Source organism: Pteronotus mesoamericanus, unplaced genomic scaffold (genome assembly GCF_021234165.1).
Source record: "Pteronotus mesoamericanus isolate MK-2021 breed Mesoamerican mustached bat unplaced genomic scaffold, CSHL_Meso_final contig_94, whole genome shotgun sequence".
In the NCBI taxonomy this organism is placed as follows: domain Eukaryota; kingdom Metazoa; phylum Chordata; class Mammalia; order Chiroptera; family Mormoopidae; genus Pteronotus; species Pteronotus mesoamericanus.
Window position 1 is genome coordinate 37,191,315 of NW_026555285.1, and position 72,089 is coordinate 37,263,403.

Below are 72,089 nucleotides of genomic sequence, written 5' to 3' on the forward strand. Positions count from 1 at the left end.
TTCCTGCCTATGTAGTAATTTAAAGTGAACTAAAACATTTTTTACTATAACATAAAGAAAAGTGATATTTAAAATTATGTTAAAAAATATAATATGCATATTTTAAATACTGAAAATGATCTTTTAATAGCACAGTACTCAATTTAATATTTGTTAGTTTTAAACCATTTTATTTCATTAGCATTTCTAAACCATTTCAGGAAAAATAGAGAAAGATTTGTTAGTTGGGGTTACTTTCTGAATGGCAGTTGATACACTCCATAGACCTACTCTCAGAGATCAACCGTAAACAGTGAAAATTACTAAAAAAGAAAAAGAAAACCATTTAAACATTTTTGAAATTGCCCCAAGAACATATAGCAAATGAAGGTGATGGCAGACTCAAATGCTGGAAAAATTTTAGTTTCAAGTGATAGCTAATAAGCTTAGCAATCAATGCATGTATAAAGCTATTGTTTCGGGACCTGAAGGTATGACCCACCCTGACTCCAGGAGACAAGAAGCAGTTCCACCTTTGTGCCCCAGGAGGACTGCAAGCAATCAAGATGGTATCTGAGCCGTTGTGCTCCAAGATAAAGACCTTCACCTGTCCCTCCCCCCGCGTCCCCACGAAAAAATGCTGCAGCTTTTATCTGATTAACTTTTTCCCTGAATACCAAACCCTTTACCTACACTTTTCTTCTCCTTATAAAAAGGGTCCGTTTAAAATGGAATTTAAGACATTCCGTTAGGATACAAACCCACTGTCTTCTCAGATCGCCAACCATCTGAATAAACCGCCCATAAAGATTCAGTCCCAGTCTGCTTACTGAGTCTGGTAGGTGACAGGCAGCATGAACGCTGTTTTTTCCAGTTTCAAAGAAATACTTTTTCATTCAAATATAATAGGTTTGATGAGAACAGTGAATGTCTGTGGCACTCAGCTTATGGTCTACACTGACTCCCAGATTAGTATGAGTAAAACTGAACTCAGGCAGGATGTGGCTAAGAAAATGTGGCTTATCTTCCTGCCTTAGCATCGTCAAGGGTTACAATCTCCCAAAGGGCAGAGGAGTGACCACTATGATTTCTCTGAACCTCAGCTCTGTGCATCAGGGTCTAATTCCAGAAGGGCGCAGCAAGGGGTTGGGAGCTTCCTTATTCTACCCAGTTCCAGTTCATAGGGCTGAGGATTTAGCTAAGGTAGAACAGTCCAAACATATTGTTGCCCTAGTTTTTATTGCTTCTGTTCACACTCAGGGTGGAGGGTCCAATGCCAAAAGAGACAAGTCAAGGAGGCCAGTGGCTACAAATAAATAAAATGACAATAAAAAGCCACAGAAAGGGGAGATCAGTATCTAGATATGATATATTATTGAACTTGTCCAGTTTTCAATACCAAAAACAACAACAAATTACAGGATCGGAAAAGAGAGGAAAGTGACCATTGATATGAAAGAGCAGGCAAAACAAATGACCTGTGAAAAGGTTGGTATGTAGAACTTAGACGACTACAGCTTGAAAGAAACTATATAAATATGTTCGAAGAAGAAAATGAAACCATGCATTAAGAAGTAGGTATGAATAAAGCTCTAAAATTGAAGATTAATAAAGAGAAATTATTAAAAGAGGGGTCAAAAGTAGAGTTGAAGGAGAAGAGTCCATGAACTTGATGAAAGATTGTTAGTATTATGCAATTTAAATAAAGAGAGGGAACAAATGACAAAAGATGAAGAGACACTGAGAAAAAAGGGGCATTGTTAATACATCAACATATGAATAGAGAGTCAGGTGATAAGAAAGAGAAAGGTACAGAAAAATAATTGAAGAACTGCTGAAAATTACCCAAATCAGATGAAAAACATTATTCTAATCTAACAAGAAACTCAGTAACCTAAAAAACTAGATAAACGCAAATTGATCCACTCCCAGACACATTATATTTAAATGATCAAAGGCAAAGACAAAGACAAATCCTGAAACACCAAAAGAAAAGTGCCTTATCACATGCAATGAAACTCTAGTAAGAAAAAGAGCTGACTTCTTATCAGAAAAAAGGAAACTCCTTTTTTCTGATAAGAAGGTCACAGGAGAGAAAAAAGGAAACTCCTTTTTTCTGTTTTTCTGTTTTTCTGACTCCTTATCTGAAGGCAGTGGGATAACATATCCAAAGTGTTAAAAAGGAAAATTAAACAAACACAAAATGACTCTCAACCAAGAATTTTATATTCAGCCAAATATTGTTCAAATATGAAAAGATAAAGATGAAAATATGAAAAGATAAAGATGCTCACAGATAAACAAAAACAAAGATTATACATTGCTGGTAGACCCACTTTACAAAAAATATAAAAATAAGGTCTTCTAATTGAAAATGAGTGACTCCAGATAGTGATATAAACACACACACACACACACACACACACACACACACACACACACACACACACAGCAATGATAAAGAAAAATAATCTTAAAAGACAGCACAAATTCATATCCTTCCTTTTTCTATTGAGTTAAAAAAGATTTTATAAACAATATTAATATAATTGAATTTCGGTCCTATAACATATAGAAATATAACATCATTGATAATAAAAAAATAAGGCACAAAGGAAGCAAGTCGGAACAAAGTTGATGTAGAACAAAAAAATAATACAAGATAGTCGCTCAAACTCATAGGAACAAATATGGAGTAGAAATGGTAAAGCAGAAAGTTAATACAACAAATTTCACAGAATATGTATGCTCTATTTTCTTCTTTCATTTGAGCTAACACATAAAATTTTATAAATTTATAATTATAGCAATATATTGGTGGATTTGTAATATGTTTAAATACAATATTATTTTTTAAATGTTCAAAAGAAGAATAGGATATAGCAATATAAATAATTTTTATATATCTATCTGAATATAGTTAGTATACACCTGAAATAGATTGTCATGAAGTGAAATTGTATATGGCAAGAAATAGAACAATCATTTAAGAAAATATCTTAGAAATATAGTGAAAATCCTTTAGAAAATTAAAATGTTAAACTAGAAAATGATCACTTTATACAAAAGAAAGCACTGGAAGTGGATAAAGAACCAAAAGACTTGAAGGATGTAGAAAACTTGACAGACTTAAATCCAACTATATCAATCATGATATTCAATGTGAATTAAATGAAAATTCAAATGCATGAATGAACAGAATTGTCAGAAATTTTTTAAATACCAACTATATGCTCTCTATTGCTGACACTTTAAATTCAATGAAACAGATAGTTTGAAAGTGAAAGGATAGGAAACAAATATCATGCAAAGTACAAGCATAATAAAGCTGCAGTAGTCAAAAAGATTTTAAAACAAACAAAAGAACTCCTAAAGTTAAAGAAATATATGAAATGTCTAAAATAAGCAAATTGTAGGAAAAAATACAGAAAAACAATGTGGATTATTTTCTTAGAGCCAGGTGGTGAGAGTGTTATAGGGGATTGGAAAGTGACTACTAGTGGGCATGTGGTTGACAATAATGTTCCAAGATTTATCGTGGTGATGGTTGTTCACCTTTGTGGCTATACTAAAACTGTGTGCTTTAAATGGGTGAATTATATCACAGTTGTTATAACATGCATAAATATCAACATATAACTATCAGAGGATAAGGTCACAGGCATAATTATTGAATGTCATATTATTTCAAACAAGACATGGCTGGAATTTACCTAAAGCAGACCAAAAATATTCTATTCCAGCAAGGCAAAAAAAAAAAAATCAGTAATAATTTTAAAATCTTGGCCTGTTAATTCTAATACTGAGTTCTAATACTGAGTAGTGAACACAAACTGGTTGAGTTCATAGAGGTAGAACTTAGATTTTGTAATGAACATGCTAAGTATTAACATACACTATCAACCCTGTTGCTTGATATTGGCAATTTTATTAATGTAATTGGAGCAACAGTCACAGATCCCTCAATTCTAAGAGTTGTAAGTAAAAATAATGTGCTATAAGTAAATGTACATTATAGTTCTTACTATTTCATGCAATACTGTAAATAATGTTCTGTAAATAAGTAAGTATGCAATAAAAATTTCAACATATTTGAAATGCAGACTAAACAAATATTAATATAACCAGAATACTTGAGTTCTAATACATTAGATCATTAAATAAATAAGTTCTAATTGTATTTAATTTCAGGATGAAATATTCTACATACATTATAATCTGTATATATTTTAGTAGATATAATAAATTGTCAATAATCATGGGTGTATTGAAACTTTAGCAACATATAAGTAATACATGATTAACAATAAGTAACACATGAAATGAATGTCTTTTAAATTGTATCTGAAAATGGGTAAATTAATTAAATTATGGTATAAACCATTTTAACTGAGAGGTAACATTTGCTTTTTGGACTGAAAAGTGAAAATAAATATAATCACATTACATTAACATGTTCAAGCTATATCACTGTATTTGTCATATTAAGTTTTAGTTTGTTTAGAAATGAAATTATTTAATGGATAAAAATTATTATATGAGAAAAGTGTTCATATGAATTGCTTGTTAAGATAATTAAATACTAGGCATTAATATATTATATATATGGACCAGGACTAGACATACAAGGTAAATAAGATTCAAGGGAATTGTCTCTGTGGTTCTAAGTCCCCTATGGGACACCTCCAACTCTGAGGTTTAAGCCAAAGTAAAACATTTTTTTTTAATGACATTGTTGCCTTAGATGATAATAGGCACCACAGAAAGAAACCTAGAAAATAATTTCATATGGAGGGGACAAGCAAGGAGAGATAAAAATCTAGTCAAGACTTACATAGACATTCTGTCCTACATCATAAGCATAGAGGTGTAGTGGGATTTACTGGTATTACTCCTCAGTATGCTTGTCTTTTAATGACTATTTTAACCTGAAATGAGTAATCTCTATGTCCTATTTATAGCTGCTATCCTGCCTTGGCTGGGTAGCTCAGCTGGTCAGAGCATCAACCTGATATACCAAGGTTGCAGGTTTGATCCCAGGTCAGGTCACATACAAGAAAACCAACTGATACATAAATAAGTGGAACAACAAATTGATATTTCTTTCTTCCTCTCTCTATCTAAAATTATAACTCAATTAAAAATTAATTTAGAGCTGTTATTCTGGAAGTTCCCTTTTCAAACATTCCCTTTGTTTGTCCTTCCTGATTTTTTGTGAGTGAGTATGTACTTCCCATTTTGGTGAAGCAAATCTCCAATACTTATTGAAAAAATAAATATAAAATTATAATTTGAATGAGATTTCTCTTCCTAATAGGGTTGTCTTATTATTTATTGTGTTGCAGTTTAGAAGTTTGACACTATTTTAGTTCATGAGTATGACTCTTTCCAATCCTAAATGCCTACCCTAACTCAAGTTCCCAAAACATTATTAAAATCCTTTTATTTTTATTTTTTGTTTTATTTTTAATTATTTTTTAATTTGTTTATTGTTCAAATACATTTGTCTCCATTTTCCTGCCACAGCTTTCCCCTGCCTAAGTCCTTTTATTTTTAGTGTTCTAAAATTTCACAGTGATCTACCATGGTATACATACTTTCATCAACACTTCCCTGAAATTTTCATCAACCCTTCCATGAAATTTATTCAACAACAGAAATTTTCTTCTGTTGTTACTTCATTTTCTCACTTATTTTTCTCTGCTTTATTTTTCCTTCTCATTTTAGAAAACCTTGGATTTGGCTCATAATGTGCACTGGTTTTACTGAAAAAAAAAACCAACAACTTTGTACAGAGGAAACTTTTGTACCTTTATAGAATAATTAAATTTTTAAAATGGGAGAGAAAATTTGGTAAATTCTGATGACAATACTTTTACCTCTTTCCTCTTGGACTTGTCAGATTCAGCAGAAAAACCATTCTGTTCTCAGGTGTAGCAGACAGTTAAACATGCTGGCACTTTGGGAGCCAAAGAAGGTGAAGAACGCTGGGAGTCAGCATTCATTACCTAATACGCTTATGATAAGGGAGTCTCCCTATTTTTGTCATAGTCCCCAAACTCCCAGTTTCCATTTATGTTCTCCAAATAAGAAGCTTGAATTTTTCCATCCAGATAAAAAAGATCAAAGTCTGTAAAGAGAGGAGTAGCAACAATTTTTCAACATTATGAAACAAAATGAGACTTCTCAAACAGTATACAGAATCCTCTTTAAAATTCTCCTCATCTCTAGTTCCAGAAATATGAATGTTCCTAGTTCTTACTCATTTTGAGATTTTTTTAATTTAAAAAAAATGAATTTTCATCATTTTCTACTCACAGTTTAGAATGTGAATTTATGTCCTCTAAGTGATTGAACATTTATTTACTCTGTATTCTAAAATTTGTGGTTATTTTTCTTCTCTGTTTTTGCTTTCTTTGAGGTTTAAGTCCTTAAGAAAATTTGATTTGCTTTAGTGTTGTGGAGTTCTGAAAATGAACACATTCAGATGCATAATTTTAGCCTGCCAGAAGACACCAAACCTTATTTCTATTTCCTGTAACTATATTGAAATTCTACCTCCTCCATAAATATCTCAGTAACTCACGATTTTCCCTTTACTTGATTATTACATCAATTGTTGACCTCTAGATATTATTTAATACCTGACTATATGCTATAATTGTTATTTTATAGGTGCTTCTAGTTGTTATTGTTGCTTCTTTTATCACATTCACCAGCTGGAAGTTTCATAAATGCAACTTTTCATCATAATTTTTAAATACTTAACACACCTAACAGTATTTCCAAAAATAGTAAATTCCATCAGGGTATTTTAAAAATTTTTATAAATAATAATAATGAATGAATTAAGGTTATACATATTAACTCAAATCAATTCAAGCTAATTTAGTCAGTAAGTTCACTACAGTGGTAAGATTATTCATTTCAATAAGTGTAATTTAGAATGCATTATGAAGTTATTTGATATTTTGCATAGAAAATATTTACCCATATTATTACTGAGCAAAATCACTATTCTTAATTTTTAGTTTATTTTAACAAATTGCTCACTGTTTAATATTGCTATTACTCATTATAATCCTCAATATTCTGTGATAACTTTTAAAATAGAGTAAAGAATTATAGATCATGTTTAAAAACAGTTAAGTTTGTTTTTGTGGATTTTAGGTATTTATACATGGAAAAAGTCTACATATTAACATTATATATAGAATTGTTCTGCTGTTCCCTTCTTTCCTTAGAATTTTCCAAATAGGATAAGGCTACCCATAGTCTTATCTCTTTGGGCTATTCACATTGGCTTTGTGATTTAAATTTCTCTTCATAAAAATAAGTTTTCAAGAGATCATAATGCCTATATTTCTTTGCTCCTCAAACTTGTATGCTTCTCTTAATATTGTTTGTTTGCTTTTTTCACATTTAGAGCTTCCCCAAACTTAAGAATATTATCAAGATCCTAATGAATCCAATCTTGGAAAAACATGGGACATTCATCTACTTCCACTTAGTTCCATTCATACCATTGTGTGCTCTACATATGGTGGGGGACTAGCACCTTGAAAATAATACGCAGATGTATTGCCAACTGGACTCTGGCAAAGTTCTATTAATGGGGAGACCAATAAGAAGATTAGATGGCACAGGAGGAGAAAAGTCAGACAATTCCTACTTTAGTTTTTCTTAGAATTATCTATCTAACAGCAGAGGACATATATGGCATGCAGCCCCTCAATCACCTTCAGAAGCCGTATCGTGCTGCCTCTTTCTTGATGTCAGTACCAGAAAACTTGTTCCAACTCTACTGTGTCACACCCAAGTGGGGTTTTCACAACTAGCCATGAGGCAATGGCTCTGTGTTTTCAGCAATGACTTTCACAGCTGTTGTATCATCACTCCCTCTTCTGGGAATCTAGCCAAGCCTAAGCCACCTCCTCTTGACATTAACAGAACCCATATGGTATCCATAGGAATGCTCCTGAATTCTTACATACAGACTTCTCTCATTTGTTTCCCACAACTAAAGCTATAGATGCTTCTTGTGGTCATAGATCTCTGAATTACCTAATCTTCCTTTCTTTGCCCTTTCAGCTCCCTGAATACTGTATGGATACAAGATTCTCTGTATTAAATTGCTTCTGTTTGACATACCTATACTGCATGTTTTGATTTTCTTTAACTTGACACAGGATTAAAAATTGACAAGCCATTTTATCGGCAATTATAACTGAAAAACACAAAATATCTATTTTGTTGATATATAACAATTTTTAATTGTGTAAAAATGCAATATGTAATTAATGAACTAAAATAATAACTTTTGAGTTAGATTTACTTAGTACATATTACACAAATAATATCTCAAATATACAATCAATATAAGCCTTGCTAATAAATAAAACACATTTCACAACTGAAATTCCATTTCTAATATCTTATGAATGACCATCAATCTACTAACTTTATCACTGAAAACTCCTCTTATATGTAGTGGTAATTTCCAAAGTCTCTAGTGTTCAGGAGAGTTTAAGATTACTGAAACACATTTAGCAAACAACTTTAAAATGTGGGATTTTAAATAAGCATGCTAGCTAATCACCTTAAAAGTGTGGGTTTCTGTGTAGCATGACTGGTAATTACGCATATAGAATATATTTTATATATTGAAGTACTCATATACTAAAGGGGATTTAATATTTTATAATAAAATATTGTAATGTTATCTAAAGTGATGTATTGAACATTTAGCATGAATCCTAAGATAAAGGATAATCAGTAATGTAAACAAATTAAATCTTTATGATTTATATGGATTTGCTTGATTTGCCAGTTTCTTAATGCTCATTATAAATCTTAGATGTTCTGAAACAAAGTTATTTTAAGATATTAAATAGTAATTCAGATAATTGATTAGATTTTTGATATTTGATGCTGGTAAAGATATTGATAATAAATATGTTCATAAGTTGAGATCAAGCATGTTCATAATGGTATGGTCATATACAAAATAACATTAAATGTAAACTGTAATTCAAAAATAAAATTAAAATATATTTATTAAGATATTTTTGTTAATGTAAGAATAATTTAAAATTTTGAAAAGAAAATCAAATTAATCTATTAAGATTTTAATAATATACAAATGTTACACTCATTATTTTAAAGAATCTTTTAAAGTTAAAAGCACTTGTATTTTAGAATATATATTCAAACATCTTTGTATATATAGACATATATATTTAACTGACAATTAGAAAAAGTATATATCAGCAACTGTCAACATGGTTATAACTAAGCATGTATAGTACACTTTTTATCATCTCAAATAATACATAACTATTTTAACAGTTTGTAGTTTTTACCAATTTGTAATTCTGGAATGATGATTAAGTATGGGAGACGATATTATTAACATTCATATTTATATTTCAGTACTGTTAACACAAAATTAACTGATGTTACCAAGGGAACTTGGAAAAAGATGTTAAGAAAAAGAAATAAGCAAAGAAGGTTCTTAGAAGTAACATAGTTATGGTTTTCATTGGGGAATTGTGTTATTCAGGCTGTGAAACTACATATTGGAATGGATGAAATAAAGTGGGTCTTGCTTTTCCAGAATGTTTTTACTTTTCATCATTAAAAATAAACACTCTTTGGTCTTTTTCTGAGGTGTAATTTTTTTCCTGAGAACTGGAACAAACCTGTGTAGTCAGAAGAAAGACACTTCTCTGCTACTGTTCTTCATGGAATCAAATCACATTTGAGGGAGATCGGCGTTGTATTGGTACCACTAAAACCTATTCTCCTCATGTGAAGAAATTGAACATTGGATTCGCTCAGGTACTTAATGTATCAAGAAAACCTTTTATCTACACTGTTTTATAAGTCACAGACTCCATCACTCTCATAAAACGACAGAAAATCATTGAAGCAAAAATGCTTACTATCCTGCAATGGCAATAAAAAGCACATTCACCCTGAACCAATATATCCATTATCTTGTAACCTTAGGGATGTAAAGGAGTGATAAATTGAGACTGCAAGACTCCTTAGCCTAAGTTATTGGTTCAGTATTTTCTATTGGCGTAATTTAAAATGAGCAAAGACAAAGTGATTTTAACTCTGTTATTCATCATTCCATTATAGCTTTTCAAAATTTCCTTTGTGAGACCAAATTAAAAAATATGAGGTGTGCTATATGCCACATTGCTTTATATGAATTATACTCTAAAGATAAAGCATAAATTAAATCATTTTCAATCTAAAAGGAAATACTTTTTTATTCTAAAACAACAAAACATATAATAAAAAATAAACTATTAAAATAAAAACAACTAATATTGGAGGTATAATACATATCAGTTTCATAAGAGTGAATGTAGTCTTATAGTAAGTGTAGATTTTAAGTCAGATACAGATTTGTTTCTCTACTTGCTCAGTCATTTTGAATGTGACAGCCACATAGTACACATGCTAGCTCAACAGCGTCTACCGCCCCCGCTGATGAGTACAGTGAAGTTGTCACTGTTCACACATGAACATTCTAGTCCACTCTGCCTGGCTGCCAGGTTACATCAATGTCACGCAAAGTGTTCTCATTATATTAACAATGTCTGGACTTTTTCTGGACAGACTTATGTATAACATACTTACGTACTCGTATATATAAAATGGCGTTTGGCTGACTCAGCAAGTTTCTTAACTTATTTTAGGAAATTCACTAACAGTAATAACATGCATAAATTCCAAGTTTCAAAAATATATGATTGAGAGCCTAACATATTCTATATTCTGAGTTAAATTTTCGTAGGGAAAGAAGCATAAAACTATTGATTTGTTAATTTCACTAATTTTGAACGAGTGCACCAAATTGAGAGGTGTACATAGAATCTCCCCCACACATCATTTTTAGTCCCATCTAGCTTTTATGTTGCTGATTAGAGAGTAAAAAACTATAATTTTCCTGAAATTAAAACATATTCATACACATAAATTAAAAAGAAAACATGTGCAATGTTATGTTTCCAAGAAAACTGATTAATACTTAAACTGCTCTTTGAAAATGGTTTTTATATCAAGCCTTTGAACATAATAGAGGTTATATGTTTCCCAACATCCAGTCTCTGATGTACCAGAAATCCGCTGAGATATGGTTATGAATAAATTGTTCATATCCTTATGCTATGTTCCCTTATTTTTAGCAAATGTATATTTAAAAATATGGCCAAATACTATAATAGCACCTAGTTTAGAAATCTGAGAAATAGTCATATTATCATGTTGGTAATAAAATGCAAACAGTATTCAGTACCTATTTACACAGAAAAATGTATTCAGAATTATAGGTGCATGCTTAAATGTTAACGCTGTGGCAAAAACCATCATTATGTAATTGGTATATGAAGAAAATTTCATTAAGTTCTTTACTCAGCACTAATCTATGCAGAGTCTCCTCTAGGGAATACCAGCTTCTATTCTGAAAGTTTAATTGTTCATCATCATATACAATCTTCTGTAATAATGCTAATTAGTTTCTTAGTGACTCTACAACTATCCTCAGAGCTGTCATCTTGACAGTCGACAAGAAATATTGTGATATTTTAGTGTTCTATGAGTGCAACATTGCAAAAAGCATAGTGAAAAGAAAGATTGTTAAATAGCAATTGGCAATTACGGACCAGACAGAACTTTCCCTTCTGTTCCATTAAAATCCTTGATACTGTTAAATGAAGACTGTAATAAAAACTTTTGAAATATTTCTGTAGAAAAGCATTCCGTAGTCTATCATAATTTTGCATTGTATTACACTTGATTTTTTAACCACTTACTTTTCAAATTTTTTGAATGGCTTGCATTTATGTTTCAAGAAATTTACCTTAAGAAAAAGTCTAAGCCTATATTTTCATACTGTAATGTGAATCTAAAACATGTTTATCTCATTTTCTATGACAAAATATTTTGTAATTATAGATTAGATTACTAGCATAAATACATTATTAGTAATGTTATGCATAGTTCATAGCTGAATTCATAGTATGATTATGATGATGATGATGATGATGAACTAGACTGAATATGATGAAAAATGAGTGAATGTGTACATGCCAGACTCTATAATAATTTGAAATCTAATTCATGTATTCTCTGCTAGGGACCCATATAAGCAGATAGACACATGATAATGCCTTCCATCTCCAAAATTAAATCATTTCATATATATTTATATACATGTGTTATTTTAATTATTATTATGTGCATATGTATATTTATATACATATAATTCTGATTATTAACTTTATAAATTATAATTTTTATAAGGTATACTTATGCATGCACACATACACAATATTCAATCTAAATTTTATAATATTTTAAGACAGAGTGTTACGGAAAGCCAGACTCAAGACACGATTCAGGGAACGGAGTAAGCCTTTATTCACACGCGCCGGCTCAGAGGAGGCAGTCTCCAAATTCTGAGCCCCGAATCGGGGTTAGATAGGGGTTTATAAGCCATAGCATTCCGGCGGGAAACGGATGGGCTTCCCAGGTGGGGGAAGGGATGTGAAAACGGGCTACAGGAACAGATAAGCAATGATTAACAGTTAACCTGGGAGGGGTCTCTGGCTAGGCTGTTCCTCTTAAGTTATCTTGCCCTTATCAAGAGAAAATAAAAGATTTAAATTTCAAAAGAATAATTACTTAGCACCATCCACATTGTGGTACATGGACTGACAGATTTTAAATTTAAAGACTTTTCCTAAAATGCTGAATTAAATATAATTTACTTTTACTTCCAAATAAATCAATTTTTAATATTTGCCAAATAAATGTATTTTGAAGTTCTATTTATAACCTCTACCTATCTGTTCTCATTTCTTTTATTAAATACACAGCTATCCTTGCTTTGTGTGAATGATACATTAATATTTGATTGTAAAATTCCTATAAATGAATAACATTGGTTATATCATTGCTGTATACATCAAAATACCAAGGAATCAAACATCAAATATAATACTCTTGATATGCAGTTTATTTACATAAAAGAGTATATGGATAACAGTGTGGTGATTGCAGGGGGAGGGGCATATAAGGGGACTAAGTGGTAATGGAAAAAATACAATGTAAATAAATTAAATGCATAAATAAATAATGCATTAATTATAGGACATGGCTGTGTATAACCTTTAAAGGAATTGCCTTTATACAGTTGTAGAAATTGATTAGTCTTTGCTCTAATGCCATTGCCTTTGTGTCTGAAATCTGAGCTTGAAGCATCCAAGCAGTAAGGAGAGAAAGCGAAACAGACGTCAGGTTAAGGGAAAAGAAGAAGCAGTTGAAACTCACAAGCGGGAGTTTAAATCCATGAGGATGAACGAAAATTCATGTCACTTCTTGCGTTGCTCACCTCAGTTATACAGGTAGGTATTCCTAAGATTCCAGGACTCTGTGACAGAGCAAAACACACATCTGAGCCCAGAGTTAGAGGTGGAGAATGATTTAGGAGAAGATGGAGCAACTAACTGGAGGCCCAGCCTAGATCGGAGAGGTGAGCCTGAAATTAAATGGCGATATGTCTGAATTACAAAATGGCCCCTCTTTCACTTCCACTCTTCTATGTTCTACAATAATTTATTTTGGTGACGACCCTAACCATTATATAATACTAACCAGTTATTTATAATGGCTTCATTATTGCTTAAAAATCTTAGCAGAAAGGTATTTTAACCCCACAACTAAGCTTAGCCACATTGGGGCCTCTACCTAACTTCCTGTGTACATCCTAAGATCTCTGAATTACAAAATCACAATCACGTACAAGCCCTGTGAAATCTTTTACTGCTTTTCAATAATTTTATCCCTGGCCTCATGCAATCTCCACTTACACAGGCCTAGATACGCACGCCTCCTTTGACCTCTCGGATGCCTCTCTTTGTCTCTTCTACTGAGTGGCACTGACAGCTGTTTCCTTGCACTGTAGCCTGGAACCTGCTCCAGGGTGTGAGACTGAGCAAACAGAGAGGTCACCTGATTTGTTTTCTTTCTCTCACAAATTACTGTTACGCTCTGCCTGGTGTCTAATATGAGACAACATTGATTCATAATTTTTCCTGCTTACAAGAAAGAAGTTAAGGCAAGAGGTGAAACCTTACGTCGTTTATTCCATAATGGCTAGAAGTAGAAATCAAGATAATATTAGGGATTATTTGTTTTCTAATTGCATAGTTCAACAATTCAGTAACAGTATAATTTTATGAATGTAATATCATATCAAAATAGGAAATGTTATATTCTGGGATATGATATTATTAGTGATCTTAATCTTGTTTCTAAAAATTGGTTTGATCTTAAATTTAAAAGAGACTATTTTAAACTTTTCTCAGATCTTGTTGAATGATAAATGTTATCTTTACTAAATCTTATTTGAGAAAGCTACATGATTTTCTGCCTTAAAAATTGAGACAGCGGTCACTGACTACTTTTTCACCTCTATCACTTTCAGCAAATACATAAAACTTAATTTGATAGTGTGCCAACTCTATTTACAATTACATTCATTATCTAGCAGGCATATTTCCTGCAATGGAAGGATGACTGTTCCAATTTACTAAAGAGTTTGCCATCTTTCCAAAAATGATACTTTTCTAAACTGTTTATATCCAAAGCAGATAATCCATGCTTACGATTATCTATATATGATTTAATATGCTTTCTGTATTATAATCATTTGGACCATCTCTATGCTACGTCAGCTTTTCAGGGTTCGCCATCTGTGATTTGAATCCATGTATCTCCTACTGACTTTCCCGAATTGTCCAATTTCATTTCCAGTCACCTCACACATTGGATTATCATTTCCATGGTCAGTATTTTTACTTAGTACTTCATCAATCCACTCGCCTATTGTTTCCCATTTCTATAGCATTTTATCCGATTTAAAAATACTACTGTATAATCCTGTTCAATTGATTTTATTCGTTTTTTTGGGGGTATATGTTGTTTTAGTCATTTATCACTTTCATTTTTGTCCTCTTCAGTGGTCTTCTAAGTTTTCCCATGTGAACTCATTTTGATTTGCTTGATATTTTCCATGATTAGGCTAGGAATACCTTTCTATAGCTACAGGTAGAGACAAAATCTAAGTTACCCCCTAAAATGTGATCTTCACTTGAGTGAAAGAGAGGTCTAAATTTACTATTGCAATACAAGCCACATCATTCCAGGTGAATCCAGGCCTCAGACTGCCTTTAAATCATCCCCAATCAAATGTTGATCTTTTTCTTTTTCTTTTTTTTCCTGTGTTCACCTTTAATTGACAATACAAGGCGTTATAGCTTGGTTTCACTAAGCAAACAAACGTGGTGATACAGTGCTGGCAATGAGGGCGGCCTGAATGACAGGGTAAGCCGTTTTCCACGTCAGGGGGCAGGGTGTAGGGTGTAATGACCTCTATCAAGGACAGGGTAAAAGAGAGCTCAGAGGCCTGAGCTCAGAGGCCTGCTGTCCAGTCACCCGCAAGCTCTTGACCTCTCGACCTCATAAAGAATCCAGCATCCCTTCATTATTAGCCTACGTGTTGGCTCAGCTGCTCACTGCTTATGAACAAACCTAGCCAGCGTCTAGGGTTACAAGATCTGGGCCAGTGATGCAGAGCAATAAAACACATTCTTCCTTATTCATGATGCAATTGTTAAGGTTTGGGGCAGCATGATCGTTCCTCATGGCCCGAAGTGTGAAGTGATGTTTGAGAGTACAACCTGAAACAGGTTTTTAGCTTTGACTCATAATCATTTTGTCATACCTCAGGCCTCAGTCTCTGAGAGTCACAAAACAAAAGACAGAAAAAAACAAAAGAGAGAAATCTAGACTTTTTTCCCCAGAACGTTCCTAGCAATCTGACTCCCTGGTCTTCTTCGGCCATAAGCTCCCATTTCTTCCAGTTGTAACCCAGAAAGTCACAGAATGTCTAGTTTTTCACATATTTTCCATTACTTGGATTTACAGCTTATTAAAGTTCAAATATTTTTTCTTAAATTTGTAGGGTTTTACTCAGGATTGGAGCCACTAGCCAGTTTCTATTTGCCATCTCTCTTATTCCAATGAGCATTTCAATTTTCATTTAATCAAGGCATAACTCACGATTTTTGCCTCTATCAGCCCATGCGAAGAATTAAGTCACAGTCTCAAATACTATATCAATTATGCTTGATAGACCATTACATTTTTCATACATCATATTGTTTTCCATTAAAATAAGCACTGGTGGCTCTGAGAGTTGTAATGCACCATCAGGTTTTGCTTAAATTTTCTCTGAGACAAATTTCTCACATTTTTCTTCCCCCTTGGTTCAATGTGTCAGGCTGAGCTCCTCATCCTTATTCTTAATCTCTCTTTTATTACTCCTTCTTATGAAATATATGTCTAGTCTTCATTTATGAAAACTTACAAAAATATCTCATACTCATTACATAGTTTACTTGCTTCAAAACTATTAATTTTCCTCAACATGTTTGTCTTATTTTTAGTCAGTTTATATTCCCTTCTAGTTCCTAAGAATTATTTGTTCATTAATATAAATTTATGTTGTTCTTAGTAATTTTTATGGTTTGTTAGATTAATATTATTGAAAGGGAGCTGACCTAGTTTATAGGTTTCATGAAGTAAAGACAAGGAAACATAAGTTATATGTTTAAGTCATAGTACTGAAGGAATGTGAGTATGTATAATAATGGATTAAATATAAATTGATTGAAACACTGAAAGAATGATATTTATACTTTAGCAATTAAAATAACTAAAATGTAAAATGAACACTATATGCCTTGAAATTAACATGTGAAAAAAATTCCTTGGGCTGAACAGAATATTCATCAGTGTGATGCACCTCTCCAAAATTTATGCTTTCAGCCTTCACACAATGTGTATAGTAAGGAGGATTATGCTTTAGTCTGTTCTCTTCTATGCTGTGCTTTGAATCAAGGATAATATGTCAAAAGCAATAAAGATCTTAAGTTCTGTTCAACAGTAGAAAATTTGAAAACATGAGATCTAGTGCATAAAAAAAGATAATGTAAACATAATGCTTTCTTGAAATATGAAACATTATTTGGAAACAATAATTTTTGCTTCCTCGGTGGGGTTGGAGGGGGGAACGTCTACAATGTGTACAAACAAATATCAAAATCAGGCAGGATCCTAGAAAAGAAGTAATGAAATCAACTGTTCAAACCTACAAATTGCAATAGCAAGGGATGGCATATTTAGGAATCAGACATAGAACTTCAGTCAGAATGGCTCTGTTGTGCTGACGCTACCTTTCATTAGGACAAATAAAAATGTATATAAAGGTATGACTCTATTGGTCAGTAATAGGCATTGTTTTCAGCAGTTTAAAATTTGGAAGTTTTTAACTTTTGTCATCAAAAAGGAAAAACAATCTATGATATTTGGGTCATGAGTACAGAAAAAAATGACTTCATGTCTATGTAAATGATGCTTTTTTTCCCCTCCGTGAGAACAGTCACAAAACTATGCAGATTGCCTTCAGAGTTTGTGAATTCTTCATGCCTGGGGGGTGGGGGGAGGAAAGGAGAGCAAGATTTTTGGTACTCCTATTCGTGGCTTCAGACTTGAACTCCTGTAGGGACCAAGAAGAGAAAAAGTCTGCTATAGGAGCTCCTGGAGTATCCTTTTCTTCCAAAAATAGAGGTGAGAAAAATGACAGAAAACTAAAAACATGTATTGATTTTAAGGCTACTATTAAACACAGACTGGCAGGTGTTAGAGGGGAGGAAGGGTTGGGGATAGGGCAAAAAAAAGACTAAAGGGAGAAAGCCAAAAAGAAATCCCTCCCCCCCAAAAAAACCCATAACACAGACAACAGTTTGGTGAGGGCCAGAGGAAAAGCTGGTGGGAGGAAAAGAAGAGGGTGAAGGAGGACCAAATGGTGACAGAAGGAGACTTGACTTTGGGTAGTGAACATGCAATACAATAAACAGATGATAACGGGTAAGATCCAAAATAAGATGAAATTTATTTATACAAAAATTCTATATATTTTTTCACATGTTTAAACTTCAGTCATGTTCAAAGTACTCTCCATTTGATGTAATACACCTATTGAGACATTTTCTCCAGTGCTCAAAACACTTTTTGAACTCGTCAATTTTGCTGCCTTTTAGTGTTTCTGACGGTTTAGGTTTTACCTCTTCCACAGTGGCAAAATGTGGCAAAATGTTTCCCTTTGAAGACTTTTTTCATCTGGGGAATTAAAAAAAAAGTCACTCAGAGCGATCAGGTGAATATGGAGGGTGGGACATGGGTGTCATGTTGTTTTTGGTTAAAAATTGCTGGACACTCAATGCAGTGTGGGCAGGTGCACTTGTAAATCATCCATCACTGGAAAATTCATTGAAAGAATCTATGGATACTTACCTGGGAGAGGAAGATACCATGATCATGAAAGAATCTACGGAAAAAAATCACTGAAGCCAAACGCAGCTTCTCACAACAATGCCAGCTGGTACACTGATATAAATGGGTTCCTAAAACACTCACCTAGCAAGGGAAGACTGTACTACAAGGGGCTCATTCTCCAGAAGGTAATTCCGCTTTTTGTGGGGTACCCTTTCATATATTATAAGACTGTACACCTGAAACAAAATTTAAGTAACCAATGTCACCCCAATAAATCCAATACATTTTAGAAAATGTAGAATTTCAACATCTTTGTCTGTTGACTCTCTCAGACTTGTGGTTACTTCTCATTATAGTTTGGGCTCCTAAATGATGCTGTTATTCCAATTGATTCAACTGCTGTCATCCTTCATGATGTAAAGAATTGTAGATATCATATTAAACCTGGATTCACAAATTTTTAAATTAATTTGTCACAGCAATTTTCTCTCCATTCCACTTTAATTCCATATCCCATTGTCATACCAATATTTTGTCTTTATCAGAAATACATCATCTCCAAAATATTAAACTACAATATTCTACTTGACTTAACAGTAATCCTTTCTCATCTAAGTCTCCTAAATTTATTTTCTCACTATATTTACTTCTTTATGCTTTTAGTGAACACCACCATATATAAAAACATGTATAATGTAAATTAACAATTTAAAGAGTAATAACATGAAACTTAAGTATGTAAGAACTAGTGTGTATGTATATGTATCTCTAGTATTTTATAAACACATATGTATACATCTTTTGAATAAATGTATTTATATATTTAATGTATATTAAGATGCAATATATAAATAATATATAATATGTGCATTTATATAAATGCCTGTGTATATACATACAAAACAATGATTTTGAAATTCTACAATGTCTTATTATTATCAATATTAAATTTTTATCTATGTATCTTCAGTATTTTGGAAGCAACCATATCCTTATACCTAACACATATCCTCCCAAATTAATAATTGCTAATTTACACACTACTTTCTAATTTCTAAGCACTATCTAGACCCAAAAGGAAAGAACAAATATTAGAAAAATTGAAGGAATACTTTGCCTATGTTGATCTTTCATTAAAATAGGTAACTTTCAGTGCATGGGAAAAATATATAACAATTACATACTATACATCATTTGCTAAATGGTTATGAATATTACGCAGAAAATAGAACACATAGTATCATAAGGGTCATTGATGAAAAGGGACATGCAATTTTAAATGACATTCAGAGAGACTTCAGTTAGAAAATAAAATGTTAATTTCCATTCATTTTATTAGTCAAATAAAAAATACTTAGCTGTCCCTAATTTCACACTGGTTCTCTCCTATACAAAAATTAGATGACAACTAGATATTAGTGAATAATGACACATTCACATTGAATTAATGCTGTTTTAAGATATGATAACACACAACACACCTAGCATTGTAGAGCATTACAGATATATGCAAAAAAAAAACAGTATTAGGTAATTTATACTATATATGACATATAATTATTAATTTAAAAGACTAGAAAGAAAAGTATTTGCAATATAAAATGTTAGGCACTGGATGAAATAAAATTTGAACATATTTCTTCTCTGTAAGAGATAGGACTTGGAATTAAAAGAGAGAAAGCCAAAATAATTTGCCAAACATTTATTTCTGACACAATGGAACTTTTTCTATGTGCTCTGCTTATACGTATTATATTTAATTATCTGACTACTAATTTCTCTAATGTAGGAGATAATGGCCTTTTCTATGGGTAAAGAACCTAATCAGCATGATTTCTGAAATGCGGCAAACAATGCATTGCAGGTATTAAATTGATAGATAAATAGAACAAATTTATATTAGTGGCATCGGTAAAACCAGGCTTTGAAGTACAATTTTTTTCACAGTTTCATTTTGAAATGATGAAACAATGAAGAGAAAGAACAAAATTCAAAACTACATTTTATTTATTTTCTGTAAACTTCAATTCTGGATTTTAAAAAAGGACAAATCTACCTCATATATGTTATATAAATTCTTAAATGTATTATTCAAGCAGTAGCGTAATAATTTTTGTTGAGAATTTATACTTCAACGCTTTAGAGGCTTCAGGGGTTTTAACACAGATATTTGCCACAATTCCCTACTAAATAAAAAAAAAAAAAAAGTAAAAGAAAGATGATAACCACCTAGCTTTGACTCGTGAGCGGAAATTGCCCTGACCACTCAGTGACACAGAATGCAATTGGCGAAACATTAACCATAAGAAAGACAGCTGAGAGAGTTACCCCAGTGGACAGTCACAAAATGTTTTTCCAGTCCATTAGACCACAGCACATATAGCTAGAATTTAACAGATATTCTGAGATTCCTGTAAAATATTAATATGTTCTTAAATTCAATCAAGCATTTCCAGAGAAGAAACAGCCGATATATTGCACCTTTTCCAGCAAAGACCAAAGGTCTATTGAAGGAGCAGAGAAAGCCCAAGGCAGCCCACGGCAGCTCGGCTCTTTTGGCTGGGGGCCAGAGCCCACTAGCGCCGCTCGGTGGCATTGTGATGCAAATTCCTAGAAGCCTCGCGCTCGCCCTGCTTTTGATTTATTAAAGGAGGGGATTTGGGGGAGAACACAGCAAAAACACAAACAGAATCAACATTAAAAAACAAATGTTGTCACGTTCAATAGCATTTTGTGCCTCTAAATAAGAAATTCAAATTGACTGTTCAGCAATGCTGAAGAAAAACAGCACTTACCAAATATACCTGGATGTAGGGTGATGTTGACGTAAAAAAAAATTGAAATAATAAAAATAATCCCTCTTCTTCACTCAAATAGCTTACTTTACAAACCTTTTTTTCATAAGAAAGATATGATACAATTTGAAAGATAAAATAAATTATATTGGCAATATGAATTTCAAAACAAGAGCTAAGCAAGTAAGAACAAGAACATATCAATTATTTCAAAAGAAGCTTGACTGCTATATTCTAAATAAATTACATACTGTTAATATTTTCAAAAATACCTGCAATTGACCAGGATTAACTCTACATCTCAGAAGAAAATATATAATCTTATTATTTTTAAACTTTTAAGGTTATGTGTTCTGAACTTTATGATCTACAACAAAAAAGAAACCCCTGTAAATTTACAACGCTTGAACCTTCAACTTTTGACTAAAGATTCAAAATTATGCAACAAAATTCAATTTTTAAAAAATCTATTAAAAATTTATAATGAAAAAATGTATCATTTTTTTCATTGTAAATGTAAAGGGGTATGTCAGAGCAGAAATCGCCGGAAAGCAAAGAGCCCCAATTCAGACCGAGGACTCCCACATCCAGCACAGTGATTGCTCCCCTTCTTGCCAGGAAAGGTGGGGGGTGGGGGGCAGGGCAGGAAGGGTGCAGATTAAGCAGCCTGCCTCCGTGAAGGGACGGGCTGCCTGGAAAGGGGAATTGCCCGAGGCAAGAGGCTGGTAGGAACAGAATGCGGTTGGCCGGAGGAGGGACAGAGAGCTCCCAGAACGAAACCAGAGCTGGGGCTCAATAGCCCACATCCTTCCAGCGACTAGCTTGTGACACAGACTACCTAGCCCTTGGGTGAGCTGTGGGGCGCAACACCCCACCCCAGGCAGGGTGACTTGGGACTTCGGCTCCTGCCCTGAAAAAGGGGCAGAGACAGACATGGCCATTGGTTAAAAAGCTCGACACTCTCATCGGCTTCAAGAGTGCATGGGATACTGGGAGAGAGGACTTTTTCAACAGAAAGTGGGGAGAAACTCTCACTGGCTTTTGACACTGGGTGCAGGCTCTTGGCTCTGTCTTGGTTTTTGTCTTGTGGCACAAGGGCTCTGGACCTTTGATGGCATGTGCGCTTGCACACTCTGAGTCTCTGGCTCTTGTTCCCTGCGTGTAATTGAGCGCTCATGGGACCGGGAGATGCTGGGTCCACTGGGGGCTTAGGCCCTGCATGACTGGAAGGCGCTCCTGAAGGAAGGCTCCCACACTGGGATGCATGCCCTCCTGGGCCCAGCCTCTGGGACACTATGATCCAGTACATCATGACCCATGGTTCCTCGACTGCTCCATGGAGACCGAGGGCAGCGCACCCCAGATCCTGAGCTAGGGGAGCTGCTGGAAGACGGCCGCTCTGAATCCCACAAGTACACATCCCAGAGGGGATGGGGACCTGTTTGTGTGGCTGGCTTAAGCTCCAAAAAGGACAGATAAGGAAATGGGGAGCCCATGGGCTCGATTTTGGCTTGAAATCTTTTGAGGAACAAGAGAAGTTCTGGGTCTCTTGGGAGAGAAAGGCTCAGAGCAGGCGTGCTCTTAGCGATCCCCCACATTAGAACCCTGTGAATACAAATCTGTTTCCTTCCACACAAATCTTTGGGTCATGTATTAGGGCAACAAGTGACCAAGTCCCATGCTGCATAAGAAAAGATGATGAACAAAATCTAGACTTTTCTTTAGGCTTTCTGTACAGATCTTCATGCTTTCCTTTGTGCTATTTGTTACATATAATTTGTTAGACATAAAGACTCTTCAACAAAGATTTCTAGGTCATCCCTTCATCAAGGCATGTAAGATTGTTTTTCTCTGACCCCTTCAAGTTAGGAATGAAGCTGGTTTGGTTTGGCCAATGGTGTAATAGTTTGAGTGATGCTAGACATTTCTGGGCAAAAGCATTGGAAGCCACAGAACTATGTATCTTGTCCCTATCCCCTGCCATAGTGATCTTGGAAGCATAATCAAGAGATAAAATTGGTCTATGTCCTCCAGGCAAATATTGAGCAAAACAACTTATGTTGGAAAAGCAATAAAAACACATAATACACGTTTATTTTCCTAAGCCACTGAAATTTAGAAGTAGTTTGGCACCTCTGCTAAGTGAACCTGTCCCAATGTAAACAGAAATAAACAGTAACAGAGGAGATGCTGCTTTTACAAATTACTACAATGCACAACATATTTTAAAAATTCTGTGATGTGCAGAAATTGGGAAAATATATTACTGTGTGGACAAAGAGTAATTAGGGAAAGAGTGATAAAGAAACTGGTAAAATGGTTACTTCTGATCATGTGGAAGACACGTCATGGATATGATATCCTCTCTTGAATAACAGCTTGGAAAACGAGTATTAGTAAGTGTGTGTGACTTGCTACTGACTGAAAATAAAAAGATAATAATTTTGAGGATTCCTAATAACAATGTAAAGGGATAGAGAGTTCAAAAGTTTGGTGACTTGAAAAAGCAGGAGTTTCTGACGCCCAATTTCTAAAATATGAAATGAGGAAAACCTTGGGCCACAAAACATTTAAAACATTATTGCATGTATCATGAAATCAGTTATGTGCATAAAATACTTATCCAAACCTCTGTACAGACTAAGAGGTCTCAGACTAAAAAGACTAATAGTGTGTCTGACAGTAAATCCTTTCAATTGGACAAAAAGACTTCATGAAAAGAGACTAATTAATTTTTTTCACTCTAGAATTGTGGGCCCAAGGTGCCTGAGGTTAAACCCAAAGGGAGATATTGCGATGGGAAAGCAAAATGCATGTAAATATGAGAAATAGATTATGAATGAGTATTGTTTTTTTTCTTTGGCATGCTATCTATAATCAAACAAATAAACGTAATAGACAATTAAGTTCTACAGAGAGTTATACTGACCACTCTGCATCAATCAAGAGGCTAAGTATTTTTGAGACGTAAAATTTCCTTGGCGTCCGCCCCCACCCTCAATCTACTGGCAGGAAATAGCATGTATATAGTAGTTTATAGTATATAGTAGTATATAGTATAAGTATATAGTAGTTTATCCTACCAAACTACTAAGGCCAAAAGAACAATGTAAATAAAGGGTCTCCCAGAAAGTGAAAACAGAATTTCTCAGAATAATGGACATGAAGGCTTCTTTTAGGGAGCAGAAGTAGGGTCTCACCGTGTATCCCCTCTCTCTCACGAATACGCAGGGCACCATCCAGAGATTTTGGACTCTGAGGTCAAACTCATAACTGAATGGGCATTTTTGCCTCACTTGGGAACCTTGGAGTAAAGGCACAATCTATGTGGAACAGAAATTAAACTAAATATTCACTGGATGGGAGGGTGAGTCTATGATAGTTATTCAAGCTGTGCTAATGGTCTGGTTTCCTTTTCCTTTCCTTTTTCTGGATATATGATAGGAATGAATTTTCTCAGTGTTTTTAATAGATGCCTATTCAAGGGACTTCTTTTAGTGAATGAAATATGAGTAGCTGTGACGTGTCATGGCTGGACAGAAGCTCTTACAGGAGGTCTGAGTTCCCTTCCCTCAATTGTGATGTAATTGGAAGCATATATTAAAAGGGAGCATTCATCAGCCTAGATCTTGGATTGACTACCGAGAGCAGAGGCCTTTGCCACCTGCACACAACAATAGTATAAATTAAAATTATGCACTTATTCATGTAACTGTGATTTTGTAGTGGCTCTATTCTATCCTACCCAAATCACAGATCGAGCCTACAATAGGTGTATACAACCAATATTTTTTAGTTTTGTATTTAAGAAAATAAACAATAAAGGTAAAAACGTTATGTTCTATGTTAGCACAGTCGGTGAGGTGGGCTGTGAAAGAATTCACAAGGAGAAGGAAGTGCGGAGAGTAAAGTTTTTCATTTGTTTTCCTTGAGGGGAGAGAGGCTTAGTGTGGAGATATGCATCAGCCCTGTGGGGCGGGGGCTTTGAGCTTTCATTAGGTGATTGCAGTGGTTGTAGGGCGTGTTTCAGGTGATCTCATATAAGCTGCTGTTTGTTTCATTGTTATCTATGGAGGCAGGGGCCAGTCACTGTGGTTTGTCACGTCTGGTTTCCTAAATTCTTGGAGCCCCTGTACCTTCAGGGCGCTTCTAGTAGTTTTCTAGTCCTGAGGAAGAAGGCTCATAAAATGATTAGGGTCAGTCATGCATTATGGGGTCCAGCCAGCCTGAAAGAGGGCTTTGGTCCTATTATTCTATGCAAATTGTTGTTGCATAAAGAGACTAATGATCAAAGCAAAAGCATAATATTAGACACATTAAATTGACCTTATAGTTCAACTCATTAATTCATGTAATAAAATCGGATTAGCCAGCCTACTTTCTCTCTGACCTTTTACTATAGATCAGGGCAAAAGCAGTGCACAATTTAGTTAACAAGTAATAGAAATACATCAAGACAAGTACGCAAAGTACTATTGTGAGAAGGCAGAGTCCGGTTTCTATTTCTAACAACACTGCAAAATAGCTAATCTGGAATTCCTTTTGTTAAAAAAACACACCTAAAATCGTGGTGTGAACTCTCCAAGTATACTCTTAAATTATATAGGCAGGTTTGCAAGAAAATATGAAGAATCCTCAAAAAGAAACAAAGTATAAGCTTCAAATGCATAATTTCATGATGCAGGGCCTCAAGGATTTGCCTGTGTTAAACATCTGTAATATGCATGTGTTGGGGGAAGGAGTGCAGGGCAGAAGATACAGCCTTGAGTTAATCCATGATATGGAATTTTGTAACCGAGGGTGGGAATTATAAGAAATAATTATAAGGAATATACCCCTCGACTAGAGACTAGCCTAGGAAAAGGAAACATGTCTGCCCTGATTCAATGTCAGAAAAACAAATTTACCTGAGACGTCATGTCCATGAGCAGAAATGTCCACTCGTAGTCTTGTAATTGAGATGCTAGTGCGTATGTTAGTGATGAGATTTGTGTACCTGGCAGAAGGGGTCACCACTAGTGTGATGCTCCTTGAGTATTTTACTCAAGAGCAAAATACTAAGCAACTTGTGATACAAACATCCACCTGAGCAAAATGCAATAAGATAAATAAATACATGTGCAAAAATAAATGAAATTTAAAAACCATAAAATAAACAACAGGTTTAGATGTCCAAGGAATAAAATATGTATTTTAAAATACTTGAATTTTTAAAAGAATAAAATAAAAATAGAAGAGTCTTTGTCAAAGGAATAACATATAGATTTAAAAAAAGAACCAAATTGAAATTAAACATGCAATGCTGAACTAAAGAGCAAATCAGGTATAATTCCATTGAGAATTGGTCAAATAATGCAGAAACATCACAGAAATATTAAAGAATCGACAATATAAAGGTTATGAAACATGCAGGATGTAATAGAAGTTTCATCAAGAGAAGAAGTGAAAGTAAGTATTTAAATTGATAATGCTAATCATATTCCAGATAAAATGAAAATGTATTTTCTGACTAGGAAAAAAAAATTCTCTGGTGTTTTAAATTACATTATAACAGGCTAACGGTGGGGAAGAAAAGACAAGGAGAGTTAATCAAATAAGATAGCCTCCCACAAAAACCAACAAAAAAACTGTTCTCATTCCAGAATGTATATTGAAACTTTGAATCCACTCCTAGGTGGCTATTTAGCTCCTACCTAGAGAGAGCGTCTGACCACCGAACGCCCCTGCCCCCAGCCTACGCAGGCACTTTCCCCACTACTGCCCACAACCAACCCATCAGCAGCAACACCTTCTTCCTATAAACTCTGAACCTGTCTCGGAACCCACTTCACCTCCCCCACGTCCCCTTATCTACAGCCAATTCCAATGTAAATGATTTCAAAACACATTTTTCTCCTCCAGTATTATTGTAAAAAAAATTTTGGTAAACAACAGCCGAGGAGGGCCGACAAGGCAGGAACGTTCGCCTTCTCCATCGAGCTCTGCGGCTGGTGGCTTAGGGGGTCTGCCCTGCGGCCGGGCTCCATTTCTGGCTAGCAGATGGCGCCCTAAAACCTTTCCCTCGGAAAAAGTTTTGGCCTCGTGGTGATCGTTTACCACTTCAAATTCAGGAAGCACAGTGAATATTTTGCATAATAATAAGAATAAAGCAGTTACTAGGCATCATCACAATTAGAGGAGCAGAAATGGAATAAAAGATCAAAAAGGTATGTCAAATTTTTAAAAGATTTTATTCATTTATTTTTAGAGAGAGAGGAAAGGAGAGAAAAGGAGACAGAGAAGTATCAATGTAAGAGAGAAACATTTATTGCCCGCCTCTCACACATGCCCCGAATATGACCAAACCCGCAACTCTGGCCTGTGGCCTGACCAGGAATCCAACCTGCGACCTTTCACTTTTGTGGGGCTAGGTTCAATCAGCTATGCCACATTGATCATGGCAGGTATGTAAATGTTTTAAAAATACATATTACCTCAAAAAAAAAAAAAAAAAAAGAATTGGCAGCTTGGCTGACACCTTTAACAGCAAGAATGATAAGGAGCTAGAATACAATAAAAACAAAAACAACTTCAAATTCCAGAAAAAATGACTGTTATCTCACATTTCTATATAAAAATAAAGTTTAAGAAGAAATGTAAACTAAAGTTAATAACAAAATAGAAAGATTAGTGGTTGGTAGACCTTCACTTAAAAAACTAATAAAAAAGTATGTATGCAGAAAAAGAAAAGACAGCATATGTAACTAGTAGGGAGTAAATGTTTCTTCCAAAGTAACAGCTGAGGGGTGCATGAATAAAAGATCAGGCTAACCTAGTGGGAGAAAAATGAGGAATAGCATAGGCACGAACAGAACCATACTTCAGATATATGAAAAGTTACCCTGTGTTAGAGGAACAAGATCAGAGGGCAGACCTAGAGGGTATATTTAGACTAAGTTTCAAAAGCTACATAACAGCCATGTTACAGTGCCTTACCTGCTAATTCACAAAAGTATACAGTTATTAACCAGGTAATGAATGGGGAGGTAGTGAAAACTCCTAAGTAAATTTCTGACTTTCAGACTATATTATCAAAATACAGATATTGTGCAATTTTCTGGATATCCTGTAAAGAGAAACAAAAATACATAAAAAGGGAACTTTTGAACAGGTCCTGAACAAGAAAAATGGAAATGTGAATGAAAATTTCTAAATCTGGAAAAGCAAAGTTTTGTGAATGAATTTGTAAAAAAGAGAAAGGAAAAATTATAATGCCTTTTCTTTTTTTGATGCCTGAGGGTGTGGGAAGATACCAATCAAATGTATCATTATAGGACTTGACCAAATGGGAAAAATGTGGGATGATGAATTGAAATAGGGAAAATGCTTAACTGTTCTTTTAAAAACCTATAATCTTTATTGTATTTTTGCATTACCATTTAGTCCTCTTATATCTCCCTTCCTTCTATAGGGTAAGTATAAAAAGAGGAATGATACAATCCCCTAATTTTCACTAAAAAAAAAAAAAAAAAAAAAAAAAAAGGCAAACACAAGTTCTTATACCACAAGATGAAAGGTGGATTATTTTATGTAAAAAGTTGAATGAGACCAAGAGATACCGAATCTGAATAATGATGGTTTCACAAAGTGATGCCTCGTTAGATTTGTGTTCTTGTTAAAAAAATCATGAGAACAGTTTCCTATTCATCCATACATAGAATCATAACAAATTCTAAACTTAGATATTTTTATGTTTTTATTATTTATCTTCACATTTTAATTATGACAAATTATATTCCATATTTCAAGGAAAAAAAATTAAAAGACTATTTTCTTCTGTATAGCTGATGAATGGGAAAAAAGCTTTTAAAGCAATTTACCAAGAATTATTGCAAAGAATTCAAACACACAAACCACCAAGAGAAAACAATTTAGTGTTTTGTTGACTGTATATGTACCTAGATTACCACTAATTTGCAAAGTCCAGAGGTGATAATTCCATGTCCTAGGCAGTGACAACAGAATAAAACTTATTTAGCTTATCATCTTTCTCAAGTGCAACCTCATCTCAACGTCTTGAGTGATGCTCAAGTGTTTACAAATACCTTGTAATGGAGGTCTCCAGGACTGCTGGCTTCCAGTTGGCTGGGCTCATTGTTACTGAGGTGTACTGACTGCTAAGCAAAATATATTTCTTTTTGTAACAATATTCAAAATGAAGAAGCTGTGTGGCATTGCTATGTAGGGAAAAATCACACGTGGGTTATGTAATTGTAAACTCTCATAGTAGATGCCGTTGTTTCCAATGCAAACCCCCTTCCATAGTCAGTTTTCCATCTTCCAGCTCTGTTAATGTTGTGTGATAGCAACTCAGGTTTACTTCTTCTCTATAGAATTAAATATGGCTAAATGGGAGCTACCTTATCCAGGTCTCCTGTAATGCCTAACTGGCATAAAGATACCAAAGGCCAGGTCAGCTAGCCTCTTACCTGCTGGTGGAAAAAGTGTTCCAATCTATGCTCCAAGATTTGTCTGTTTTTACAGCTGAGAATACATTCATGCTTAGCTTTTTTTCTTTAACACTGTCCTGCTACTTCAATTCCCCTACCCTCAAAGGCATTCCCTAAATAATTCTTGAAAACATTTTCCCACCTCAGGATCTGCTCCTAGAGAATGACTGGCCTAAGTCAGCAACTTTTCTTTCCTCAAAGTGGGCAGTGTCATTCAATATTATTATTTTAATTAAAAGTTCCAGCAGCCAAAAAGTCCAGAACTTTCTGTGCTAAAGCTCTTTGTATTTTCTAATTCATCCTCTTGCATTGGAAGTTAGACTTTTCCAGATTTCTGTCACTACCCATAAGGAAGTAAGAGTGGACATTGGTTAGGAAGGCTTGGGGTTCAAGAGAATTCAATAGAAGAGTCAGGAGAATAATAGGAACAGAACTCTGTCTTGATGATTTGCTACAAAACAGGAAGTGGTAACTGGAGGAAGATGGTGGAAGTGTTTTTGCTTTTCGTTCATTTTTTTTCATATATTTGCAGAGAAATATATTGTAGTATTTTTCTAACATTGATAAAAATTGCTATTCACAGAGAAAAGGGAAACTTGCAAATAAGAATTCTTTGTGTAGGTGTAGCAGTGGGACTCAATGCACACATGGAAAGACTGGCATTGGATGCAAATATTTCTAATTCATTCATTGTAATAGGGGAAAAAAAACAAAGAAGTTTTATGTATTCGGCACTGAGTAGATGTGGGAAATCTTTTCTGATTGCCTCAATTAGCTCAGTGGTGTAAAAAGCAAAAATGCCAACTGACTGAGGACTGGGAGTAAGGCTTGGAGAATCAGTTGCACAGAAAAGTAGGAAAAATATATTGATACAAGAAGTATAGGAATGTCCACATAAGGGTCATATTGATTAATGGTAGGTGAGAACGAAAGCATGCGTGTGTGTGTGTGTGTCCCCAACAATATTCACAGGGTGCACCACAGGCAGAATATTTGATTCAAGCGTGATTGTAATCCACGTCCCCCATCTCTCAGAAATTTAACCCAGGGAGAGAGAGCAAACTTGATCATATATGCAAGGGGATAAGTATAAACGTGGACAACTAGTTCTAGACTTGTAGGTAGAGAAGTGGGGATGTAAGCGGTTGATGAAAATGAAAAGGTCCGCAGCTTGTATGTCATAAAAAAGTCTCTGAGAATTTTAGAATCAAAATATTTGAATGATTGAACTACAAAGACAGAAGATGGTAGTTACAAAAGAGGGTAAGTGACACTGAGACTCCAGAGGTGGTTCAGTTATTTTTAATTAAAAATCTAGGTGTAGCAATTAGAACATCTGAGGTGGGAGTGGAAGAAAAATTCATTAGTGGGAAATTAGTAGGAAGGAAGTGAAGAAACTGCAGAGAATAGATAATATATTTATATTGAATGATCAAAATTGATTAAATATGTAATTAGTGAAATACAATAAAATGCAGTAAAACTTTTACTAAATGAGGAGAATTACAGAAGGTGGTAGATGACTGTAAACAGGGGGGATCATTATCTAATGTAAAGCCATGCAGATCAAAGTCCTGGCTTTTGTTTTGTTTTGTTCTTTTTGAGTTTAGATATTAAGAAATTTGAAGGAGGATAAGTAGTTTGTAGAGTCTGACTTAAGCTAGAATCTTAGCTTATCTAATGTGAAGAGCTCTCATGCAAATTAGGGAGTCAGTCAGGGTGGTTCTGTAAGTGTAGGTAGTTACGCTAATTATAGTCTCCTTTAAGGGACTGGACTTTCAGGCAGGAACTTCGAGAAGGAAGTAAACAGAAATGAAAGAAGTCTCAGAAGAAACGCATGGAGCTCTCTAGGTCTTACTCTAACTCTGCTATGTTGCTCTTGTTGGGAAGGCAAGTAATAGAGTCCCTGCCTTATAGTTAAAAACCAGGTGACAGCAGCGCCAGGCAAGGCACAGCGCATATCATCCTGACGAGGCCTTAGCAGGGCACAGCCCAGCCAGAAACCTTTCATAAGCCAGGAGTGCTATCACGTGGCATTAACCAGTGCATTATTATTATTAATACTAATTATTACTACTAATACCATACTATTAGTCTAACATTATAATAATAATCTTGTATATTTACTCATTTATTATTTCAAGGATATTCTGATGACAAAATCAGGTCTTCATGTTTGCTGTGGAGTAAAAACCAAACAAGTGAAAATGCAAAAAAAATTTCAAAATTGCAACCATTTGTAAATGAAGAACCGAGGTTATCAAATATATTTCATTGTTTATGAAAGTATTTCTGTGCAGTAACTTTTACTCTTTACTCTTCTTGAACACATGAGCAAATTTTAAAGAGAGCATGCATTTCTTTTATTTCTTTGATTGAAGACATTCAAAATTATTATGGAGATAATTATTGCCCAAAGACATTCAAAATTATTATGGAGATAATTATTGCCTTAGTGTAAATACATTACAAAAAATTGTGTTTATCAAATATACATTTGAAGTTTTTTAAAAAGTCGTTGAAAATTTGAATATTTATTAAATATATATGGAAGGATAGCAAAAGAAAATGCAACAGAAGTTGATCAAATTCACAATTTATCTGAAAGTCATTACAATGCTTTGCTGTAAAAACAACTGAGTCAGAAATACTGTAACAGACTGTTCTTGCTAGAATAAAAACAGTTATTATTTTGACCATGAGAGGAATGTGACATTTTAATTTATCTGCAGATATTATAGCTCTTCCATTCACAATTTCCTTTGGAAACAGAAAAGTAGGGATGCATAAAAATTTAACAAAGTGTAAAATATAAAGTAAAATAGAACTTGGAGGAGATATGAGTCAAAATGAAGTTTCAATGTAAGTAAAATATTAATTAAAATTATCCTTTATTATATTAACATTGTAGCTTTTGCTATGTAAATAATGTATTAAACAAGATGATTTCAACATGTCGGCAAGACAGGTGATTGAGTTCGTATGAGCCAATATTATAAGAATAATGAATAATGCTATGTTTTCCTCTTTAAAATATTTTTGATGGTACAAGTGTATTTTTTTTACAAACACTGCAGTATTGGGTATAGGAATTAAAACATACTCATTTTACTTTAATTCATTTTGGGGGTTCACGTCAGCTATTTTGAATACATGAAACACTAATGATCATGAAGAAATGTTGGTTTTCAAACACTATTTTGTTTTTGGCTTTACAATAATGCATTATGGAAAGCATGTGTAATAATACAATTTTACTACCATCAGAATAAAATTATTTATGAAATAGTAATATAAAATATTTGGTTCTTGTATACTTAGTTTTATAAAATGTCGGACTGATTAAGTTGTTTTTAAAAAATCATTTCAGAAGCTGACATCATATTTTAAAAAGTCCATGGTCTGTGAAGTTCTTGGACTCAAGAAATTATTAACATACATGCACACACACCCTAACACACACAGAGACTTGGGTAATTTGTATATTTTGTATTTTATATTGTAACCTCTTTGAGTTCCTATGCTTTCGGAAAGTTATTTGTAAGAGTTCCATTAACACAAACCATACCAAATTATAACTTGTAGACTTGAGCCCTATTTTTTGCTTTGCTAGTTACCAAATTTGTCAACTTAGACAGATTATTACCCTCTGAATATACTTTCCTATAGCTGGGATAATAACTATGCCTACCTCACATGTGAATTGTGATAATTTAAAGAGAGCTTGGAAATGGCCTATGATCTAGAAATACAAGAGGATATTATAATAATTATAATAAGCAGTAGAAGTTCCAAAAATAGGCTTTTGCCTTCTCCTGAATTGCCTGCATCCTCTAGAAAGCATTATTAAATGCTCATAAACAGGCCTTTAGGTTTTATGTAAGGCTTTTTGTAGTCACAAAGCAATAACCTACATTCGCAGGGTCTATCTACCAAATTGTTCTGAGTTCTTATCCTAAATTAAAGGAAAACTTTTAAAATATCTGGAGCCTTAGATGTCCTGCAAATAAAAGAGAAGGATGTCCTCAAATTCCTTGCAGCCAGAACCCACTTAGGTGGCACCAACCTGGCAAGCCCAGCTGATGTCAGTGCCGCATTGTCCAGGAGTACTGACCAACGAGCTGTGCTGAGGTTTGCTGCCGCCGTGGGGGACACTGCTGTTGCGGGCCACCTCCTGTCTGGAACTTTCACTAACCAGGTCCAAGAAACCTTCTGGGAGCCAAGATTTCTGATGATTACTGATGTCAGGGCCGACCGCCAGCCGGTCACAAAGGTGCCTTATGTGAACACTCCCACCATGGTTCTGAGTAACAGAGGCTCCTCGGCGCTGTGCCAACTCGTGGAGGCCACCACGTCACTGGGTGGATTTGTTGTGGACGCTGGCCTGGGAGGCTCTGCGCAGGTGCGGCAGGGCCTCCCCCGAGCACCCACCTCGAGGCCCCTCCTGTTCCCTATTTCCACAGAGATGCTGAGGATGCTGAAAAGGGAGAGCTGGCAAGGGCTGCAAAGGCCATGACCAAAGGGGAATTTCAGGGTGAGTTGACCACTCCAGGAGCCCACTGTTGCTCAGCCTGAGGTTGCAAACTGGTCTGAAGGTGCACAGTTACTTCCTGCACTTATCCTGCACGTCCTCTGAAGACTGGTCTCCATCCTTCAGTGCTCAGGCCACTGAATGGGGAAGGACAGCCCCTGGTCTTAAGTTGTTCCTCCACAGACTTGTAAACAGAAAATGGAAATAAGGTTAACGAGTATAAAGTTAAAAAATAAGCAAACAGCTTCTTCGCTATAGTACTGTAAGGCTCCTCAATCAATACAAACCCCCTTGGCTTTAACCAACCTGGTGTTTGGGGACCAGCCCTTAGGTAGGCGTATTAAAAGTTGTGGCAGTAGTTGTGTGCTCCGAACACTTGGCTCCTCAGAAAGACGCTGGGAGTTGGTGTTCTCTCCGGACTGCATGGCGCTGTGCCAAGGGAGGGGTTTATGATTGAGTGTCACTCAACATTTCCTACCCGTTTTGATGTTAGTATCTTTATTTTTTCCTTGGGTAGGATTTATTCATCTAGTTTCCGGAGTCCTCTCAAGGGGATTGCTATGTCACCATATCGGCCCCTTCCCTTCCTTTTCTTAAACAGATAATTCACCAATCCTGATTTTATCTCCAAAATTTTAGATGTTGGTTTATTTCTTTAAAAATATTCTGGCCAATAAAAACACATCTGACAAATAAATGTTACCCTTAAGATTCTCATAGATCTCCCTGAAACGCTATTTTCAACCCCTTTCCTTCTCATGACATACATAATCACTAAATTCTGTGACATACCAAAAAACATATTTTTGTCAATTTGACAAAAAATAGGTATAATTTTGATTGATTTAATAATAATAATAATAATTAACTACTATTTTTCTCCAAAGTAACCTTTTAAAAAAATCAGGTGTTTATACTAGTATATAAAGATCTTTGGTACCAAGAATTAACCAATCAAATGCAACCTTATCATGCAACTTGACCAATAAGATGCAATTCTATTACATGACGTGTATCAGTGATTTTCCACTGGTCCATGCTGGTGCGCCACAAGAATTTTTAAAACATTCAATACTTGACTATTTAGTCAAGGTCACTGACCTCTTTTCCCTGAGATTGTCAAATAAAAAAAAAAGGCAACAGCCAACACAGCAAGAGCAGTCTGGTGTGAATGAATAAAAAATATACATATTATTTTTGTCAAATAACCACAAAAATGCAATATATTTTTGGTATGCCGCAGATTTTAGTAATTACTTTATGTGTGCCATGAGATGAAAAATGTTGAAAATTGCTGAACTATATATTTATAGTTCATGACAGGACATTCGCACTAGATGACTCCTTTTGTGCTGTCTGTTATTACTCTTTTATTTGACAGCCTAAGAGAAAAGAGGTCAGCACCCAAATGGTCAGGTATTGCATGTATTAAAAATTCTTGCCACCCTCTTGTTGAAAATCACTGTTCTAGAACACATTCTGTTCAGGCAAGTAATATCAAGTTTAAAGATCACATGAATAATACAAATTTTGTTATGTGTGTGGCCGAAACTTTTCCTAGGACTGTAATTACTTTTTGGTATTGCACTCTAATAAAGGTTTTCCTAAAAAAATGAATAAAGGTTTTCTTAAGAGTTCATACTCTCTGTTTAATATACTCTTATCTACAAATCAAATTATTTCAGATCACTGTGCTTTTTCATAATGTCTGAGAATTAAAAAAAAACAAATATGAGAACTAAGTAAGAATTTGATATGCAAAGATAACTAAGTCCTTGGCTATATGTAGAAACATTGCATATAAACCAGTTAACGAAGTAGCAAGTCACCTGCAAAATGATGTTTGAACTCTACCTCACTGACCCCCAGAAGCTAAAGGATGCACATTTTTTCTTGTGTTTTCCAATTTTTTTAAATAATCTTAAGCATGGATTACATTAGAAATCACTGTCTTAAACTTCCACATAGGGGCCTGGGAGATGAAGGAATAAGAAAGAGTCCAGTAATTCAAAATTTTTTCCTATAACTTTATATATCCTTACATGCTTTTAAGAGAAAATCTGAGTGCATCAAAAATTCTTTATTATTCTAAAAAAGGGGAGGAAAGACTGGAACACCATAAGAAATTAAATAAAATTCCAACACTTGCCAAGAACACCAACATCTTTTTTCTTTTTTTCCCCTTTTTTAAGTGAAGATTGTTCTACTGGAAATCAAAACAAAATATCCACAAATGGATTTTAGAGCTAAGAAATCCTGTTCAAATGTCTACTTTGACATTAAATAGCTATATAGTTAGATTCATTTTTTGTATCTTTCTTTTTCATTTGTGAATTGAGTAAAATATCAACCAAATCAAATAATTATTGTTTTAATTTGTATTGAATTGTTGCATTCTTTTATATTACCAAAGCATATATTCTTTAGGATAATTCATTTTAAAAACTCTGTTAATAAAATTTTGACTAAGATAAATATGCTACTTGATCTAATTTTTATGTCTATTGAAGGTTACTGATTGTAAGATTTTTGTTATGAAATTTACCACTATTTCACTTAACTACACGTTTTTGAACTTTGTTTAGTACATAAATAGATTGGATTGTTTCATAATATATAATATTCATTTTATAAACAATTATGTTGACACCAGGCCAAATATCATCTTCATTTTATGAGAAAACTATAGCTTTGAAAGTGTAGGCATAATATCCTGATTTTCAGAAAAGAAAAGTATCAGCAAAGCAAAACTCAAAGAACATTGGATCGTGCTCCAAAAGAGAACAGGTAGCTCTTCTCAGAAATTTACCTATTCACACAGTAGACTTGATTAAGGAAAAAAAAAATATGTGTCATCAAATCACCTTCATTTGTGTAGGTATAGAATTGAGCTACTTTAGACTTAAATACATTTGAGCAAGAAAATAGAGTATTTTTTCTTATAAAGCTTTTGGAAAAATCTTTATTGTTCACAGTGCCTGAGTTTAAATTTGATGTGGACTCTTGCCTTTTGTTAACTGAGGCTTTTCCTATTAGCATTCTAATTGCATCAACCACATGCTCTTGATCTGTTATTTTGTTCTTATTATTTCCATATAGACTTCATTTAAAATTAGGCTCTAACTTACACTATCTCAAAGGAGTTTTCAGAACATGACATTTAGATATTTGAAATTGAAGTTGTATTCTTTTTAGTGCTGTAACCATATTGGATATATGTATGCCTCTTGTCTTTCAAGCCTGAAATTAATATCTTAAAATGTGCATTTTAACTAAGATATGCATTGAGTCCCTAGAAGAGTTTGCTTCAGTGAAGAATAGCTAAGCCACAGGCATTGCTTTCAATCTTTAATAGAATTCAGATTACCCCCAATTTAAAATGCAAAGCCTTTATTTCATAAATTGAATTAAAAGGTGATTGAAAATAATCATAACTAGTTAAAAAGTAGGTCAGTTGGAAAAGTCAAATCTAAGCATTTCTGCTGAAGCACTATAGTGCTTTAATTTAATTTTGAATAGAAAATATATTTATTTCAAGCATACAATATTTTGTTCTCATTTCTGAAAACTAGAAAGATTAGCAGGAATAATTCAACAATTGTCTTCCTTTATTTAAAAAATAGATTCTGAAATTACTTTTGTTAGATTTAGAAATATGTCTTTAATATTTTTGAAACTAAATCCCTTACAGAATGCATACATTACAGAAGATCAAAAATCACTATTATAATATTAATCTTAAGACACAAGAGAAAGGAGAAATTAAAAATAAAGATAAATAAAAATAAGATCAAGCATCAATTAAATTGAAAAAAAATCAATATAAAAAGTTGGTAATATGAAAAGTTTATTCTCTGAAAAGATCACTAAAATTCATAAGTCTCTAGCCTGACTAACCAAGAGAAAAGAGCGGAAACACAAATTACTAATACCAGGAATGAAAGTGTAACCATCATTATCAATTCCATGAATATTGAAATGAAAAATTATTATGAATGATTTTATGCCTACAAGTTTGATAATCCAGATAAATGGACAAATTCCTTGAAAGACACATTCTAACGAAACTCATGAGGATAAATAGTCAAATAAGCCTATGTATTTAAAGAAATGGAATCAACAATAACCTTTAAAACAGAAAGCATCAGATCCAGATGGGTTCACTGGTGAATGCTACCAAGCATTTAAGGAAGAAATTAGACCAGCTCTCCAAGCTCTTTCAGGGGAAAAAAAAAAAAAAAGCAGAAAGAATATTTTTTCACCTCATCCTTTGAGGTCAAATTACCTTAATACTGAAACTAGACAAATGCATGAAAACTTCAGACCAGCATCTCTCATAAACAATATAGAAATTCTTCAACAAAATATTAACAAATCTAACCTGACAACTTATAAAAATAACTATTCAAAACCATCAAGTAGGACGTATTATAGGTATGTTAGATGGTTTGACATGTAACAATCACACAATGTAATTTATCATCTCAATAGCCTCAGAAGGAAATGTCATAGGATCATATTAGTAGATGCGTACAAAAGTACCACGTGTCACCAAAGAACCACAAATTAAAACAGTGAGATCGTACTATATATCTATTTGAATGACTAAAATCCAAAATACTGCATATGAAATGCTGGCATGGACATGGAGCAACAAGAACTTGCATTCATTGCTGGTAGGAAAGAGGCCACTTTGGAAGATACTGCTGGATTCTTATAGCATACTTTTGTGAGAGTACCCACTATTCAGCCTTTCTGATATTTCTCCAAATGAGTTGGAAGCTTATATTCACACAAAATCTACACACATATTTATGGCTCCTTTATCTATAATTGCTAAATTTGGAAGCAAACAATATTTTTCTATTAAAAATTAATACGTTTTATTTTTTAAGAATACATCCTAGTGGTTTGATCTAAATTTCGTTATAATTGTATAAAGAAATAAAATTTTGTACTTATATTATTAAAAATCACATTTTTGATAAAAAATTAATAGGTGAATGAGTAAACAGAAAATGGTACACCCATATAATGAAATATAATAGCGTAATAAAAAGAAGCCATGAAAAGACACAGAGGGACCTTAAATACATATTGCTAAGTGAAAGAGTCTCATATTCCAAGTTATATGACATTCTGGAAAACAAATAAATAAAATGACAGTAAATAAAAAGAGTGATTTCCAGAAACTTGGGGAGCAATGGAACACAAATTAGTAGAGTTCAGGGGATTTTTAGGGCAATGAAACTATTCTGTGTGAGACTATAATGCTGAATATGTGATACCAGGCATTTGTCAAAACCCACTGAGCAATATGGTACACATGAACTCGAGTGAACACTAAGGAAAACCATCAATTTTAGTTCAAAATACAGTATCCATATTGGTTTTAATGGAAACAAATGTACCGCAATAATGCAAGATGTGAAAAACAGAAAACGCTTTGTGCCAGGGTTGTGTGAAAGAGTATATCGGACTCTCTGTACTTTCAGCTGCTTAGAAGTTGTCTGTCATTTGCTTTGTTTTATATAACTAGAACTCTTGTGGGTTTTTTATTAAAAGTCTGTGCCATCCATAGAAAGTCAGTTTTCTCCCCTTTTCTATCTGCATGCATTTTCATTTTCTTGTTTTATTTGACTGGCTGGGCTCCCCAGTGGTTATGCTGATAAAGTTGGTAAGAGTAGGCATCCTTGCCTTATTCTCAGTCTTGGGGAGGAAAGCACTTACTCTTTATCGATAACTATGATGTTAGCTGTAGGTTTTTCATAGCAGCCCTTTAACTGTTGAGGAAGTTCAAGTCTATTTGTAGTTTCCAGAAGCTTTTAACAGGAAGAGTTGTTGCATTCGTCAAATGCTTTTCCTGCATTTATTGAAATCGTGGGTACGTTTTTTGGTTTGTTTACTTGCTTGTTGTTATTATTAGTTTTGCCCTTTCTTCTATTATTATAGTGTATGTTTATTCATTAACCTAACAAACTTTCCTTGGATAAACTTCACTTGATCATGCAATGTTGTATGGATATTTCTTTGTGTTGCTGGACTCAGTTTGTTCTTCTTTTTTTTTAAGTGTAGTTTTGGTGTATGTTCATGATGGATATTGGTGTCTTGATGCATTTCCCTTACATCCATGTCAAAGTAATCCTGGCCTAATAAAATGAGTTTGAAAATTGGTATAGGATTGGGATAGCTTGTCTACCTTAAATGTTTGATAGAATTATCCTAATTTCTTTTGTGGAAGGATTCTTAATTATTAGTTCAATTTTATTACCTGATATAAGTCTACTTACAAATTCTATTTGGTCTCGATTCAACTTTGGAAATTTCTGTCTCTGAATTTGTTGTTTTTATTTAACTTATTTGTAAAAAGCTTTTTATAACATTTCCTTTTGGTTTACCTATAGGGTATCTAGACATGTTCCTCTTTAGTTCCTATTAACTGAATTTTAACAGCCTTATAGATTGAATATATGTCTCCCTCACTTTTCTATCAGAGAAATTCAGAATCAATACAGTACATGGAAATAAGCTACTTTTAATATCATGCTTGAAAATAAAGTTGTTCATCTTCAAATAATTCTTTCTTTCCTTTTTATTGAATTAATTGGGGTGACACTGGTTGACACATTACTCAGGCTCCGGGCGCCCAATTCCACAGCACATCGTCAGTGCACGGGATTGCGTGCTCACCGCGCCAAGTCCGCTCTGCTTTCCTCGCCATTCATTCCCCTGTACCCTCCGCCTCGCCCAGCACGCCCCTTCTCTCGGCAATCCGCACGCTGCTGTGTCCCTAATTTTTTTTTTCCTTTTCTTTTCAATCCCTCCACCGGTCCCACCAAGCTCCTCTGCTTTCCCTCCACTCTCTGCAGCTGTCAGTCTGCTCTCTTTCTGTGAGCCTGTCTCTATTTTGTGCAGTAGCTCACTGTGTTCATTAGATTCCACAAATTAGTAAAACCATATGGTACTTGCTTTACTCTCACTGGCTTATTTCATTACGCATGATGCTTTTCAAAGAGTTCAAGGAACACTTTTTTTCCCCCTATTTTTATTTCTTCTCTTTTTCTGTATATTGAAACAGTAATAACCTATTTACTAATTCAGTGGAATAATTCAAACTTTCATTCCACTGATTTAAGCCAGTTGAATGAAAAGAAAAAATGAGGAAATAAAAAAACCAAAACTCTGATCTTCAAGAGTTTCTCATTACAGAAAATAGTCTCATTATTTTTAATGGCTATTAGAATTTTAATGATAATCCACTTTCAGCGAATATGTTACCTTCCATAGTACAAGGTGCTTCACAGCTGTGATGAACATAAGGAGATTATCCATCCGGGTGTGGCCTATGAAGTCACAAGTGTCCTTAGAGGCAAAAGAGACGGGCAGAAAGGAGAGAGAGGAAAATGGGACTAAGAGACTGGCCAAAGGGGCGAATGTTGTCGGCTTCGATGATGAAGAGGCTGCCTGTGCAGAATCAAGCATCTCTTTGGAAGACATGAGACAGGAAAATGGACTCCATTCTCAGGCCTCAGGGAGCAAGGCGAGTCCTGCAAACACCTTGACTTTAACAGTGAGGTTTTCATTGGAGTGGTGGCCTTCGGAAGTGCAAGACAATACATTTGTGTTGTATGAAGCTACTAATTTTGTGGTATTTTTTCACACCAGCAATAACAAAAATTAATGTAACTTGAGCAGATATGATTTAAATACAAACTGCCAGAGATTTACTGACCAAACTTAATGAAATATTTGAATAGATTGTAAATTTTGGCAGCATTCAGACCCATTAGAAATGGCAATTTTAGCATGGTCAAATGAAACAGAAGTTGGGAAATTGTTAAAGTTAAAAAGTTGAGTTAATCCACTCAGGTCTATAAAAATCTCCCCGTTTATATTTACTTATCATTATTGCAGTGAAAGCAAAAGCAAGCACTACTTAAAAGCAGGGTTTTATATACCTATTTATCTCTGAGTCTTAAAAGTGATTTTTATTAGTGATACATTCTAATCAGAAATTAATGTGTATCAAATAAAGTCTATAATTGATTGTGATGTTTATTTTACATTTTAAAAGCAGTATATACCTTGTTAAAAAAGTCTATAATTAACTGTTTTTTTTTAAATATTTTAAAAGCATTATATCTCCAACAAATCTTATTGCTAGATTTTTTAATGCATTCTATGACATATGAACTAGGCAATTACTTTTCAAATATTACCTAATTTAACCTTTGCAAAAGCTCTGTGATTTATATCACATGATGCCTATTGTGGGTACAAAGGATCAGAATGCTTTAGTGACGTCTGCAATACCCCACAGATGTCTCTTCGACCGTTAATTTGCCCAGGTGATTTCTATCAGCCAGTTTATCCCTGATATTGAAGGGCCTTTTACCTTGCTAAGCCTCAGAGTAATGGTCAAATTTAAATAAATTCTAGACCTTTATCCTAAATCAGTACACTACATACAAACCCTAGGTCCATTTTTCTACCTTGAATCATTAATTCTCCTCCTCCTGAGCACTCCTTTTTGCCTCCGTTTATATACCCAGGTGTGGTTAGATTGCTTTTTGTTTTACTGAATGTAAATATTTAATGATTTCCTGCCTTACTTCTTAGTTAAATCTTATTTTAATTTTTTGAATGCTTATGCCATTACAAAAAAGACTAGAGTCGTATCATAGAGAGAACAACAAATAAGAAAGCATAGACCAGGTTTAGTTGCAAGTAAAGAAAGTATTAACATATGTTGACTTGTAAGTTTGTATATTGTAATACTCTTTTAGTAGAAAAATATCCTGAACCTCACAGGAGTTTTCTTCTTTAATGCAGTACACATGACCGCCATCTATTTAAAACAGGTAATTTCTCACAACTTCCAGCAGATGGCAGCACAGGACCACTATTTGAATCTCAGTTTCTACTTTAGGCAAAACTAAGTGGTAAAAAAACAAGAATACAAGACTATTTTGGAAGCATTTTTCTGGGGTATAAAACATCTTTCTTCATGAGTATATATAATTAATTATAAAAATTTCATATTCACTTATGATTGTAAATTATATTTAAGTGTAAGAAAAGTAAAATTCAAAAACAGGATTAGTTACCTTTTGAATTGTAACTGTTCCCGGAATCATTTTCAGTACACTGAATGAAGTTATTTGAGAGAGAATATTACTGTTTAATACATTTAAAATAGAATAAAATATGCTTTAGAAATATGTGAGCCTTAATTAGTGGGGCGCATTGTTTATTTATAAATTCTAAAAAGTATTTAACAAATTTAAAGACTAAAACATAACATTAGAACTCTTGGTAGAATGCCTAATTCTGGATAGCATAGGGCAAAAAAATATTATCATTCAAAGTAGCTTTTCTTCTCTTTTTCCTGGCTTACTGACATCATTGCCTAACAGGTTTTATCACTTCAGTAAACTCAATTGTGCCAAGCACTCTCCCTTTACCGTATTCCATCCATCAGCTCTAGCTCTGCCTTAACAATTTTACTGCTTAACTCTCTATGGGATCTGTTCAGTTCTCACATTGCCGCTGTCCCTTCCCTGGTCTGAGCCGGCACCATCTCACCTAGATAACCTCACCAGCCTCAGGACTTCACTGTTACTATGTGTAAATTTGAGAGAAATTCCCAAAACACAAATTGTGTCATGCCGTTCTTGTTTTAGAATGTATTTAATGTATTCTTTTCGCGCCTGTGATATACTTAACGACATGTCTAGAACCAGTTCAGGGAATTTTGTTAGGTGCTGGAGACTAAGTAATGGATAAAATAAAAAAATTGAAGACAACTATAGAGTTTAAGTGATTCAGGGAAAATAAATGAAAAATATAACATTACTATTATGATTGGTCAATGTTGGTGAAATTTAGAATGTTGTAGGACCATAAAATAAAAGGTATCAAAAATATTTTCTCTGAGAAATGGCGTGTATGTTGAGGGAGGTGTTGAGATCAAGGTGGGAGACAAGAAAGAATGGGAAAGTAGGGTGTCTGGAGGCCAGGGCACGATCTGGGGACTGTGCTCTTCCATGTCGCTCGAGGGACACACTGAAGAATTTCAAGACAGTATTTGCATTCTGTCATTATTGAAGAATTCATGCATGGGAATGTCCCTGATTATATTTGTATTTTAGAAACACAAATTGCGTGACAAGAATGATTCATGGCCAGAAATGAGGAGAATAAAAGATAAAGCAGGAAAGTGAGTGAATTGTCTAATTATCTGAGAAAATAGTTTTTAAAGCCCGATTTAATCTCCTTTTTCATTATTGTTCTGGAAAGATTTTCCATTTCGTTATGATTCAGTCCTTGTAAGTTGTATGTAAGTATGTAGATATGCTTCCAGGAATTTGTCCACTTCCTCTAGGTTATAAAATTTGTTGCCATGTAATTGTTCATAGTAGTCTCTTATGATCCTTTTTTCCCCCTGTGGTATCAATTGTGATGTCTCCATTTTCTTATGTACTTTTTGTTTTCTCTATGCTTCATGTAAAATATATGTGAACGTTTCTGATTCTTTTTATTTGAGCCTCCTTTCAATATCCAACATGGCCCTCGATCTAGGCTTCACTGAACATACATATCGTAGAATCAAATTAGTATCTAATAATGTGATGAATCAAGGACAACAATGAGGCGCCAGCGACTGTCTCCAGTTGCTAAGCTGTTGTTGTAGTTGCTCGAGTGACAGCATCAGGGTCCTATGTTTGTGGAGTTAGTGATGTAATCTGCATCATCTGTCCCGGGGAAGTGAGAAGGAAAATAGCTTAAACCCAAGGGAACCCCAGAGTGTGACTAACACTCCCTAACAATGATCCACCAATACCCCGTGGGCTGTTCATATGCTCCAGGTGATTTCTATCAGCCAGTACCTGCAGCCCTGCTTCTGAAACCCTTTACCTTGGGGTTTTGGAAAGGCCAGCTTCCTACACGGCTTTGGTAAGAGAATTACACACGCTAAGGAATTACAGCACCCAGGTGCAGCCCTCAGTCGATGATGCTTATCCCATGAGTAGGATAAAATGGAAACACGCCTTCTTACTCTTTTCTAAACATTCTCCAAAACGTTAAGCCTGGTTAGCATTTTATGGAGCTGGCTTAATACCACACTCATTCTTGCTATTACTTCCCTTATTTTTTTTTTAACTTCTTTAATAATTTTATTTTACAATTAAAAATTTTCAGTTAAATTCTGGACTCTGAGTCTGTTTCTTCATTAATGCATATTAAGACAGTGGGTTAATTCTTATTATGCTAAGCCAATGATGTATCTTAAAAAAAAACACACGGCCACTTTTCACAAGCAAGACCAATAAATACTCAGATCTCTTAAGAATGAAGATACGGGTCACCCCCACAAAGCAAAAGCTCTTAACAGCTGAGTTACTGGCTGAAGTTACAGGCTGTGCGGTATGAAAGAAATGGAGGAGGAGCGAAGAGCAACTATGATCTATTGACCCTTAGGAAAAGGAGTCCTCTAGCATCTACTTCTGTTTCCTTTCTTGCTCTGTCATATGCATATGTAGCATGTAAATAGTCTTTTCCTCTATATATTTTTCTTATTTTTGAATAAAGGTTTGTAATCAGTGATATCAAAACAAGAATTTTGACAAACTAAGATTGTAATGTGTGTGACTAAAATGGTTATAGTCTTATATTTGTATTTAATATTTCATAGTCAAAGCCTTTCGCTGGAAAGACATATATATATAATATATGTATATATATCTGTACACAAGATTATATACCAGATAAAATTATATTATAGTAGTAAAATAGTTAATTTTTTAGTATTTATTTTAGAAGTAAAAGTAAGGGTACAAATGATTACATCAATATGGACAGATGGAAGTGATGATGTTCAATAGTTTTTTTCTTTAGTTATCATTTGATCCTCAGCAAATTATGCCACATATACAGGGATTAGCAAAAGTAGGGTTACAGGTGTTATGGAAATACATTTTGTGTTTCACGTACAATCGTAAACCTACTTTTGCCCACCCCTGTAAAGCTGGGGAATCTTTTTTGTTATGAAAAAGGGCCGTGGTGCCAACAACAGAATTTGAAATTTTCATATCCTTCCTTTGCAAGTCTTTCTTGCAGACAGTGAGCCTGCTTGGGAATTAGAGCCCATAAACCCCGTCACCTATTCCAGAGCCTGAATCAGAACCGAGTAACAGGAATGGCTACGTGAGGCTTGTGGGGGAGACCACGGAATCGGCAGGATCCATATTCAGTTCCCAGGGTTGGTAACGGCTACAGCACAGGAGGCCGTTCTGGGTCGAGGGCGGGGTGAGGTCGGCGGAGCCCGCAGTGCGGCGGTGGGACGTTCCCCAGCCCGGCCCGCTCGGGACCGCGCTCGCTCCTGCGGGCTACGCGTGGCCAAGGCAGCTTCCCGGGCCTTCCTGCGCGTTCTGCGCGCTGTCTAGGAAGCCTTAGGTAGCGCTACTACTTATTGCTATTTACCAGAGAGAATTCATTCCTTTTAACAAATAATTTGTACGGGCGGGACACTTTTTTCGTTGTCGTGAGCTTAATCTACTTCACGCCAAGATATTAAAAAAAAAAAAAGACAGAAAATGTGGTTACATATAAAGGTAACAACATATGCTTTCTAATGGAAACATAACATTAGTTAATGTGACAAGAGGAATTGAGAACTATTTTCAGCAGGGTGTGATTCTTAGTTTCTCCAAACCACATTATGCAGGGGTGGCCTCTTATGACTACATATAAATGTTTCTATATGTACTCAAACATTTAACATATATAGATACCTAGTTTTTTTCTGATGATAAAGCCTTATCAAAAGTATTAGCATTTATTCGTAATTCAGATAAAAATTTAAAGTGAGAATTCTTTTATTTATTATTTTTATATGTGAATCAGATCTAAAAATAGCTGGAAGAAATAATAGCCCGGTTCTGAAAACTGACTGGCATTTCTGATTGCTACACTGTACGAGAAAGTACAGACTGAGATGGTGCAGTTAGTTTCTCCTTTGGGCTGGAGTGAGCTGACAAAGCCGGTGTTAGAGTCCAGATTCCGGTCGTCTCTCCCTTGGCTGCAGCGGTTCAGGGAGAAAGCAAGGAGGCTTTATCGTGGTAATGGGTCACTACAGGAAAACTGGCTTTCCCTGCCTCCTGCTCATTGGCCCTACCAATCTCATGTCAGAATTATCTGTCTGAAGCCAAAATAAGGGGTGAAATATGAAACTAAGATATACCATACATAAAAGATATATTTTTTTGGATAATTGTTGAAACAGCTCATATTACATTTGTGTTGGTGAGCGTGGTTTTGCCCATTTCAAAAATGGGTGCTGTATCTGTCAGCCTTCTGCCCTCCACCCTCATCCCAGATAATGATATTTGTGGAATAAGCCTTTTATTGAATCTTAACAGATTCTACTACTTTCTCTGACTAGAAAGTGTGTGAAAATGGGTTAAGGATAAGCCCAGGTAAAATTAAATATTGCCATCCAATACAGCTATCCTGGACCACTTTAGACTCTTAGCAGAACCTCGACAAAAATCTCTGCCTTCTTGTATCTTTCTGTATTTATCCCATCATAATAAGATGAATAAAAATGTTTTCATTATGACGTAACTCAGTGTCCCATAGCTCTAACCCACCTGCCTATATGATAGAAAAACTGTTTTGGATATGGCTGGAATATTAGTCTTTCCTCAGCAGAGAAGAATCTATCAGTTACTTTATTATCTGTATTTTTATTTTTCTGTGTTTTATGATTATATATTATATGTAATATGTATTTTATAGAATTGTTTTTCATTTTCATTAACTTCTGCTTCTTTGATGAATATTTCTTTACCATTCTGATGCTTGATTATTTACAACTGTTGTTTTAGATTATTTTTTCAAACATTTAAGAAACTTCCTTTTATCCCCAATAGTCTAAAATTGTGTGATGATGTTTCTTGCTGGGAGCATTTTTCATTTATTTTGTGTGGCAATCGGTTAGTCTGAGAATGAGAGAGGAATGAAATCAATGCTAGAAGATGACAGTAATCAAGAGCAATATTGCATAGTATACACTCTAATACAATAATCAAAATTGGGGACATTTATGTAGGAAAAATGTAATTTATTTTGAAATCAAGAATGGGGAAGAAAATGTCTGTTTCATATTCTGAGCCCATTTGTAGAAAGGTTGGGAGAAAAAGAAAAGCTGCCAAGATTAAAATGTATAGGCAGCATTGTTACTGAACTTTTAGTGGACCTGACGGTTCAAAGAAGAGGTTATATAATATAGGAATTTTTTTAATGATGGATGTTGAATTCTAAATTATATACAGGATCTGGCAGAAGTAAGGCCTGTTTGAGAGTGGTTGGTAGGGAAATAATATGTATGTAATAATTTATAGTTTTAATTTTAACATTTCACCTAAAATGTCATATGGTGTGCTTGAGTGTGATATTGTTATGTTAATAATCACATGCTTACGGTTTTCTAATAAAAGATTTTGTAATAAAAAGGGGGCGTTATTTGTGCTGGACCCTATATTGTAGAATTTTTTGGTAGGAAACATGAGTTATAAATTAATGAAATCTGTGCAAAGCATTAAAAGTATAGATAGACTATGGACAATTATGAGCAATCATAGGATGCAGGAGTGGAGCAGAGGCCCAAAGTTCTGGGAACTTTCAGACAATTTACATAAATGGGTGAAGAGCATATAATATTAGGATGTTGACCTTAAGAATTATAGTAGTGACAAAACTGAATGCTGATGTTATTGCTGTTTTCTTTGTGTTTACTTTGTTATATAATTGTGTTTACTTTGATAAAATGTATTCATTATAGTAAAGAAAAGTAACTCTACTAAATTATCTGTAATACATAAAGATTCATATAACTTTTTTTACCCACCTCTTCTCAAGATACATGGGGTTTCTTTTGTTGTTTTTTTTTTTTTTAAGTAGGTACTACCTCATGTAAGCATTGAGTTTAAAAAGTGAGTAAAATAAATGCTCTCTATTTTCAATAGTCTTATAATTTTGTATGGGAGACAGAAAGCAAAAAAACTTTAAAGCAAGTGCAGAATTTGTCAGTAATGTGTTTTGTGTTAGATCAGGACTTCACTAATTTACTAAGGGCAAAAAAAAAAAGGAAAAGAAAAAAAAGAAAGTTTCATAAATCAAGGCTAACTTTACATAATACAGAATATCTAGAAATATACATTCAAGGTATCTTTCTGCATTTCTTTCCTAAGAAATAGACTGATAATTCAAAATATGAATGGTATGATTTCTCAGTTTCCTTCATTTGTATTTCAAGGAAAGACCATACACTTGACATTTCTAGGGAAGTTTATCTACATTCCTTGGTGTGGTGCTAAGCTAGGGAAAGAGGTTATTTTAGCCTGAGAAACACAGTATTCTTTTTTCTTTAGCTTACCTATAAGAATAAAACAAAATATACAGTCATAATCCTCAAATGTCTAAATGATCATGCAGATTAAATGAATTTGGTGGTTCCATTGCTCTAGGGATGAAAGTGGCAGGCAATTGATGAGGGAATCATGTTTTTTCTTGACTGTGACAAGACATCTGTAGTGTTTTCTATTAAAGTTTATGTTAGCCTCTCTAAGGTTGCTAAAAAAAAAAATAGAATCAGCTTTATGGACATAAGCCAACTCAAAAAGATCTATACACCAGCTGGGAGAGTGTCATGATATATGGTTTTATTCACATCAATTTTTAGTGTAGGAAGATTGTTTATTTCTACTTCATTATCCCCAAAATAATAAATTCCCCAGCATCACCAGGGCAGGACATACTTTGTCAGTACCAACAAATGCCTTTATGTTCCATAAATATTTCCTAAAAGTTGTTTGTCACCCAAGTCACACCTTGCAGTACTCCTTTGTTGGTTTTGTATTCCGAAGGTCTTATACCTGACTTCTTTATGCTTCTAACTATGGCTAATAGGGGCACATGACCCTCTTTAAGTCTTAAATTATAGTTGTTATTAAACTTTAGTATTTAACAACAAAAGGAACGTTTATTGTCTATATCCTTCTCTTCTAAGACCTGTCACCATGCTGCAGAAAACTACCGGTGTACCTGCCGCTCTGAGTGTACCTGAAGCCAGGCCCAGCCTCCTGCAGTCTGGGTTCCGGTACAGCTGGGGTGATGCTCTTCTTCCCACTTCCCTCATGTGGTTTAGAGTGTATGTGTTTTAACTAAGTATTTTTGGGTTTCCCAAGAGCAATAGGTAGAAACTTGCTTTTTAGATGTATATTTATTCACAAAAAAGTGTACCACACCAAAGAGAATATCGTAAGTACAAGTTGAAATTTCTAACCTGAAAAACAGCAGTTTCATAGCTTCATTGAATTTAGTACCCAGACTTTCATGGGAATCCACCTAGACACTCATAAATATTTTGCAAAGAAATGAGGAGAGGTTGGGTTAGAAAACTCCAGATGGTATTTAAACTTTATGCCCAGTGTATAATATTCCTTTTCTTTACAAAGATCTGATTTGATTTCTTTGAGCAGAGTCTCCTAATTCAAATTTCTTTCGGGGTTTCTTTCAATGCTTCTTTGAGTTGTGATTTGGGACACGTATTTTTCTTTTCTCTATTGGCCTATTCTATGCCCTGTAAAAAATGCTCAACTTCTCCTTTGTGTTCAGTCTCATTAGGATAAGATTTGGTTTTTCTTTTCTACATGTAGAATTTTAATTCAAATATAAAAGTAACTGTTTTCCTACTAAGTTACTGGCTGTGAATCAGTAAAAGCAACCCATTTAGTATATTTAGGTGATTCTTTACGTTGTGCATAGCTAAGCGTCTTGACGCTTTGTATTGTCAGGATTAAACATTCAACGGTGTCATTAGAGAAAAGCCTGAGATGTCTCCTGAGAGACAAAGGGCAGACGACTGATGAGGCTGAAAGAGCCATCATGGTACCAAGACATTTTGATTCCGAGTGAAGGAGAATGAGTAAGAACGTAGCAAAAGAGTTCTAGGGTTTTTTAAATGTGAAAAAAAAATCGACAGGGAGACTGGACAGTTCCGCAGCCAAAGCTGACCACCAAAGGAGCCTTTGTTTTCCAAGAAGCAGCCAGCTCTCTTGTCCTTGCCACTCGTGATCGTTAGCTGGGAGCAGTTAGTGAAAAACTTGGCAGCAATGCAACTGTGGCTGACGGATTTCAGAGCACAGCAATTAGAGCCTTGGCCAATTACACCCCCATTCTCAGGGCTTCCAGAGGTGCACGGATCAGCCTTTCCACGCACGCTTACCAAACATCTCTTTGGTGGCTCTCCAGCATTCATTTTCTTGAGGGAAAACTTCAAAAAGTGTTACTACTATGATCTTCCACCCCCACGGATGCAAATGATCGTTAAGTTGCAACTGATACCCTCTCCCACACCGCTGTTCATTTTAAATTCCTCCCAATCTCAGTTATCTTTTCAGAGGCCTTGCTGGCCTCACGAAAAGTCATGATAGGTGATCAGTACCTATTTTTTGAATTAATAAATAATAAAACTGATTTAACTATAATTGCTGAAAAGATATATTTGAACTTACTCTTTAGAATTGCCTTTAAAGTCCAGTTATGAAGTGCCAAATAAACCCATAATTTTATTTTATAATGACCTAATATTTTAATTTACAAAATATTATCTAGCTCCTATACAACTTTTATTACCAGGGCAATTTTAAAATATTTTTTATATCAAATAATTTTTTTTGATCACAGAGGATGATCAATTTTCATCATTGATGGTGTACAAATTAATTGTTATGTAAAATATGTATTTGAGGAGATAAGCTATATACATAGATGAACTTGATGTTATAATAACAAGAAATCAACACAGGGATTGAGGTATGATGTTCACATAAAATAACATGTTATTTTAATATCACTAATGTTTTATTATTTAATATTTTAGAACAAGGCAGGGAATATTTTGTGAACTCACATAACATTTATTATGACAATGTTAATACATAATTAGCCTCCATTTTAAACAAAAGACCACCAAATAGTATATAAAAACTTAGCAACATTCTTTTGAATAAAAATTATTTCAAGGTACATTTGTGGACACCCTGATTATTCCCCTCTCTCTAACTTGAGAGTGGTTTTGACCATGCATACTACACTTTCCTTTCATTTATTGTGGTTCAATTATTTTATTTACATAATATTTTCTTAATATCAAATAAACACCTGCTAATAACTGCATGTATGTTTCAATAGAAAAATATCATTTTTATGATTATGTAAACCTTTTATTATATAAGCATAAATTTAAAGAAATGTAAAATAAGTAAACCTGAGTGTGTAATATAACATTTTATTTATTGAAAAAATTCTTGGAGAAACTTAAATGTATAATGAATTCATGAAACCTAATCTATTTGCAGAGTAATTCTGCATTGTATTTTAATACATTGCACAATTCCCTCAAATTTCACTAGATGGTGCTATGTATTAAATAAAATGAATACTATGTTTAGTAATGAATGGTTCATTTAATAAACTATCTTTTATCATTTTCTTATATTTATGACTATAAAACAGGAAGCTGACATTAGATGCTTCAACAGCATTTCTAGGCCTCATTTATGGAGAGACATAATTGGTACATTTGATGAGAAAGCAAAATGAAAAAGTGCCAAAGTCTCCCCTGGACACTGCTGCTGAGACTGTCTAATGGTGTGTGAGAGCTTATCCAATTTGACATGGTTCATATTCACCTTCTCTGTTTTCATATCTCTTCTTTGCTGGCAGATTGAGCTATAATTTATAAATGCCTTATAAATCTTCTTTTCCAGAATGTGCAGTAATTACTGATATACTTTAACTGACCATTCAAAATGGATCTAATGAGCCATAAAAAAATTCAGGTCCTTACTTTGAAATTACATATCGCAGGTGTCATCAGGACGAGTGTACTGAGATCTCTGTCAGAGAAGGTCAAACAGAACACTTTGAAATTGACAGAAGCATAATCATTATCTTTTAAACGGAAGTCTGTCTTAGGCCTATGTCAGTAACACATTCTTTTCTGGTAAATCCAATTAGAAAAATTTTAGAATTCTGGCTGATATGTCATTGCATAGTAAAAACTTTAATTATTTTACTCAGTATTTAAACGCCATTAACACCTGAGCTACAATATCTCCTTAAAAAATCAAGGCAGATGTTGACCTATGAAATGAAAGCAAGCCTCTTGAATCAAAGATCTTTGGATTTTTGAAGTTCCCTTAGGATCTAGCTATAGAAGCTCTTTTAAAATAATGTATAAAGGAAAATGGCTTTGCCTTTCATTGTACCATTTTATTATGATTCTCTAACTGTAAACCTAACTTTTCCACCTTAAACTCACCTGTTACCATTTTTATATGTTCACACTGAGTCCACTGCTGACTGACCCAATTCTGGACAGTTCTAGAATCATTATTAATCTTATACGTGCTTTTCTTCATTTGTGTCAGTTATTCTCTCTGCACAGGAAACTTTTTCCTAAGATGATTTCATAACTTTACTATTTATTTGCTATTTATTATGTCATGTTCTATTAGGATTTAAGCTCCAAAATAGAAAATGCCTTTTGTGTCTTGTCTAAAGACATGTTTCCCAAACCTGGAATATACAAAACTATGTAGCTGTTTGTGGTTGAAAGCATCAATACATCAGCCAATACCAAAGCAACTTAGAAAATAACTTATGTTTTAATTATAACAAGTGAGTTCAAAGGAAAAAAATATAATTAAAAGGGCATTTGCGTCTGCTTAGAGTTTTGTTTCTCCAAGCAAGTTTTTGAGAGTAATATCTTGTCACATTAGAACCAGAATATAGAACCATCCTTTCATCCAAGGTTGAGTTTCAATAGCAGCCTTAGTTTAATCTTCTTTTTTCTAATTATGTGTGGGGGTGGGGCATGGAGAGTGTTTGTTACAGAAAAAGACAGAGACAGTGAAACAAAAACAGAGGGTGAAGGACAAAGAAGGAAGGCAGAAAAATCATAAAAATTTTCATTTTAGATTTTTAAAAAGCATGAAATAATCTCACCGTCGTCTGTGGGTTGTTTGTGTGTTTCATTCCTTATTATGACTAACTTTTAGAATTACCTATACTTCACCCCATGTTGCTCAAAGAAAGGGATCATATTCTGATTTAGATTATTAATTTAGCCTCAGTACTGCAATTGATAATAGGGCAAATACGGCTTTCAGAAGTATAATCAGATGAAGGATTATGAGAACGTCAGTATCGGAATGGGTAATATCACATCTCTTGCTCCACTGATTCAGATGTGATTATAATTCTGAATGTAAATGCCCTATATTTCAGGTCTAGCCTGATTGGATGTGCATAAACTTTCAGAAGTTAATCAAGTGGAGTGTGAAACAACTGCATGTATAATTTGTCACCCTTAGCAGTCTTTAGATACAAAGTGTGATTGCACCTTTAAAAAACCTTTTTTTTTCTAAAATTCGAGGTGTAGAACAGGGAACCCTAGTGCACTGTTGGTGGGAATGCAAACTGGTGCAACCACTGTGGAAAACAGTATGGAATTTCCTCAGGAAACTAAAAATGGAACTGTCTTTTGACCTGGCAATTCCACTGCTGGGATTATACCCTGAGAATTCTGAAACACCCGTGCAAAGGAACCAGACCACACCCATGTTCATAGCAGCATTATTTACAATAGCCAAGTGCTGGAAACAGCCTAAGTGCCCATCAAGAAAAGCGTGGATTAAAGAACTATGGTACATTCACACAATGGAATACTACACAGCAGAAAGAATGAAGGAACGCCTACCCTTCATGGCAGCATGGGTGGAACTGGAGAGCATTATGCTAAGGGAAATAAGCCAGGCAGTGAAAGACAAATACCATATTATGTCACCTGTAAGTGGAACTTAATCAACAAAACAAACAAGGGAGTGAAACAGAACTAGAGACAGGGAAATAAAGAACAAACGGACAGTAACGGGGGAGGGGGGTGATAACAAGGGAAAGAAGGGGAAGGGTGGTCAAAGAACATGTACAAAGGACCGATGGACAAAGACAGTGGCGGGGAAGATTGAATGAGGGAGGTGGAGGTGGGTAAATCAGGGGGAGAGTAATGGGGGACAACAACGGGGACAACTGGAATTGAACAACAATAAAAAAAGAAAAGAAAGAATTCAAAGTGAACATTACAGTAAAATAAATTTTCTAAAATCAAATTATTAACACATGAGCTCTTGTCAGTCCTCTTAGTTCTACTTGAAGCATCTCCTACCTGTTTTCTGCAAATGATTTAGGTAAAGTGGACCTCTGATTGGACTAAAACTCATATCCTGGTGACCTTGTCAGACAATGCACCCTGACATTGTGCAGGTGCTCCTTTCTCTCAATGCTTGCCAGTGAGAACAAGTTTTGACATTACCTTTTGAATTGCTGAGTATTTGCAATGTCTTCATTTAGTATGGATTCTGAAATGTATGCTGGCTGGATATGGGGACTGTTGCTGATGTTACTGTTACTAACATAAAGAAATGATTTGGCATTGCTGTTTCTCATAGTCTACCTTTACTTTTTCATCATAATTTTTCTCATCTCCACTACTATCATCAGCATCGAAATAATCATTCCAATTTCCCTGCTTATCTGAATCTAGTCTCCAAAGAATAAAGGACATTTTTCCGTGTAGCCAGTATTTCCAGACTAGCCTTTATTTGGATGTGAGAAAGTGAGAATATCTATTTTATCATGTGAAAATCATTAACAAAATAAATATATGTTTGCATGTAAATAAGTTTCAAATATTTTAAAAAACTAAAATATTTCTAAACTCATGGGACAAAAAAGAAGTCTCAAAGGAAATTAGATTAAACTAAATAAAAATCGGACAACAGTGTGGTGATTGCTGTGGGAGAGAGCGGTATAAGGGGACTGAATGGTAAAGGAAAAAATATAATAAAGATTGCATATTACATAAAAAACAACCTTGTGGAATGCAATTGAAATGTGCTTAAAATGAAACTTAAAACACTAAGTGCATATACAGGAATAGAAGTCAGGTATCAGATAAATAATCTACATTATACATAGGAAATAAAAGGAATACATTACGTTCATAGTCAACAGATGAAATAAATAATAAATATGAGGGCAGAAATTTAAATTGGAAACAGAACAGTCAGAGAAAAGCTGTAAAACAATAGTTGGTTCCTAGAAAAATTATTAAATCTGTAAAAAAAATTGACCACAATACCCCCAAAACACAAATTACACATATCAGGAGTGAAGAGGAGAATGTCTTGGCATATTACATAGGTATAAGTAAATGCAATGAAAAACTCCTTGACCATACATTTGATAACTTACCAGATTGGGTAAAAGTAAGTTTACAAGTTGAGTATATGGAAAATAATACAATAAATAAATTATAATACAAGACTAAACTGTGTTTTGTGTGTTTGCAATTGTGATCCTACTTTTGCCCATTCCCATAGTTGACCTAGATGAAAGGCACAAACTACCAAAATGTACTCTGGAAGGAATACATAACATGATCCAAAATTTGTTATATACTTCAAATTCTTGTGGAAAATCTTCCTATGAAGGAAACTACATGACCAGAGAGTTTCACTGTTAAATTCCACAAATATTTAAGGAGTATATAACATAATTATTTTTAAAGTTTGATAAAAATGAGAGAAGAGAATATTTTCCAATTCTTTTTATGAAATCAGCATTTCTTGATACTAAACCAGACAAATTTTAAGGAAAGAAAACCATGACTCTGGCCAGGTGGCTAAGTTGGTTGGAGCATTGTCCCGTAAACCCAACGGTTGCAGCCTAGGCATATGGAACATGCCTAGGTTGCAGGTTCCATAACCAGGAAGGGCATGCACAGGAAGCAATCAATTGATGTGTCTCTGTCACATCCATGTTTCTCTCTTTCTCTCTCTCCATTCCTCTCTCTTTAAAATCACTTGTCATATCCTTGGGTGATGATTTATTAAAAAAGAAAAAAGAAACCCATAAAATAATGTGAATCTACCAAAACTGTACAGATAACGTCTTACAAAATCGTAGTACTAAACAGTTTCCTTGAAATATCTGGAGCAAAGCAAGGTTGCTCATTTTCACCAGTTTCAATGACTAATATACTGGAGGTTCTTACCATTGCACTAAGGAAAGAAAACCTGTTTACAGGCAGGAAAGAGAAACATGAAAACTTCCCTAGTTAAAGACGACTTGATTGTCTATGTAAATATCCAAAGATAAATAAAACCTCCTAGAAATCATGAGTTCATCAAGGTTTCTAGATACAAAGTCTATATACAAATATCAAATGTATCTCCAGACTAAGAGCCTGAATACAGCTGCCATGTCAAACTGATAGAAAAAGGACTCATGGGAATGGGCAGTAGTATGGTGATTGTGCTGGGGAGAGAGTGGGAAAAAGTGGAAGGAGATATAAGGAGGATAAATGGAAAGGGAAAAATGCAATAAAAATAAATAAAAAATTACCCCTGGAAGGTGTGACTCAGTGGATTGAGTGCTGGCCTGAGAACAAAAGGGTTACCAGCCAGTTCGATTCCCAATCAAGGCACATGCCTGGGTTGTGAGCCAGGTCCCCCAGTAGGGAGTACTCAACAGGCAACCACACATTGATGTTTCTCTCCCTCCCTTCCCCTCTCTAAAAATAAAATATTTAAAAAAGGAAAGGAAGAAAGAAAGAAAATAAAATTATTTCCTAGAGTGGCTGCATCATATTACTTTTCCATCAACAAAAGAGCAAAGATCAAGTTAGTCTAAAATCACTAAAGATTTCACATTTTAAATTTTTTTTATTTAACTGTTATAATATGTATGTAGCATAACCTTAGCATGGTCAATAAATTGAGCACCTTTTGAAGCACTTATTTTGCTATTTTTAAATCTCCTTTAATCAAGTGTTTATTGTAATCTCTTGACCATCTTAGAATTATATTGTTTTCTTATTGTTGAGTATAAGGGCATACATCTTTTTTTTAATATCAGATTTGCAAATGAGTACTTTCTGCAAATTCATCCACATCATACATATTTTCCCAGAGCAAAAGTTTTAATTTTGAAAGATTTTAATTAATCAACTTTTTTCTTTTGTGGACTTTTAGTTTGGTCTGTTTTGTCATGTCTAAGAATTCTTTGCTATCCCTAGGTCAGGAACATTTTCTTGTGTCAACGTACAATCCCAGGTTTTGCTAGGTTTCTAGCTAACTGTGACTAATTTTTGGAGCCATTATTAAAGACATTTCTAAAAAAAATTAGTTGCCAATTTTACATTGCTCTTATAAAGAGCTATGATTGATTATTCCCATGTTGACTTTTTATCCTGTGACCTGATTAAACTTATTATTTCAAATATTTTCAGTTTAGTTCCCTAGGATTTTTCTCCATATATAAGTGTATTCTATGAAAAGGGACTTTTTCTTTTATTTCTTTCAATCCTGTTGCCATTTCTTGGTTCCTTCTCCACCCCTCCCCCCATACCATGACCCTGGTCCTTGGTCTATTGCACCATCTAGGAGCTGCCAGTGCTATACTTAATAAGAGTGGATACAGTAGAGATCCTTACCATGTTACTTGTGTTAGAAGAAAAATATCCAGTCTTTCACAATTCTGTTATGACAGATGCAGGTTTTTGTAGATGATCTTCAAAAGATTGAGAAAGTCCAATCTATTCCTAGTTGTGTGAGAGTTTTTTTAAATCAAGAATAGGAGTTAAATTTTGACACCTTACATTACCTATATGATCATGTGATTTTTCTTCTTAAAGAACTCATTTTGTAGTGCTGGAATTGAGGTATTAGAACAAGAAAATAGAGGAAGTTTGACTCTTAGTAACAAATTACAGTTGAATGAAAATATTTTTTATTCTAAAATAGGTAATCAGGCTGTGTTTAATTTTTGAAGCAGTGGCATTCTTCAGATCTCCTTACTGACTTCTACTTGTACTTGGATATTTAAAACAAAAGAGCGAAATCCCACTAGCATCAGGGTTAGAAAACAGTTTATATAATACTTGATTGTTTTAAAATTTTATTTATTATTATTTATTTATTTCTAGATAAGGGAGAAGGAAGAGGAGAGAAACATCAATGTGTGGTTGCCTTTTGTACGCCCCCTGCTGGAGGCCTGTCCTGCAACCCATGCATGTGCCCTGACTGGAAATTGAACCGGTGAAGCTTTGGTTTGCAGGCCGGCACAGAGTACACTGAACCACACTAGCCAGGGCTGATTCTTTGTTTTTAAAACACTCATGATTGATTTCTGTCTCTTGTAATTATACATATTTCATCTCAAAACTTAGTAGAGATACCAATTAATGCAAGCCTGAAAAAAAGTAGGTTTTCCTAATCTTTGGACAAGAATTGCTAAAACAGCTTTAAAATGATTGTTTGTTTTAATATTTTGTTATTGTTGTGACATTTTGAGAATCAATCTAAACTTAAGAAAACATCTTAAAACAAGTAACAGAGTATGTTAGTATTTTCCTGTTTTAGGTAAAATAGCATGTGAAGTATATATATTTGAGAGTTTGGGGTTTTCATCTGAATGAAAATCAAGTAATCAGGAATATAAATGATCTAGTTATTTATCAGTATGGTCCCACAGATTTCTTGTATCCTACCTAAAAGTACATATTAGGTTATATAAACAGTGGTTTTTATAGTCAATTTATCAATTTATGAGTAATCTCTATAAACAGCACTTTGAAGAGATCTGAACAATTCCTTACAATTTCCGTTAGCATTCATTTTGAAGACAAAGCAGTAAAGCCTGAACTAGTTCTCATGAACCTTACTCCTGTTCACCAATATTTACCACAAAATCAGCTATCACTGAGTCTAATAGTATCTTAGCCTCCATAAGCCAAATTTAAGTTTACACTTTCCAAAGGGCAAGCAAAGTAAATAGTCTGTGTATACATTACAAATGCCATAGATTTAGTACTTCCTGGTTTCTTTTTATACAAGGATGAGCTAGTACATTGTTTATAAACATTGTGAATCTCTGAAAACATCCTGTTCTATGTTTGCTGTGAGAAAACTGGGCAAAAGCTGAAACTTTCTTCATGTGTTAAATATAAAGATAATAGATTTACAGAAATAATTTCATAGTTTTCACAATAATCCAGGGACTATGGTACAAACTATGGATTTCTTCATTGAAATATGAATAATAATAGCCTTAGAGTAATGCATTAATGATGCTAATTTTAATATTGATGTTAACTTAATAATGCAAGATCCCCATTCTCCAATCCAAAAGGCACCATGGGCTAATGATGTTCTATGCAATGTTCCATAATTCTATGCCTAAACTTACAATACCATAGGGCCCCTGAAAACAACAATAATTTACTTATGTGTTTCCTTTTTTATTACAAGTTTCTTGAAATAGGATTGTGTCTTTACGTATTTGGATTTCTAGCACCTATTCTGTATCTTACACATAAAATATTTAATAAATGAGGAAAGCAGCTGTCCTTGGTGGACAATTATAGCTTCAGTTGTGAAATACATAATTTTTTAAAACATAACTGCCACAATATGCTTATTTTAACTCAGAGTAGTTACAGAGTCTGGATGGAGTGGATTTCTTATAGTTTCTTGTATTTCAGCTTTTGTTATATTTTCAATAGTTTATTTTTATTGTATTTTTTCCATTGCTACTTATCCTCCACGTGCCCTCTTCTATAGCCACCCCCCACCCTATAATCACCATTCTGTTTTCTGGGTCCACGAGTTCTTTTTGTCACTGCTGGATCCCTCCACACCAAGTCACTGTCCGCCCCCCCCGCCCCCAGAGCTGTCATCCTACTCTCTATTTATAACATCTGTTTCTATTTTGCCTGTTAGTTCAGTTTGTTCATTAAATTCTCTATATAGTATTTTTCTTTTTGGATGCTTGCCTCAAAAGCATCATCAAGCACAAATATATCATCTATGTAATATTGAGCTTATATATCTACTGTGTTATATTGGGCTTATTTACTAGAGAAGGTATAGTTATTCTTGGATGAACTATCATCAAGTTAATCCAAGAATTCAAGTATCATCAAGCACAAATATATCATCTATGTAATATTCAAGTATCCAAGTATCATCAAGCACAAATATATCATCTATGTAATACTGAGCTTATATATCTACTGTGTAATATTGGGCTTATTTACTAGAGAAGATACAGTTATTCTTAAAAAAGGAAAAACTGAACTTGATAATGCAAGGAGGTTGAGTAGATTTGTCTATTATAAAACATTCTTGCCTTATTTTTATTTGAAAATTTATTAAATTAAAAATTTATGAAGATTGGAATGAGCCATTTCTTACTTTTTATAAATGAAAGAACTGATATTTTTCTTCCTTGTTTAAGCATTGGTTCAAGATAGTTTTCATCACTTTAACCCCTAGTAACATGATTCACAGTGACATGCATTTCAACATATATGATAAGGGTTAAGAGTAGCTTAAGACAATAGAAGACAAGAGCATTGAATTCAAACAGTTAAGGATCACTGCACCCTCTTGACTTCAATTTGTGTCTTAATGGCTACAAGTTTGAATATTTATTTGCTAACTAATAAAATCTACAATGAATAAATTTGAAATAATTTCAGTGATTTATATGCTATTACTTTTGCAATTTTTCTATTTTAAAAATCAGTCATAATTATCAGCCAAAAAATTATTTAAAAGAGTCATTTACATTAGAAACATTTAAACATAATCATGTTTATGTTAGTTCCCATTAAAGCTAGGGTATCTTTAATGGGAAGTGATAGTTCTAAAAAAATTAAAAATTTGAGTTACGTATGCAAGTAAACAAAAATGACTGACACAGGCCTGAGTTACTCAATACTGTGTTATTAAATTATAGGTACAACTAAATGAGGTTTAATTATAATTTCAAGTGGATTGGAAAAACTAAAATTTTCTGTATGAGATGCTTAATCTTCTTCAGCTTTTATTAACTTTGGTCTGATAAAGGGTTTAGAGACTTGACCTATGGAATTAAAATCTTAATCTTAAAATCTTCTCAACTATAAAAAGGCCAAGGTTAGTCAATGATTATTATAATTTTTTATCAATGGACTTATGTTGGGCTTTATTGTTTACTGCTACATAAAACTGAAATTACATTTATCTCTGATAAGCTTTGTTGAGAAACAAAACCTACAAACAAACTGTAGATGTGGGATGAAAACATTACTCAACTATTTGATCTCACCCATTCAGATGCCAGGGGCAGAAATGTAAGATAAACAGCTGCAGAGTCACTCAGAAAAGTGCTTTCTGCTGTTAAAGTCAATTAAAAAACAAACATAAGATTCACTTGTAACTGGCGAATTACAATTTTACAAGCTTCTTTAAAATGCGGCATGTGAGTCACCGCTTACATGACTTTCTGGTTCAAGGTTATGCATACAGCAGGCTGAATCATCAATGGATGGTATGGATGGCTCAAAATCTCTCTCTTTCACATTGTTGAAAGAAAAATCACACTGAGGTTCATAAGCTTCTAAATGATTATTTCACATACTTCTTTTCTTAAAGCTTTTGGTTGACATCATTGTTACAAAATATGCCATGTCAGCCATTCACATGTTAATCAGCTAGAGTGGGCCCCTTGGTTTTCTGTGGAATTTACTTCTAACAGCATACCTTACCTCTGGTTGCAATAGCAGTTATTATTTTTTTGTTCAAGAAACAATTGATTTGTTCTTAAAATCTTGACAAAATAATATGCCGCTGCAGATGAGCTGGCAGCTTACTTTTTAATTATTTACCGCTTAAACTACACACTTTCACCTAAATTTGGGTTAGTTTTGTAATGCAAGGTAAGTAAAGAAAGACAAAATGGTTAGTTAAAGGGCAGTAATGGCAGGGTCTCCAACGAGCAACAAAGCTTCTCGGAGATCGACTTGACGGGCTTCAAAGATATTGTATTCTTAAGTACTTATTATGTAGATGACTGTAATTTGTGTGGAATTGAGTTTAAAGAAATTGAAAGTTACTGACTTTATGTTTATAGAATTTTCCAGGATTTGAGAGGTGTTTAAGAAATGACAAATTTCTCCTTTAATGCTTACTTAGACTTGCTTATTGGGGAAAAAAGAAGAAGAAACAAAGAAAGCTCTGAGGTCACTTTCTCCTTATATGTTCATCTCTTTCTTGCATCCTTGTGAATTGGTTACTTGCCTGACTAAAATGGAAAGTATCATCAACGAGGCATCCAGTAATTAAAACAATCTCAGTCCGAAACAAATGACAAGTTTCTGTCCTCTTAATATAGATAGTAAAGGTAAAAGAACAAAATGTGTTATTATTTATTATTGTATTATTTTTAAAAAAAATTTAATTTATTTTTTCAAATACATTTGTCTCTGCCTACCCCCCACCACTTTCCCTTGCCCCCTCTCTCCCTCCCTCCCTCAGCTCTTCCCCTTTGGTTCTGTCCATAAGTCCTTGCTATGTGTTCTTTGACTTTCCCCTTCCCTTCCTTTTCCCTGCCCCCCTTCCCTCCTTCCCTCTTGTCTGTTGATTTCTTTTCGTTTCAGTGTTGTTGGTCTTATTTTCCTTGCATCTTTGTATCATTGGTTAGGTTCCACTTATAGGTGAGATCATAACAAAGTGTGTGCTCATTGTCAAAAAATGAAATAAGGAAGTATTGACATTGTAAAACCCTCATAGCCTACAGTGAATAACAGCCTGGGAAATTATATTAAAAATAAATAAGCAAATTATGGTTAAAAGACATATCAAAGTGTGTTTTAAAATTAATATTATTAAAGTTTTTCTTATCTGAAGTCAATATAATAATTGAAAATACTATTAATAAAAATTATGTTATCATTACAAATTTAATGAAAAAATACTGAGGCAGGATTTCTTAATGTAGACATAATAATGTGGAATAATATGGTAAGAAACTGTAACTAAAAGTATAGGATTTATTCTGAGTGTCCTTGGGATAATATAAGTAATAAGCATTTATGTCTGCTTTGTGCCCTTTATCTTTTTAGGAACTATCTTTTTTAAATAACAGCTTTATTGAGATAATCCACATATCATAAAATGTGAGCAATTCCATGGTTTTTAGCGTATGCACAGGGTTTTCGGGCATCACCACTATCTAATTTTTGAACATTTCATTGCCCTCAAAAGAAATCACATACACATTAGCCATCACTCCCCATTCATTCCAACTCTATCTTCAGTAACTAGCAAACATGAATAAACTTTTCATTCTTATTAATTAGATAAATCTGTGCATTTAATATTAGTGGAGTTATAAAATATGTGGCCTTGCTGTATCTGGCTTATGCCATTTAGCATAGGTTTAAAACACTCATCATTGTTACATGTAGTAACACTTCATTCTTTTTATTGCCAAAAATACCTCATAGGATGAACATTTTGTTTAGCCATCCATCAAATGCTGAACATTTGAATTCTACCCATTAACTATTAATAATAAAGCTGCGATGATCCATTACATGCATGTTTTTGTGAAGACATATGTTTTCCTTTCTCTTGGGTATATAACAAGGAATAAAATTGCTGAATGATATAACTCTGTATAATATTTTGAGGAACAGCCTAATAGTATTTCAAAGAAACTACAGATATTTAATAGTTTTGAAATAAGGAAAGTGAGTATTCCAATTTTCTTCAAAATTGTTTTGGATAATCTGAATACCTTGCATCTCCATATTTATTTTAGAAATATAATTTTTAATTTCTGAAAAATAGTAACATTTTTTTAATTGAGGTTGTGTTGAATTTGTTATCTATTTATGGAGCATTGCCTTCTTAACAACGTTAAGTCTGCTCCATGAAAATGGGTGTTTTTCCATTTATTTAGTCATCCTTATTTTCTTTCAGAATTGTTTTATAATGCTCAGTGTACTATCTTGCACTTGCTCATTTTTAATTTTTTCTTAAGAAGTTTATTATTTTCAATAATATTGTAAATACGACTTGTATATAATTTAATTGCTAGAGTATGGAAATGAAGTTGATCTTTACATTGAGTTCATGTCCTGTAAGCTTGCTATTAGTTCAAATAATTTTAGTGGTTTTATAAAATTTTCTACATACAAGAAAATAAATATCATCTTTGCATAAAGACAGTTTTATTCATTTTCTTTCTAATATGTGTGCTTTAAATATGCAGATACTTATCGCACAATTGACCCAGGTAGAACCACTAGTACAATGCTGAGTAGAATTGGCTGTAGTGAAATTCTTGTTTCCTTTCTAGTAACAGAGTGTTTCCTTGATTTGGAGTAAACAGTGCTTAGAAAAAAATAATGCACAGTTTCAGATTAAAATTTTGTAATTGTTTATATAACTTCCTAAAAAAATAAAAACAATGTTAAATAAAGTGATTTTCAAAATTATACTTTTTAAATTTCACTTGTCAACACAGCATTACTCAGAGAAATGGCAAGTATATATTGTTAAACCAGTAATTACTTTTGTGAAAATAATGCTAAATATGACAAAACAAAAGAAGTATTAAAATTTATAAGCTATTATTAGTGGTGAATTTTAAATGCTTGCAACTAATCCCATTGATAATTTTATAAGTCAATATTAATTATCTAAACAAAGCATTGTCAAGCTAGAGTACAGCTCTACATTTTTAAAGCATTTATATTTCAAGAAGAATTAAAATATTAAAATATCAGTATATGAAATTATATAAGTGCGCAAAACTTACAAAATGTATTTGCATAAAGAGATAAATTAATAAATATTTACCAGGCTCCCAAACATTTACATATATGGTATTTTATTTAGTACCTCATATTCAATGCAAACAGAATAATTTATTTCAGGGAATTTTTTTTTTATTAGCAATAGTTACTACTTATCTACTTTGATGTAAATGTATTTTAGAATCCATTTATATTTTGCTACTTTAAAAATTCTCTTTGGATAGATTACCATGCAAATTTCTGTACGTGGTTGAATTGAAGAGCAATTGATACCATTCTGATGTGTATTTATTAGAAATGACATATGATTTCAGTGCAGGTTCTTTGGAACATAGAGTATGCATTGTAACTCAGACATCAACCTCACCTAATGAGAAGTCCAAGGGCAAGAGTGAAATACAGGAACAATAGATTTTCAAGTATCCTGGTTTAAACCTGCATGCCATCAGCCTCATTTTGAAGTTTTCCTGCTATTTCAGCATCTTTCGGAGTTGCAGTTCGCGGGAACAGAGGTTGGAGGTTTGAGCCCTGAGGGTGTGGCACCCAGCCCGTCCACGAAGGCCTTTGGGAACCGGGCGCGGAGTTTCTCAGTGCGACGCCGCGGGCAGCGAGGCTGCCAGCGCCACCAAGCGCGTCCCTTGCAGAAGCTCTCCGCGGGCGGGAGCCGAGGGAGTGCCAGGGAAGCACGGTTCCCCGACTGGGCCTCGCAGTTCTTTCTCTGAGCAGGGCACGTCTAGAAGGATACTTGGATACAGCAAAAAGCCCTTCCTCCCCTTCCAGTACCAGGTTGAGGGTGGGACCCGGGGAAGGCTGCACAGGCTCCACAGAAGTTCAAAATGGCAGAGGGGGTGCTGGACAGGAAATGTGGGGAAACGCCCTGTCTGGTGTCAGGGACTGTTGCCCGGCTGACAGGCGAGAGGGGCCCCCCTCGCCCCGCCCCGCCCCGGCGCTGGAAATAATCAAGGAGGCCTTGGGAAAACAGGCCACTGAGGGGAGGAAACCTGTCCCCCTGGCAGGGACGCAGCCCCTGTCTCCCTCTCATCACCCTGCTTGGCCCTGTGATGGTCCGTTAATCAAACATGTGTAAGATTCCTCAAAAGGAGCGACAACCTAAGCCAGACACAGCCGGTATGGGCAGCAGGTCAAGGACTTGGGGGACATGGAGAAAGGGCAGAAAGGCCCGCACCCCTCGGCTCGGCTTGGACCGGGCCAGGGTCCTCATTCTGTCTGAGAGAAGGCTCCTTATCTCTGGGTGGCTCTGCCTGGCCCGTCCGGAGGACAATCAGGCCTAGCAGTAAGTGCCTCTAAGCGTGCCTTTGTTCTTCCCTCAAAAGCTATGATAACTGGCTCCTACTGGGAAGGAGATTTACGTTATTCATAGACCCTGACCTGAGGCAGAGCTCTTGTGTTTCTCCAATTGTTATCTATGATCTCTATCTCTTTTCTGTAAACGTAGCCTTTTAACACTGATTGATGAGCTTTGCATCCACACCCCTGTGCATGTGGTTCTCAATAAAAGCCTTTTGACTTGGGGGTTCAGGGTCTTCTCTTCACTAGAGGGAAGAGCCATGTCCCCTCTCCTGGCCAACAGAGAAGTGTTTGCGAGGACTCGTGTTTATTCCCCCCACCAGTGACACCCCTGGGGTGGGCTCTGCGGGATTCAGAGCCCCAATCCCTCCTCAGCTGGCTCCAGAAGGTAACTCTCAGGCCCAGGAGCTCCCCCCCACTGCCGCGCAGCTTCCCCACGACAGAGAAGAGATTTGTTGGGAGATAGATCCACCTGAATCGTGCAGAAGTTTAGGAGACTGGTCATTTTGAGAAAGTACCTGGTCCGTCCCACACTCAAACTAATGTAGTCCCAGGGGAATAAAGAAATGCTCTCTTGCTCAGGACCAACACTCAGATGATGGACTTACCTGTACTCCTATACTCTTCACAGGCTGCATAGCCTTCGCAGCCACGTGACCCATGGCCTCCAGGAGGGAGTCTCTCTGCCTCTCTCTCTCTTTCTTGACAACCTGGTGAAGCATTTCACAGTGTGTTTGCACACTCTTTCCTGGGAGCACTCCCACCTTACCGCCTTAGCAGGCGCATGGCCCATGGACACAAGGAGGGCACCTGTAACAGGCAGTAGCCAGAAACAGGTTAAGCGACCTGGATGACCACTTGGCAGCCATCTGCGGCCTTCAAAAAACAGCACTGTAAAGATGGAGCAGAAACTCTGTGCACAGGGTTTTGTTTTGATCTTGCTGAGGACATTTGGATTTTATCGTGGTTCTGCAGAGGACCACGGGGACCCTACCATTCTCCCACATGACTCAGTATGTGAACAAAACCCTCTTTCCTTTGGCATCAGCACTTGCCTCACGCGTTTGGCTTCTCTAGCAGCCAGCAGCCAAACCCTCTACTTTGGAGATAAAAATAGGGCATGACTGAAACATACTCAAAACTCCCAGACTGCTCATAATTGCTAGCATTCCTGCTCACACATTTGTTTTAAATCACCACTGTTTATTTTACTCTGTTAATAGGAGCTGGCCTTGCCTGTTCATTTTCCCCAATTGTTTTAAAAGCCACTGACTATGTGAGCCATTATGTCATAGATCTCTCAGACATCCACCATTGTTTCCACATCAAGTGGCTTCCAGATTCTGCGGTAGCCTTGCCTGGTCTTGCTCTAAGTGCTCAGCTCTTGAGTTGAAACCAGTCTTCCCCTTGGAACTTTAATTCTTCATAACACCGGGCACCTAATCAATGGTGGATTTACTCCCAGTGGTGCTGCTGTTCATTCTGCTTATAGATCCTGTTACATATGTCACTTAAAATCCACAAGACATGTCAACACTTCAGAGCAGCAATTTTCAACTGGTATGACACAAAATTTTTTTTTTTTAAACATGTAATACCTGACTATTTAGTCAGGGGCACTGAGCTCTTTTCTCTAGAGTCAGATAAATAAAATGACAGCAGCCAATACAATCATAGCCATTGGATGTGAATGAACAAAATTGTACCTATTTTTTGTCAGGTCAGAAAAAAAATATATGTATTTTTTTGTGAGTTGCATATTTTACTCATTGGTTTAGTGTACCATGAGATGAAAAAGGTTGAAAATAGCTGCTTTAGAGACAATGTGACATCATGTTTCTAGGAGGCTTTGCTTCTGTGTGACAATTGTGGAAACTATGCCTGCCTGGATAAAGGGGGGATAGAAGTTGTCCAATTTCACATAATATACACATAAGGATTCAACTGTAAGTCAGTTTGCATACAAATATCTCAATCTGCTTACACTAAATAGTATAACTATTTTAATTATCATGTCTTTTTTAAGTTTTTTTTATTGTTGTTCAATTACAGTTGTCCAAATTTTTTCCCCATTGCTCTCCCCTGCCTTGCTCATCCCCCACTCCCTGCTCCCTAATTCAGTCCCTACTACCCTCTTGTTCATTACCCTGGATCCTTTACGTATGTTCCTTGATGACCCTTCCCCTTCTTTTCCCCATTATCCCTCTCCCCCTTCTCCTTGGTCACTGTCAGTTTGTTCCTTATTCCCATGTCTCTGGTTCTATTTTACTCGTTTGTGCATTTTGATGATTAAGTTCCACTTACAGGTGAGATCATATGGTATTTGTCTTTTGCTGCCTGGCTTATTTCGCTTAGCATAATGCTCTCCAGTTCCATTCATGCTGTCGTGAAGAGTAGGAGCTCCTTCTTTCTTTCTGCTGTGTAGTATTCCATTGTGTAAATGTACCATGGTTTTTTGATCCACTCATTTACTGTCGGACACTTAGGTTGCTTCCAGCAGTTGGCTATTGTAAATAATGCTGTTATGAACATTGTGGCGAATAGGATATTTTGAATTGGTGTTTCAGGATTCTTAGAGTATTATCCCAACAGTGGGATCACTGGATCAAAAGGTAGTTTAATCTTTAATTTTTTGAGGAAACTCCATATTGTTTTCCGCAGTGGATGCACCAGTCTGCATTGTCACAAATAGTTTACCACGGTTCCTTTCTTCTCACATCCTCACCAGCACTTGTTGTTTCTTGATTTGTTTATGATGGCCATTCTGACTGGTGAGAAGTGGTATACCATCGTGGTTTTAATTTGCATCTCTCTGATGGCTAGTGCTGCAGAGCATCCTCTCATATGTCTATACACCCCTCTTTATGTCCTCATTGGAGAAGTGTCTGTTTAGGTTTGCCCATTTTTAATTGGATTTTTTTGTCTTCCTGGCATTGAGTTGTATGAGTTCTTTATATATTTTGGAGATCAAACCCTTGTCTGAGGTATCATTAGCAAATATGTTTTCCATATGGTAGATTCCCTTTTCATGTTGCTGTTTTCTTTAACCATGCAGAAGCTTTTGAATTTGATTAAGTCCCATGTGTTTATTCCTTCCTTTATATTCCTTGCCCAAAGAGGTATATCAATGAAGATATTGCTGCATGGGGTATCTGACATTTTCCTACCTATGCTTTCCTTTAGGACTTCTATGGTGCCACGACTTATATTTGTCTTTTATACATCTTGAGTTTATATTGGTGTATGGTGTAAACTGGTGGTCTAGTTTTGTCTTTTTGCATGTACCTGTCCATATCTCCCAGCACCATTTATTGAAGAGGCTATTTTTACTCCATTTTATGCTCCCACTCCCCTTTGTTGAATATTAATTGACTGTGGCATAGACATGGATTTATTTTTGGGCTCTGTATTCTGTTCCATTGATCCATGTGTCTGTTCTTGTGTCAGTACCAGACTCTTTTGATTATAGTGGACTTGTAATATAATTTGATATCAGGTATTGTGTTCCCTCCTACTGTGTTCTTCTTCCTCAAAATTGCTGAGGCTATTTGGCATTGTTTATGGTTAAGTCTTATCTGAAGGTATTAAAAGGAAAAATTTATAACTGTAATGTTTGTCTACATTTATTCTAAGGCTATAGCAAAATTTATTTAATAACTTGTTTAAAAAGTTTACATGCTTTTAATATTGCTAGAATGAATAACAGTGAAAATATTCTTTTATATAAAATGTAGAAATATATTAAATGTCCTTAAGGTTGATGAGTTGCAGGGTCCCACAGTATAAGGGACAAATAAAGAGTCAGAAAACTTTAAATAATTGTGCACTTATTGTCACATTGTTGCTAAAATTTCATGATAAAAAACTATATTGGATTTTATTATATCATTTTATGATTACTATTACATATGAATATTTTACTTTTTATTTATCAACTATTATTTTATCTTCAATGACCCACCTACCCTTCTCATTACACTTCTTGCTAATCTCTCTATTCTCTACCACTGCATTATAGTAATTATCTCTATATAGTATAGACTTTTACTGTCTACCGTATATGAATAAAATTATGTTCTTTGTCACTTCCAGTATAGATTTTATTTTTGGTATTATATTTAGGGTTTCACAGCATTCTTCAAAATTTCATCCTTAACTGCTGCTTTTCAGCCTCTTTCCACAGTATTTTCGGTCCCAGTTCCCACTAAATAGGCTAAATGATCCTGTCATTTACAAAATGAAATATTCAAATGATGCTTTTTCTTTAATTATGCAAGATGATTATAATTTGATTTCTTCTGAAGTATGGTTTTTAATGATTAACTGTCTCATCTTATTTAACTACCCCATGGCACTTGACATAGCTAACTTATATCAGCTTTTTTGGTGCATCATCTTCACTTGGTTATTCTTTAACAAGTAGTTACTCTAAGTTTCCTTTGTTGGCTCCTCCTCCTCTACATATCTCTAAATACTGAAACTTCCCAGGACTGAAGGTTACACCCTCTCTTTTTCTGTATCTGCATTCATTATCCTGTTAATGATATTCAAGCCCAGGTGTGTAAATGTCATTTATGCTGACATTTTCTTTATTTGTATTTCTAACCTTGATTTTTCTATTGACTTAAGTATTAGGTCAGATGCCCTAAAGAAAGAGCCTGAGAAGGGAATTTATGTGGCAGGAATTTAGAAGGGAATGTTGTCATAGACAATGAGCCTGAGGAGACAGAATAAGAAATAAAAGAAACCCAGCAAAGCCCTGCTTGAAGATAAGTCTAGCCCCAGATGAT